The sequence below is a fragment of the Canis lupus genome, chromosome 9 (assembly GCF_011100685.1).
Source record: "Canis lupus familiaris isolate Mischka breed German Shepherd chromosome 9, alternate assembly UU_Cfam_GSD_1.0, whole genome shotgun sequence".
NCBI classification, from domain to species: Eukaryota; Metazoa; Chordata; class Mammalia; order Carnivora; family Canidae; genus Canis; species Canis lupus.
The window spans coordinates 8762456-8834544 of NC_049230.1; the positions used below are offsets into that span (position 1 = coordinate 8762456).

The 72089-nt window shown below is 43.2% G+C and overlaps 1 long non-coding RNA gene across 8 annotated transcripts; it reads left to right on the plus strand.

Annotated features, from left to right (window-relative positions):
- Positions 1–1770: 1770 nt before the first annotated feature.
- LOC119873235 lies at positions 1771–51281 on the plus strand. Of its 8 annotated transcripts, XR_005364237.1 has the most exons (8): positions 1771–1931; positions 2158–2406; positions 12185–12299; positions 14520–14827; positions 22092–22685; positions 41560–41965; positions 46557–46670; positions 47583–51281. It is a non-coding gene; the product is annotated as an uncharacterized LOC119873235 (long non-coding RNA). The 8 variants fall into 8 exon arrangements; XR_005364240.1 differs by lacking the exons at positions 46557–46670; positions 47583–51281 and adding an exon at positions 11629–11781 and having other exon boundaries at positions 12185–12586; positions 41560–43777; XR_005364238.1 differs by lacking the exons at positions 46557–46670; positions 47583–51281 and adding an exon at positions 11629–11781 and having other exon boundaries at positions 41560–43777.
- The last annotated feature ends 20808 nt before the right edge of the window (positions 51282–72089 follow it).

Here is a 72089-nt window from a genome sequence, read left to right on the forward strand (position 1 = left end):
CCAGGCATCTGCACTGCTCAGGTCCTAATAGCCAAATGTAAGGAATGGCATTTGGAAGAAATTAATTTACTTTTGTAGTTTAGCGAGGGGGTCACACAGGTCACTCTCAGGACCTTGCCAACACCAGAGCAGCCACTGATGGAGATCCTAACTGGGTGTGACAGGTCTGAAAGTCATGCTTCCAGGTTGCTTGAGGGACACACTTCCTGAAAATCACCTCTGATTTAAAACTTTCCCCTGACACAAAGGCGCGGTATCCATAACATCCACCAAAGGAGCTAAAGAAAACATCCACAGGTTATCACGAACATTTCTAGTTGAACTTCCATCAAGTAATTTCTTAAGGACAAAGGAGTGTATGGAAAATAGTGTCAACCAGGGGCCAAGTAGGTTGAGACTCTACTGATGTTTTGGAGTTGGGCATTTCTGTGATGTGAGAACATCACGGAGTTAGGAACCATCACAAACAACCCCTGTCAATTGACTAGGGACAAGAAATAAAAAGGTTTTGAAAGATACAAGTCTAGTAGGGAAGAGGTGCAAAGTCAAGGACCTCAAGCTTTCTACCACTTCCACTCCACCCGCTCTTAGTGACACTGCAGTGGTCACACTTACCCCATGGTGATGCTATTCCCTTTTCTTCATGGAAGTTGGGGAGGGTGAGGAGAGATTTTTTTTTTTAACATCCTTCTTTAGACTAAAACACCCTAAAGTTTTTCAAAAATATCACTGTTTTTTTAAAAATAGATTTTTATCCCAAGAAAGCAGAAAAGCATATGAACATGAAATGGATGTTTCCAAAAGTAATCTTTAGAAAACGAAAATATTCCCCTAGAATAGCTACTAGGAACAACAGGTTTTGTCCTCATTTCTCTGAGTCCTGTGTGTCCCATTTGGTCTGTAACATTTTTTTACTCCTTAGAAACTGGTTGGCTTAAGCTTCTTGCTCTGATTAAAGTTTCATGTTGACTGGCATTTTGTTGTTGTTGTTGTGGTTCAAATATATGTGGGCCTCAGTGTGTATCATCTGAAGACAAGATTATGATTTAGAGGGAGAATCTTGTTCCATGTGTATTCACACAGCATATAGGATTAATATATTTTGTGCCCAACAAAGGCGCAAACTCTTCCTATTTTTCCTCTCACTCTCCTGCTCTCTGGATTATTCTTCAAATAAACCTGTGTACTCCTTCTGGGAAATTTCTATCAAGAGTCTAAAGGAGGGCAACCCGGGTGGCTCAGCGGTTTAGAGCCTGACATTGGCCCAGAGCCTGATCCTGGAGACCTGGGATCCAGTCCCACGTCGGGCTCCCTGCATGGAGCCTGCTTCTCCCCCTGCCTGTGTCTCAGCCTCTCCCTCTCTCTCTCTGTGTGTCTCTCAGGAATAAATAAATAAAATATTTTTTTAAAAAAAAGAGTCTAAAGGAACCTGGTAACCGCTGCAGTGGAATAAAGTATTATTTCCCAAAATACGTTTCATGGAACACTGATCCCCTGTGAACTGGTATTTCATGTTCCACCTGATAACACCTTCTAGGACCCATGTTCTTAGGGAAGTAATTTGGGAAATATTGGAGTGATGCAATGTTCTGAAGAAACACACAGGTAGCATTGACAAATGTTGCCTTGGAATATTGGAGGTTTCCCAAAAGAGGCGACACTTGATCCTTTTTTGATCCTTTTTTTTTTAAGATTTATTTACTTATTTATTTATTTGTTTATTTATTTATTTATTTATTTATTTATTATAGACATAGAGAGAGAGAGAGAGGCAGAGACACAGGAGGAGGGAGAAGCAGGCTCCATGCCGGGAGCCCGACGTGGGACTCGATCCCAGGACTCCAGGATTGTGCCCTGGGCCAAAGGCAGGCGCTAAACCGCTGAGCCACCCAGGGATATCTGTGACACTTGATCCTGATCCTGAAGACTTGGTAAGAACTCAACTAGGAGCTCAACTAGGGGAAGAGGCTAATGGCATACTAGACTAGATTATGTTGAAGAATGGACAACTCAAAGAACTTGGTATGTTTGGGACTTTGGAATCTCCATAATGGAAGGTACCCATGAGTGAGGGCTGGAGAGAAGTGAGGAGGGGTTTGGACCAGAGCTTGAAATGTCTTCAATACCGTGCTGGATTTCTTCTGTTTGTCTCTCCAGGTAGCTCTTTACCCTTGTCCACCATGTTCTTGGAAGGTCATTAGTGGGTCTTTTTGCCCTTCATCTTCTTATTGGATTCCCCCAGCACAGAACTCTGGCAGGAAACTGAAAGAAGGGAGAAGAGTGAGGTCAAAGCATTTGCTTTGTTGGCTCCTTCCACAAGAAGTCATCTGGGATTGGCTGCTTCCCCCAGCTGAGGGTCATTGGGACTCTAAACCTGGCCAAGTCAACTTGTCCTTTAAGGATCAGGTAACTTTTGCCTTTTCTCATCCCAGACCTCGTTATTGGATATATTAATAAAGAAGCATATAGGGGATCCCTGGATGGCTCAGTGGTTTGGCACCTGCCTTTGGTCCAGGGCGCGATCCTGGAGTCCTGGGATCGAGTCCCACGTCAGGCTCCCGGCATGGAGCCCGCTTCTCCCTCCTCCTGTGTCTCTGCCTCTCTCTCAATCTCTGTGTCTATCATGAATAAATAAATAAATAAATCTTTAAAAAAATAAAGAAGCATATATGTCATATAAGACAATTTTGTTTTCTAAGGACTTGGATAGCCATATTTTGATATAATTTATTTTTTTAATAATCCTATGTGTTTCAAGTTATACATTTAAACATACAAGTCTAGGGGCATCTGGGTGGCTCGGTTGGTTGAGCATCTGACTCTTGATTTCGGCTCAGGTCATGATTTCAGGGTCGTGAGATCGAGCTCCATGTGGAGCACTGAGTCAGGCTCTCCTCTCGGTGGGGAGTCTGCTTGAGATTCTCTCTCTTCCCCTTCCTCTGCCCTTTTCCCACTCATGCTCTCTCTCCCTCTCTGTGTCTCTAAAATAAATAATAAATTTAAAAATAAACATACAAGTCTATAGGCTTTAACCAATTTCCAAAAGGTTTCATAGCACACAAATTATTAAGAATCTCTATTCATTCATTAACAGTCATTCAAGAAAATACAGCAATGGCTGGGTCTCAGAGATGTATCTCTCCAGAAAACAACAACAACAAAAATAACCCCACAGGTTACTTTACAGAAGTCCTGGATAATTTCTTTTTCATAATTTTTCTGGACTAAATTCTTGGCGTTTGGTGTGTTGACTCGACTTAAATGATCATAAATATTTGATCTGATTCTGTTTTTTTTTCTCGAATTCTTTGTGTTTCGTAAATGAATATCCAATTTAACATTTGACTTTCAGCGTGAAGAGCAAAACTTGTCATCATTGGCCTTATTTTAATTTTTATTATGTAAACCTCTCAGAAGTAACTCACAACTCACTGTCTCATAACTCACTTCTGAAACATCCAATGAGAAACTGCCAAGTTCTTCACGGTTGTTTGTTTTGGTCCCAATACGCTGTCCATGCCCTGGTTGAGTATCTCGCCAAATTTCCTCCAATTTATTGCAAAACCCATTGGCAAAACAATGAGGAAACATGTTTGGGGCCAGTTTTAGGCAACTGATGGTGCCGTCTTCCCTCACCCCCACTTCCCACTAATCCGTCAAGTTTCTTCCAGATCTAGCCATTCTTCATGGGATTGTAACATCTTGGCATGACTCCAAATATGAAAGAAACACCGTCTTTCTACCCTCACCCTGTTTGTCCCCTCCCCTCTTTTCCCTACCCTTTCCTCAATAGAGACACCCCTCAACGCTTAACATCTCCCAGCAGGGAGGATGGTCAACCTGGCATTGCAATATCCAGAAAAAATCTTAAGTTGAAAACAGGTGATTGTGCTCTTATCAATAAAGGAAATTGTAGATCTCAACCTCTTCCTGTCAAGGTGTGAGTTTTTCACAAAGCAGCAAATCTGGAATGTTTCCTGTGTGGTTGATGTAGGTGGGAGGAGCTGTCTTGTAGAGACTATTGAGACCAAAACCAGTGTCTTTACAGCCCGTTGATATTAAAAGTAGTTTTGAGCAGATGATGGTGTCTTTCTAACATAAACCTTGAAGCTCCTTCACATGGACTCTTTATAGCTCTGCTGTATTTGTAAAATTGAACTCCCACTTAGGGTCTGAAAACTAGAAGCTAAAAAAGGTTATGTGACTTGTTTAAGATTATTCAGGCAATTAGTATCCAATCCATAGTGAAAATATTTTCTCTATTAGACTCTGCTGCCATTTTGTGTTTAAGACTATGTTGGGTTGGGGCACCCGGCTGATTTAGTGGTTGAGCATCTGCCTTTGGCTTGGGTCGTGATCCCGGGGTTCTGGGATTTAGTCCTGCATCAGGCTCCCTAGTAGGACACTGCTTCCCCCTCTGCCTATGTCTCTGCTTCTCTCTCTCTGGGTCTCTCATGAATAAATAAAATCTTAAAAAAAAAATGTTGATTCTCAGATTTCTCCCCGGGCAACAGGCATAAAGAATCTTGGGATATTGTATTTGTTAAGAATAGGGTAGGAAAACAGAAGCCACATGCGGAATTTCAACAAATAGGAAAACACAAGATGACAATAGGGTTGTGGAGCCTAAGAAGAGCTCAGAGGGAGGGCCCAGAGGAACTGGGGCTTAAACTCCTGAGACGGAAGTTCTGTATGGCTGCTGATGGCATCTGAGGAGCTTGGAGGAAAGGCCTGTGGGGTAGTACTTCAGACTCCTGAGGAAAGAGTAGTGCTGCCCTGCTGAAGTTTGTCTCTCTGGAAGAGCTCCTTAGACTGACTCTGGGAGGTGGAGCCTGCATCAATGGCTGGTGTGAAGTGGCGTCGGCAGGAATAGCAGGTGGAAAGGGTGAGAGCAATGCATTGTCCATTCTCCTGCCCTCAATCTCTCTCCAGTGTCCCTACTGACAGAACCTATTAACAGGCAGCTAGCAAAGACGAAATATCCTTCGCAGAGTTCCTTTAGCATCAGAAGCAGAGTATAGTTTTAGAGCTAGGGGACAATGGCTTACTACCTCGCACAGGTATGTAGGACACTTTCAGAATACCAGAGGATGCATCTGTCACCAGTAGGGACATTTGGTATCAGGAAGAGGCTGACTTAATGGGAAGTCTCCCGGTCATGTAGGTATGGCCTAGAGCCGGCATGTGAGTCACTGGGACCTCACAACTCCTGGGCCCTCTCTCTTGTTTGCACAGTCCTGTTGCTTGGGGCGGAGAGAGTGGGGTTGGTGTGGGAAGAGCGAGACTGCGGCATGCCAAGCTGTGGGCGGTGGTGCCAGTGTCCCTTGTCCAGCCATCCAGGTACTAGAAACTCCACCACAGTCAGAACTGGGCTTCCTGGGCTGAGCTGCCTTCTGGGGTCTGGCAGAGAAGAAACTAACAGACTATCTGAAGGGCCACGCCAACATCATTTTCATGAGAAATCGGTGTATTGGTCTAGAGAGGCATCTGCACCTGCTTGTGGTTCAGGTTTCTGGAATTCTAAGGAGTAGAGAGAAACTTGGTAATATAAATCTACAGATTCTTGTGCTTATCAAATAATCCTGAAATGTCTAGTAGATGCTGCCCCAACATGCTAGATAAATTAGATAAAGATGAACCTGCTTTTAAGGGAGTTCCAAGATTAACTCTTTGTGTTAATCTAGTTATTTTATTTTATTATTATTTTTTTTTCTGGCAGAGTGGGAACAGAGTTGAGGCAAGGTAACTTAATGATGGCACATCGGAGAGCGCTTTAGGGAGAAGATAGGACCTGGGTCTTGACCCAAGAATGGACACTCGGTGGGAGGGCAAGGGAGAAAGAAGAAGCACCATGAACAGAGGCCCAGAAGTGTAGAACAGTCTGATGCACATGAGGAAGTGGGAGGGATGATAGCATGAGAAGCTCAGAGTCTCCACTAACGCAGCAACTTCAACCTCTTTCTCTGCTCAAACATGCCACCAGCTAGCAGCCTGACTGGTTTGGGCTTCACCTTCTGCTCACCTCTGATGAGAGCAATAATCATCACTATCCCAGAGAGCGACCAAAGAAAGAGAAAACACAGCCGATTTGGAAGATACATCATGGGGGTAATTAACTCTTGGATACTTGAGAGAGGGCAGCCACGGGGAGAACCTTGATTTACTTATGGAGACCGATCCCAATGCCTTTGGCATCTGCCTTTCTCTAGAACCAGTCCATTTTTCCATGTGGCTTTCCAAGATAAAAAGGACATTTCGGGACCTTTGTGTCCAGGGCATTTTGGGGGTTCTTCACATTTTAGAGAGGAAGGATCCACAACATCTGGGTGTGCACGTCCCTCTGAATGAGCTGGCCACTGGAATCTGTCACTTCCTGGAAGCAGTCCTGATTTAAACTAACAGTAGCCTCCTCTCAGCCTCCCTCCTCCACACAACCTTTGGCTTCCATCTGACCAGCCTTGACACCCAGTGTCTAAACACTGATAAAATTGATTCCACTAAGTGTGGGAAAGTCCTAGAGCATCGATTATTTCCGCCTCTTCACCCCCCATGCCCTGGTATTAGCACTCTCCCAGAAAGTACCTTGCTTGTTTGGTTGGAGGAGGTCAAAGCCCTCGTGAAGAATGAGTGGAATTCCACAGGACCAGGCCAGTCTTGATAAATGACAGCAGGGGATGGTATGGGGAGGGGAAAGGATCTGGAAGTGGGGAGATCTGATTGGCTGGATAGTAGTCAACTGCGGCTTTCACTTGTCCCACCAGTCTGTCTGGTACTCTTAGAGTGACCGAAGCCTTGCCATTATAAATACTTGAAGTTAAAAAAACAAGGATCTATGGAATATGTTTCCTCTTGTCAAGTTAAAATACTTTAAAAATATCTTCGAGAGTGTTATTGTTATACCTCAGAAAACTAGAACCACACAAACAGGATTGGTTGTCATTGCTTTGGGGCTTCTTTTTATTTTGACACTATTTTTTCCTTCTTGCAGTGAAGCTGATCAGTCCATTTTTGGCTGTGAGTATCCTATTGTCCTCTGTCCTGGGCTCTGCCATTAAGTAGCTCATGAGCTTCCCCCTCAACTTGCTGTCAAACGAGGGTTTGGTTGGTGGTCATTTGTGCTCTTTCCAGCTTTGACTTTTATGGCCTCTAAGGACCAGGTACCTTGCTGAGTCTGCAGAATAGACCTAGACAGGTTCTAACTTTAGATGAGCCTTCTGCAAAGTGGTACCAGGATGAGACCAGAGAGTCCTCACGCGGTCTTTTATATCTCCTCAAACACGGCCAGGGATCACAGTGGCAACATACCATGGAGAACCATGGAGAGGTTTTTGGTTACTCTGCCATGGGTAGGCTAAGATGTTCCCTGTGAAGAAGATAACTGCCCATACTATCAGGCAGTTAGACACAGAGATGATGCCTTGGTTACTAATGTTATTCAGATCTCCTAGTTAGGATCACAGGTGCAGAGAGCTCCTGAGGTTTTGGCCAGTGGTCTTCCTTAAAGACCTCTCCCAGTCATGAGAAATGACTTTTTATTATTTCAGCCGCTGCATAGACCAAGAACGGGCATACATTTCTGTTGGCTCTGGGTTTAAAATCAATGAGGGACTCTGGTATATAAGATTAAATAGGATAGGATTGTAGATATATATATATATATATATATATATATATATAAAACTTACAACCAACAAGCTGAGTGGCTGTGGAGTAAAAGGAAGCACCTCTTTTTATCAAAGCTGACTTCAAAAAGATGTCTGTTCCCCATTTTCTGGTCAATCCCATCTCTCTTCACAAATGTGGAAAGAGAGAAGGAGGCCACTGAGAGGCTCCCCAAAGATATGATAACTAGGTGAGGAGACCCTAGAACAGAAGGAGCCCTGATGACCACTTCATCCGTCCCTCTGCTTGGAAGCTCCAAAACTGGGGTCATCCAAGATGCAACTATGAATTATGCAATTTTCAATGTTACTGTCCATAATCTACTCCCCTCCACAATTCACATTCCTGTTGGTGCCTTCTTTTCTTCTGGACACTTCCCCCTCTTCCCTGAGCAAAATTCTGGCTACGTTGGATCCTCACGTCTATGGGAGAATGCAATCTAATTGCTTATTCATGACCAATGTCAACAACTCCTTGTGCTATCATTAGCAACTCTACTAACATTTTTATTTATTTATTTTTAAAGATTTTATTTATTCATGAGAGGCACAGAGAGAGGCAGAGACACAGGAAGAGGGAGAAGCAAGCTCCATGCAAAGAGCCCGATGTGGAACTCGATCCCAGGATTCCAGGATCACACCCTGGGCCAATGTCAGGCGCTAAACCACTGAGCCATGAGGGATCCCCACTACTAACATTTTTAAATGGAGTTCTTGAGGAAAAAAATAATGCTTAGTCCACTTTTCCAATGGTGGAGCACTAGGTGTGATATCACCTGTAGGAAGAAAATGTTTTTGACTATGGGCATCTCTCATCAGTCTTCAAGCTGTTGTGCATAGGCAATCATCTACTCAATAGCCAACTTCTTGCTGATAATATTCTGAACAACCTATTATACATATTATATAATATTATATATCTTTCTTGGAAACACTCCTGAATATTTAGCAAAATGGAATACTCTAGATAACATCATTATATGTGCTTCACTTCAAACTCTTGAGTATAATGAAAAAGTAACCCATCTGAATTATCTCAGAATATTCATGATTTATAGCTGCTAAACTGCAAACCAGTTAAGTCCCTGGCATTAAACATGATTTACTTTTAGGCGTGCCTTATTAGCACTTCTAGAGTCCCAGACCACAGATGAGGCATGGGTGAGCTGTTCCTCTGGCTCCTGAATTTAACAGAAGGAAAGAAGGTGGCACCTTCCTGATCAGGGAAAGAAGAGTCGAATGAAGCTAGAGAGCCTACCCACCTCCGCCTTTCCCTCTAATTTCTTAAGGATAAGGCTGGGCCTGGGCTTCTCAGTGATGAACCACAGTCTGTTTTCATCTCCTCAGGCTTCCACACACCTTTTATGACTCTGTTTTAGAGAAAGAAAGCCGCCCTTCAAAGGCTTGGCTCTACCAAATTTTCCTACCATATGTTCTTATTAAAATGTTTATGACACTCTTTATCTTAGGATTATGGATGTGAGGACTGCCATCAATTCACAAAACACACTGCAAACTATAACTTACCACCAAGGTTTTTTTTTTTTTTTTTTTTAATATGGGAGTAACACATATATAATTTTAATCATTTTTAAAGCCAGTCCCAAAGTATTCTCAATATCAAAGAATGTTAGCAGGTCCCTGCCCTTTTCAGGCTGGGAAAACACGGAGTATATATTGGTTGATGCTGGGGGTTACACTCCTAGTGATATTGTTTGTCATAAGAACATACTGAGTATATTCTAAGGCTGATAGCAGCAGAGTAGTTACTGACACCACTTAGATATTTTTCAATTGTCTGTCATCTGTCATTATTAGACAAATATGGCCTCTATGATTCCTTTGATATTGGTATTTTAGCCAAGCAGTAATGAGTGGTGTGCTCATATATTAGCATTGAAAACACACGGTAAATACGCTATTTCCATTAAATATTTGGACTGATTATTGAAGATATTCCACTCGTACCTTGGAATATTTCCAAATAATTTTGGAAAACATTAGAAATTCCGGTCATGATCCCACCACCCATTTATAACTGAGCTTTTTGATATACATGTGGATACATTAGCATTTAACTGTATCACATACATGCACACTTACAAAGGAGTAAATTATAGACGTATTTTGGTAATTCTGTTACATATATGATTTTCTATACTTTGATTCATTTTTATACCCTGAGTGTTATCTCCATCAGTGCAGAATTCTTTATATAAACGGTTTTTAAGGGTCTGGTGGTAAAACATTATGTGGGTACAGCATAATGGTACTCATAGCAGTTACACAAGAAAACTGGTTTCAATTTTTCACTCTTACAGACAATGCTACGATGAGCATCGTTGTCCCAATCCTCTAGACTTTGTGAGGATGAAATGAGATGATCTATGTAAAATTTCTAATAAAATAGTGGTAAACATTCAAAACATTATTCTTTCCACCAGTGTCTCCCTGACATCTACTTTTCTGTTTCTCCATCTTTAATGCATTTCTTCCCCCCGAAGAATAAGGCCCTAGAATTGTAGCTATTTGGTTCAAGTATTACACATTTTTTAAGATCTCAATATGGATCATTAAGTTACGTTGCAGAAAATTTATACCAATTTTTCATCCACATTCAGTGTTGTTATTTGAATCCAGTTTCTGATTGGTTTGTGCAACTTCATTATACTCCTCTCGAGGCTCAGGTCATGTTAAAATACAAGAGGGTGGGGAGCAGGACATGCTCTGGAGTCAATTATCACTGACCAGGAAGGCGTGTGAGCACATTGCCATGTCAAATCCTTGCCCACTTCTAGCTTTATCCAGTTAAAACCACCAGAGGATCAGCCCGGCTGGTTCCTGAACCAATCTTGATAAGCTAGAGGTAATTTAGAAGTTCCATCTACTCTAGGGGTCAAGAATTAGGTTCATTGTGTGTGGTGAGACCCAAACACCTTCCTGTCCACCAAACCCATTTTATTCCCCTTACTTATTCGGTCCCTAAAATTGAACCTTTGCTCCCCAAATTCCTGACTTATACTTCACTCCTTCCTTATAATGGAAACCCTGTCCTAAACCCTAGTCTACTTGGCTGGGGGCTTGAGCCACTGTCTGGTTCCTGCCAATCCCTTACCCCTGGGGAAATGCAGTCTGTTTCCAACTGCATGGGCCACGTGGAAACACCCTGCTGTCATTCTGTCACATTGACTTAAAAATGTTTGCTCCTCTCTTCCACCTACTAGGGCCAACCTCCTGGAGCAATTGCTGTCTTCCAGATCAAGATAAAATTTTCCATTCCTTTCTGGAGTTTTGATCACCTCTCATCCCAAAGCACTGGCTCCGGGGCTAAGGTGACCCCACCATTCCTAGCATCCTTTTTGCATCATTGGCCAATGCCGCCAAGTTCTGAGCCTGCTCATGGCCAAGCCAGCTCACAAAACAACACCTTCTGATATGCTTCTAGCGATTTCATGGCTATGAGGAGTAGCAGCAGCTGGCAGGAAACATGCTAAATAGACCTGGCTCCTATGGGAATCACAGAGTTAAGCATTCCCACCCGTTAGGCCATCTTTCACATTTGATTGATTTTTTTCGATTGGTTGTTTGCCTGACCTGATCAGAGAGTTTGGGCAGCAGTTTCTGTTGACACTTTATTTCACTTTGGGTAAAGTTTAAACATGACTTATCGCAACCCTGACACATCTAGAAGGCCATGTTTTGCCCCCCTACCTCTTTCAGTTATGAGAACATAGGGTATCAAGTCATTTTTTTTTATACATAGGAAGCAAGTTCATTGCTTTGGATCTTTTTGGAGAAAAGTCTTAGAAATTCCAGACTGTTAGACTATTAGACTATTCTTCTCTTTTGCTCTAGAGTTTAAAACTTTCATATAGAAGTCAAAACCCTCCATTTCTTGGAGAAATGGCGCTATGAGGTCGCAAGTCCCAGGACCAAGACTTCTATGTGTCTCTTTTTTTCTTTCCAGGGAACTGGCTAAACGTCTGGAGCTGAAGTTGTAAGGATCATAGTATCCCTGAGTCTCAAGTCTAGACTGATAAAAGTTTTTAAAGGTTCTCTGGTTCAACCTTTTGCTTAATGTGGAAATGCACTCTACAATATTCCTGCATGGGAATCACAGGTCTCTGTCCTTGTCTGGCATTCTCCATTTGGGGCTTATTCTCATAATAAAAACATCTTTCTTGTACTAACTGGGAAACTACCTCCAATTTTCATTCACTCCATATTTGCTCAGTACCTACAATGTGCCAGGTATGCTGCTCAGCCCATGGAATAGAAAGCTGAGTAAAGTCCGGGATTTGCCTTGAAGGGGTTCAGAATGGAGCAATGAAAATGATCACAGAGTATGATGCCCAAAGTTCATGGGAGCAAAGGTGGAAGAGCACTTAGTTCTGCTAGCGGGGTGGAAGGTGATGATGTGACCTCAGAACAGAGCCTTGAGGGTGCATTGAGTAGTAAGGAAAAGACAATCATCACTCTCCCAGCTAGAATCGTCCATCCATATCTCCTGCTTTCTGTTACAGGTGTGTTATGGGATGTATGATTCTGGAAAGCTGGCCTGGAGCGAGATTGATGTGGACCTTGGATTCTCTGCCAGGGGTTTTGAACTTTTTGCTGCTGAGAAGAGGAGCCATTAAAGTGAGGAATGTTTGGGCGTCAGCAGTATAACTTCTGACTGAACGGGAGAGCCAAGAGTTTGGGGCTGAGGCAGCGCTGAATTCAATAAATATTTGGAGGCTGGGTCACAGAACTTAGCGACCATTGTAGCTGGAGGGTGACAGAGAACGTTGTCCCGAATTCTGCAGCACCCTGAACACAGTTCTGCTTCCCTAGGAGTCTTCCCTTCTCCAGCACTCCATTGGTTTACCACATACCGCATGCTTTCTGGAAACTTTAACATCCTCGTCACCTCTTCAAACACAGAGGTTTGCTGGGGCCCCTCTTAAATGTGGTCCCCTGAGTCAAACACATACACCCAAAGATAGCCCACCAGGGGAGAATATAGTACCTTTTTAAGCAAACAGGATTCTTCCCTTGTTAATTCCACATTCTGTCCTCACCTCCCCTCATGCTTGGGAGAGCACCCCTCCCCTCACTAAGTCTCTGTCTGTTCATCAACATGATCTATTAAATAGGGCACATCACCACTTAAGGGAAAAGTGGATAAAAATAATTTTTCAACATTCACTTGTTCATTCTGTAAGATTTTCTATATTTATAAGCATTTCTGGTAAATATAAGCATTGCAATAAATACCTACTATGTGCTAGGCACCCCCATTGGGCCCATGGGATATCGTGATGGAAAAATATCAGAATTTGCCTTTAATGAGTTCGGTCTAAATATCAAAAAAAGATGTCTAAAGCAAGTTTTCTACTGACAAGTAGCTTACAGTCTCAAAGGCAAGAAACGACAGTCATCCATACTTTCATTCATGTTGTACTAATAGGTGGCGTGCAGTGGATGCTTCTTCTGGGCAGGTGTCCTTCCAGGGGTTGACATGAATTAGCTCACTTAGTTCTCATAAAACACTAGGAGGCAGGTAGATATGCTTACTCACCTTCCTATTTTATAGAGGAGGAAACTGAAGCATGGCCATTCGAAGTCACCCAACTAAGTGGACTCAGAAGGCAAACATAAGAATTTTGCTTTCCAACTCTGCATCCTTTACCAGTAGCTTGCATAATCTCTTGCAAATAAGGCTAAAAGAGAAAAATGCCATGAAAGAGAAAGAGTAGACTTTTCCTGTGCCTGGAAAGAGCAGTCCGTTTTGATCCCCTTGTAAATGATTCATCCCTGGTGTGGGCTTCTTGTGGGCTAGTTTCTGCGTGTGGGTGAGGAGGGCATCACTGCTTTCCCTTATGCATCTATCTGCTGCCACCTGTATTTACAGCGGGAGAGCTCACACCCCACTGAACGGTGGTGTTAAAGTGATAATGTTTTATGCTTTGGCTTTCAGCAGGTGACAATAAAAAAAATCAATGGTTTATAATTACAGGTCCTTGAAGTTTAGTGTTGCCGCAGACTGTAATGAAAATTCATTTGTAGTATGACAACCACAGATTAGCAATTTCTCTCTCCCCAAATAGCAGGGTGGTTTCTTATGTTGCTGGTTTGCTACCTCTTACAGAAGGGATTGGATCATGTGCCAGGTTGTCCCAATGAATAATTGCCTGGTTTTATTATATGGGATAAATCAATCACATAGACTTTGTGCGTTGGCTTAATGAGGTTAGATCAGCAAGCACCGAGCTTGGGAAACAGTTGTTGTCAAGAGCCTCTGAGCACTAACAGACGGCCCTGGAAGGGCTGAATTTGGGGTGAATACTCAACAGTTGGCCTGAAGGTGCATGGTACGAATCTGAGGTTTTGTTTGGGAGTTGCCTTTTAAGAGGGCAGGGGTTCTAAAATACATCGAACCTGCAGAAAGCATTTGTACATTAGTAGATCAGTAACTAAAAAAGCAAAACAAAATAAAAACAAAAATAAATTTAAAAAACAGCCTCTGCCCCCATGCACCCCTAACTGGTAGCTCTTGTCACTTCCTCACACAGTGATGGCTTTATTTGGGGAGGGGGGATAGAAGGAGAATGGATTATAAAACACCACAATGGCTTTCCAGGGGGAAGCATGTTGCTTCTCTCCGGCTAACACGGGTTGGGGAGGGGGTGGTGTAAGGAGGTGGTCAGTAACCCTTTGGATTTCCAAGCTCCCAGATGTTGCAAGAGCCCAGATGCTTGCATTGTTTGAGCTAGGGTCATGACGGTGGAAAGGCGTTGCAATTTCCTTCTGCCCTTTGTACACCGGCTGATCTCTAGGTGAGATTCCTCTGAACACCTCTTGGGTATTTGCCAACAGGGACAAATTGAAGATCATTAAGAACTTCTTCTCCCTCCGATGAGTCCTTCTGCCTCAATGTGCCATGAGGCTATCGTATTTGCCTCCCTCTGTGTGCACAGTTGATGAGCATATCACACAGTAGAGGCTAAAGTGGCCACAAGAGGCTGCGTTGAGGTTGCTGGAGAAGAGAGAAGCACACGGCCAGAGAGAAGGTTCATGGGATGTCCACTATTTAGATGCCTGAATTCAGAGTTAGCCATGTCTTGGCTCTTGGCAATTCCTAAGGAAATTCTGGATGACGACCCTTGGAAGACTTTCTGGCCCAGGTAATGCATTTCATGTTCTCCTTCATGTTTCTTCTTTGCCCTTCTCATGAGTAGACTTAGATTTATACACACACACAAAAAAGTTTCAGTTCTCAGCTCAGAAGATAGAAATTTCTTGACGTCTGAGCAGAAGGGGGATCACTGAGACTCAAGAAAGCACTTCATGACCGGGGTCATGATGGTGTATCGATCAGCGCTGGCTGTTTTCTATCAGTCAGGGTGGCATGGGTGGTAACAAACAGCCCCCAGATATTTTTTTAACCCTTTTGTGTAAAATAAAACACAGATAATGCAACCCCCGAGAAACAGTATTTATCGCCTTATTATAAGGCTAACACCCTTGTAACAGGTACTCAAGTTTGGAAACGGAGCTCAGATGCCCTGTCCCTTGGCTCCCTCCCAAACTAACCATCTTCTTCACCTTTCTGTAAAAAGCCCCAAATCGTAATGGGTGAAAACAATTAGAGTTTATTGTTTACTCATGCTACATATCTATTGCCAGAAGCTGAGAGCGTTGCTCCCTTGTCATTGTATCCATATTCTGGGACCCACATTGACAGAACTCTCCAGAACATTGCCAGTAAGCACAGCAGAGGGAACAGTGCCTTCTGGGGAGACACACGTTGGCCCAGCCCTGAGAGTGAGAAACATGACTTTTGTTCACAACTCTTTGGCCAGAGCTGGTCCTGAGGCTCCCAGGAAATGTAATCCCAACATGGAGCTGCTTGGAGAGGGCTGGGGTGGGGGATGGTGGTGGGAGGAGTGGTGGGGGTGGGAGCGGAGGGGGGGGTGGGAAGTAGGGGTGGGGGGGAGTTCTTGGCAAACAGCACAAAAAAGTCTACCACAGATGTGGATTCAGACTCTGGGTTCAAACGTTGGTTCTACTGGTGGCTAAGTTGAGTGTTCTGGACAAGTAACTTTTTAAAAACTGTTAACCTCATTTATAAAATTTATAGAGTTCTGAGAAGTAATGCTTTACAGCCTTAGGACAGTGCCTGGCAATTGTAATCTTTCCCGAGGGCTTACTATGAGGACTGTCTAAACATCCCCTATTCAGGTAGATGTTCAAGATTGGGAGTGACTTCTTCCAACCGCTGTCTGAGACAGGGTGGGGGAGTGGATCGGATGACTCGAGTGGTCTGAGTTGCTCTAACGCCGCGTGTAAACACAAAGCAACAGAGCTGGGCCCATTTTGGGAAGCACCTTGGAGGCTTTCTGTTTCCTACCCCAGACCTATCAGTTTGAGGAGGGGGCGGAGGGAGAGACAAGACTTCCTCATTGCTAGATCCCTTTGGGGTTTCCAGTGTGTTGTTATTGCTTCAGGATGTTGGTCTTTCTTTCTCCCCTCTTTTGGATGACAAGAAAGTGATTCACGTCCAGGGGAGGGATCCCATCCCCTCTCTCACTGACAGCGAAACTGTCAAAAAGCCCATCCCTATAAACACTAACCTGGCAAAGGAGACCAAGCCTCCATATGGAAAGTCGAAGTAAGGGATCTGGCAGGGAGTCGCAAAGATGGTTTGAATCAGAGGCAGAGACAGCCCATGGATACTGGGGTGGGGGCTTGGGGCCGTCTGCGCCCTCGTGCCAAGATGACTGGGAAGCTGGGCCAGTGAGTTTCCATCCGTTGGGGAAGGCAGGCCCTGTCTGCACTGGAAGCCAGATCATGGCAGGTCTCTGGTTTAAATTCGGCTCATCGGAGGGTCCTCCGAGCTAATTGGGAAGGAGTCAGGCTGTGTTTTCTTTCCCGCTTAATAACAAGGGGGAATTGCTTACAGCTCTGGACTTTATTAGGGGGGAATTTGACATTGTTTTGTTGGACAGAGGTTTCGTCCAGGGAGCTAATCTCTCACACCTGTTTGGCTTTGTTCAGGAGCCAAGGGGTCCTGGCCTGTTCGCTATTGGTTGCTGCATAGACGGATGTAAGGGGAAGAAGGGAAGGGACCAGAAAGAGAGGATGGGGTTTTCTTCCTCACTCCTCACTCCAAAAAAAAAAAAAAAGAAGAAGAAGAAAAGAAAGAAAGAAAGAAATCTAGTGCTGCAGATGATACAAATGCCAGCGACAGAGTTAAGAAATATGACATTTGCATGTGGAGTAGGCCCCTCCAACAGCACCAGTGCCCTGAGTATGTCGTAAGCATCGCTGTCTGCACAGCAGTCAGAATTCCTGCCCTTTTGGGAATTCACATACTGGTCATCCCAAGAAAACACAGAACTGCCTCTCCTGATTCCTGGAAGCCGGGTCCCGGGGGGGGACCTCCAGGAACTGCTCTTGGCTCCTTGCCCGCGCATTGTCTTTCACTGGACTACCTTCCACCATTGCAGGCTGCTTCACGAGCCCGGGGAGCCTTGCCCTTTATCCTCTGGGGGAAACTTTATGCTCATCAGCACTGCTAGAGCTGCTGTCAGTGGAACCTGAAGAGAACACGTGTGGGCATATGTGGGAGAAAGGGTGAGCGTAGGGCAAACGGGGCACTCGTGGTTCCTGGCTGCACGCACTCCCTCTTCTTGTTGCAAGAAATGCTGGCGGAGGCGAGTCTGTCCATGCTGGAGCAAGAGGCTGGCTGAATGGCCCGGGGAAAAATAAAAGTGTGCTGACCCTCATGGACAGAAGAGGGGCATTCTGCACAGGGGTCAACAGCTCCATCTCTTGATTGAGGTATCTGGGTTTGAACCTGAGCCAGGTCCAGTTACACGATGCATGGGGCTTTAATGAGACCACGACCTCCATTCTGGCACCTGCTGGGAATCTGGATTGGGCTGTGTGAGAGGCCCCCCTCTGCCCCCCAGATGGGAATGACTGGGCCTTCCTTGCTGGAGAAATACAGGGCATGCACTTGACCTAGTCTCTCTGTGCACGTGCCACGGTTGCAAAAGTTGATGACCGAACACAAGTTTTCCTTGTCTACCTGCTGCTCTAGGTGGTGGGCAGTGGTCAGGGAGAGGGGTGGCAAGGGGGAAGACAGGCAGACCCAGAGCATCAAGGATGGGAAGCAGGTGGACAAGAACCCATCCCAAGACAGGACCATATGTGAGCAAGCCCCTACACGCGCTCCATCTGACTTTACTTACGGAACACAAATTCAAAGATAGAATTATTAAGAACTTTAAAACAAGCGCCTGTAGGACATTACACTCCGAGCAAGGGCCCTTAGAATCCCCCCGGATGATTGCACTGGTTGCCCACCCGGGAAGCCAGCCCTGCTCTCCGCTTCACCCCTTTGTAAGCCGTAAAAGCTTGGGAATGTTACTTAACCTCTGTAAGCGTGACTTTCTCCATCTACAAAGTCGTGATGATGAAGGTACCCATGTCAAAGGGATGATGAAACATTTCTGGATTTGCCTGCTTGCTTTTCTACGGTACGATATAGGATTGAAACTTTATTTTTGTCCGTCCGGTTCACTGAGGGGCTCCGCTCTCTCCTTCTGCCTTTTTGTGGCCAATGGCAGAAAATTCCAGGGGTATTTAGCCAAGCTTAAGGAGGAGACCCACAATATAGAAGCTGGGGCCCTCTGCCCTCTAGTATACACACACACACACACACACACACACAGGCACACAGATAGACACACATACACAGACACACATGCACACACATGCACACACACTGCCTTCATCAACATTAGATGCTAATGTGGATTTTTCTTTAGATGCTTCAAGGAGACAAGGGTTCTTTGGTGGTGCTGTAAGGGTCCCCAGGAGCAGACAGGAGTTGTAACTATAGCTGGCCACCCACCTCTCACTATCTCCATTCAACCGCAGAAATTGCTTTTCAGTCTGAACTATATTTTGCTGTTTCATATAGGATTTTGCTTGAAGAAATTAAAAGGGTTTGACTTGTCTAAAAAAAAAAAAAAAAGGGAAAACCAGCATACAAATCAGTGGGGCCTGTGGGCCTGGACTGTGCTATAGCTATTAGTCCACTGAGTTTGATTCTCTGGCAGGGTGGATGCTGACCTGGAGAGGCTACGCATGAGCCAAGCCAGCTGACAGATCAAAACCAGGGCTCTGACATCATAGGTTCCATGCCCAAGGAGTCAGGAAGCGTGATTGAGCTTGGCTATAGGACCTTCCCAAGTGCCTTCTCTTCCCACTGCGTCGCCTCCTTGCCTACACTCAGGTCTAAAAAGGATGGGACTTTCCAGAAGCTCGGCTCCAAAGTGGGTTATTTTGATCCCCTCTTGAGAAACACTGGGCTAGGAGTCAGAAGATCTGTGTTCCACCTTTATGTTAGTCACCCTCAGTTGTGTGAGGACTTTGGTAAAGTAAAGAAGCTTTACAAGCCTCAATATGTTCTTCTGTAAAATGGGATTGCTCTGTCTTGCCTTTATCACAGAGCCCTCATGAAGCTCTTGTGATGGACTTTGTGCAAAAGTCCTTTTGGAAACTGTAAAATACTATCCAGATGTACAGAAATTTTAAGAGTGACTCTTGCCTCCGTTGCCTGTTCTTTGAAGAGCCTTATTCTCGGCAGCTCTGAATAAAGAGTAGGGAAGATAAGAATAGCTCATACTGGGACGACTGGGTGGCTCAGCGGTTGAGCGTCTGCCTTTGGCTCAGGGTGCGATCCTGGAGTGCTGGGATCGAGTCCCACATCGGGCTCCCTGCATGGAACCTGCTTCTCCCTCTGCCTGTGTCTCTGCCTCTCTTTCTCTGTGTCTCTCATGAATAAATAAATAAAATCTTAAAAAAAATAAAAAGAATAGTTCATACGGCATCATCTTTCTACCAATAGTCTTCTTTCAGTGTTTTGTGACCTACCTCTATTAAGCCAAAGCCATGCGATGAACCAAACACATATACGTGTTACATGTACCCTTGTGCACGTATGCCTATACATCTATGTAACATTGTCATCCTATAAATCATTCAAATTACCCCCTTTCCTTACAGGCAGTTACGCTATGGGACAGCGGTGTGTTGGTAAATGTTTAACAACCAGCTCTCTGAAGAAAATGTGCTTGTGTTTGTAGGTACACGAGGAGATGAGGAATCTTTCTGACATAAAGGATGTGTTGCACACGATTTGAAAATAATCATAAAATACGGAAAACCATGTACGGCAAATTCCATATAGTTCATTGATTCTTGAAAAACATACCACCGGCTTTTCTTCTCGCAGTTGACGAAACAGCCTATACTCTTTCCATCATGAATGCTGCTTGATTTTTCATTTTTGTTAAGGAATAAGATGAAGGAATGAAGACATTTTGGGGGGCCTCATTCTTAGTCGATGGTATAGGTGATTTTTTCCCCGAATCAGAGAATAGTTTTGAATACTGAAAGAATATTTCATAAGTGTGTGTGTGTGCGTCTCTCTCTCTCTCTCTATTCCTCACAATGTAACCTCTATGGATGCGATAGACTTTAATGTGTGAAATATTTTCTTCATCACTCTCCAGTCTAGACAATTACAAAACCGTAAATCAAATCCTGATTGGTAGCGCTTTTAGATTTCCATGGTGTTAATGTTGCCACCATGGCCAGTTTCAAGCTACAAATGTGACATCACCGAACACAGAGTAGGAAAGAAATGGGCAGTGGCCAGCATCCCACGGTATTTCCACCCTATAGACGCAACAGACGTAAATAACCTCAAGACCATAGATAATAGTGAGACTTTGTTAAATAGTGAGCAAGTGATAGCTTATTTAGCTTGGTTTTTAAATATAATTTATTTAATTGTAAGTTTATAGAATTTCACTTTTAATAGTGGCTGTGTTTAATAACTGGCTCACAAAACTCTTGTAAATGGAACAATCAGCCCCTGTGAGTGGGCATGAGTCGGCTCCAGCATACCACCGCATGTTTGTTTTCTTTTATCCCTTGTGAATCTGCGATTTTTCAACGTTCGAAAAGAGTTATTCAGTACCTATATGTGTTCGATGCTGGGATTTAGGCCTGGGGTACAGGCCCGGTTCTCATGGAGCTTACAGTCTCTTTGAGAACCAGAAAAGTAAAGCTGTGATTGAGAGTTTTCCAAGTGAGGGTTGGGGTTTTGATGACAAGACAGACAAATCCTGTTTGGTCCAAGTGCATAGTTGTCTCACCTTTCTTTCCTGGTTACCTTCTAGGCCTGGCCCTTTCTCTCATTTCTCTCATTTCTCTCAGTGCAGTTTTCTGGCTAAAAATTCTTCCTCTTAATGAAGGACCTTGACCCAGGATCATGGAGCTCGGGGCCACCGGGAGGCCATCCCTAAGTCTGAAGTCATATAACTGGCCTGCCACCCACCCCATTTAGAAGAGAGGTCCTCTAAACACCTGTGATTTGTTTAGAGCGCAGTGAAGTCCACACCCCCGCCACACACACACACACACACACACACACACACACTCCCTGTACCATCAGAACTTATTTGCAAGGCCTCCACCCTCTTCCATGGGCAAGTGCAAATTTTGAGATCCCGAGCAGAAATCAATACAGAAGTAAAAACTTGAAAATGCCCACTTACCCTTTGTTAAGAACAAAATAGGGTTCATGTCGAAAGGGTTTCCTCATTTTGTAGATTCCCTTCAAATCAGGGGCTTTCCAAGCAGTGGCTCTACCTCTGCTTGTGTGACAAGGTGGCAGGGCTCTGAGATTATTGATCGTGTGTTGTCTGGGACTGGATGCCTGTGTGTGTATGCACACATACACTCACACCCCCACACACCCACATCCACCCCCCCCACACACATACACGAAGAGAAAAAAATTCTCCATGTATGAGCAGAGCCCGTTCGTGGGTAAAGCCTAGCAGTGCATTCTCTGTCATTGTTTGCAATAGCTCCCAGAATGGGGTGGAAACTTTAATCATGTCACTGCTTTATTTCCAGCTTCTGTTATCTTTTGAACTCCTCTCAGGTGGGGGGGGGGGGGGGGAGGGGGATGGGTTCCCCAGCAGCCTGGGCTTTTTCTAAAGAGCCTTTGTCTCCCTGCCCAGGTATTAAGTTGGTGGCGCAACAATCATAGGTACATTTGGTTCACTCCCCGCCCCCTGCCCCCCCCACCCCACCAAGGGCCGTCCTGGGTCTGAATGTGGGCCTGTGTTCTCCTGGTCCACCGTCCCCAGCCCTGCATAGAACTGAAAAAGAATGGGCCGCAGGAATGCACCCAGAACAGAGCCAAATTGTTCAAGCTGCGTGAAGAAGAAAGAAAAAACGAGTTGGGGGGGGGGGGTGGCGGTGGTGCTGGTTGAGGGAAGAAGAAAAGATTTCCTTGTTGGTTCGATTTCTCTGGAGATATTTGGAGGATAACACAGCAATTTTTTTTTTTTCTTTTAGGAGGGGCACCCGAGAGCAAAAAACGAGAGAGCCGAGTTTTATCGGCCAGGCGGCCCGTGCTTAAAGGTGACATTCGAGAGAACAATCGCTAGGTTGTTTGGTCACCTTTGCTGGTATGAATGAAGCTTAAGAAAAGCTGTCTTTGGATTGCTACTAATAGTCATCTTCATCATGCCTGCTCTCCCTCTCTCTCTCCCTCTCCCTCGCCCTCTCTCTCTCTCTCTCTCTCTCTTTCTCGGTTCCCTTATGAAATAAAGGCACACAGGTAATAAACAAAGCACTATAAAAGATCAGATTGACGTGTTCTGTGGCTCATTCAATGTCAGGAGCAAGCCTCCTGCGCTCCGCTGCTAGTGCTTGCGGCACCAAAAGCTGGGCCAGGACCGAGGGATGGTGGTGGGATGAGGCTAGACCCCCTTCACCCATCCTGGAACCTTGCTGAATTCATCAGGGCCATGGCCTGGGTCCGCTAACCCACACCTGACGCCCGAGGGACAAAGGACAAGATGGCAGGGTAGAGACCCTTGGATTTGCTCCTTTTGGATTTTTGGATTCGGACCTGACTTTCTTTGTCAATCCTCATGCCCGATCCAGGTGAGTAGCTGCCTGGGTTGAAAAGCTGTTGTTCAGTTGAATCTGACTCCCCCGCCCTCAACTTCGAGGGTGATTCAGTTGTGACTCTTACTTTTTTTCCTCTTTTTTTGTCACGGGTTAGGTCCTAGTGGGGCAATCCCCCAGCAGACCCCTCTCTGGCCACCTGCTGTGTGAGAGGCAGGCCAGACTCCGCAGGGATTGTAGCCACGTGTAGCAATGAGCTGGGTGGGCTCATCTGGTTTGGGAGGACAGTCAACCATGGGTGGATGAAGAGAAGTGTGAGGGGTTCTTCTCCCGACAGGCAAGCTTTCTTGCCATTAGTCTTCTCACTCCTGGCCGGGCCTCTGCCTTCGGCTTTCAGCTTCTCGTAATTCCCCTGTGCTTTCCATTTGCAAGATTCACCATAAATGCACAAGGGACCTGTGGGCCCTGTCTGGTTTCAAAGACAAGAAGCTTAGGTGAGTGAACAGTGGGCACCAGCTGTGGATCTGGTTTCTTCCAGTGAGTTGGTACCCAGAGCTCCTTCTAGAAAGTTCATCCACACGCAGGTGCTGGTGAGCTGGGCTCCTATAGGCTGGGCCCCTGAGCAGACGAGTCACTGAAGGTGAAAGGGGGTACCCCAGGGTTTGGGGGCTCTGCTATTCTTTGCGCTGCTATCTGTTCTTCTTTTCCTGGATCACAAGCACCATTACTGAGAATATAACCTCGTAATCGACCCAAATGAAACTATTTCAATTTTGCAGAGACAGGAATATGAGATTGAAGTGGTGCGTGCGTGTGTTGGTGTGCGGACGAGCACAACTGACTGTGACGTGCATCCTTCAAAGACCTGCTTTACGAAGCCACGAAAATGCCTGTAGTGCATACAGACAGCGTGATTACATCAGGGACTTAGATCTATGCATCCTAAAGGGAAAATCATCCTAACATCTATGCACTCGCTTCGATCTTCTCATTAGTGAGTAATGCCAAAGAGTGGTTCAGTATATGCAGCTTATAAGATTAGTCAGGTTATACAATATGTTTAGGCTCAGGATTTTTTTAAAGGTTTTATTTATTTTAAAGAATTTTATTCATTATTTGCTATATAGAGAGAAAGAACACAGAGGGAGGAGCAGACTGAGAAGGAGAAGAGGCTCCCCACTGAGCAGGGAGACTGATGCCGGGCTCAATCCCAGGACCCTGGGATCATGACCTGAGCCGAAGGCAGATGCTTAACCAACTAAGCCACCCAGGTGCCCTTTGGCTCAGGATTTTGGATACTTCCCAAATGGCCCACTTATTGTTATTATTAATTTTATTTACTTTTTATTATATTTTATTATTATTATATATTACTATTTATTTTTAGTCCCCATTTTGGGACTCAGCTTTGAAAATGATTCAGCGGGGCTTATCTTCCAATTATTACAAAGGGAGGATTTCTGGAATTTAATGAAAACCTGAAACCTCCCAGATAAGAAAGACGCTGCTTCTGTGTGTGTGTGTGTGTGTGTGTGTGTGTGTTCATGTATGCGTGAAAACATACACTATGGAAGTTGTATACAAACACTGGTGTAGTGCTGGTTCCATTTAGGTGTGTGTACAGAACTATGAAATAGTCATTGGGGAAAATATTGAGTCGTTGTAACTTGGTTATTTAGACTCAGGCTCTAGATCTTTCAACAGAGTTTTTTTTCCCCGAGAGCGTTCTGGGGCAAAGACGTGGTGTTAATTCGTAGGAACGGGGTTATATGTAATACCTCTTTTATGTATTTCATAGACATGCCCAAAGTTTAACATGTCTTGGTCTGCTCTATAATGAATAATAGATGCTTGAAAGCTTTCCCAATTTGTCATCACATAGAAAATTTCCTCTTTGTTTGCTCAGCGTTGAGACTTTTTTGTCTGTACCTGTGTTTTCCAAATGGCACTGGTTTCTCGGGATGCAACAGGGCTTTGAATAAGGCTGCTCTAAGAGAACCCCACAAAATGCCTGGCCTTCACCGGTGCCTGGAACATAGCAGGGGTTCAGTAATCTCTTGAAGAATAAAGGAATGATTGGATAGTGTCTGGGCGGCCGGCGATGAGTGTTCACCTCTGTATTTATTTACACACATAAGTACTCTCTTGAGTAGAATATTCAGAGTCATTGGACCAGCTGTCTTTGAACTCAGCCAACATATTCTTTTCTTGGTGTCTCATTTACCGTATCTGTAACTTAAATGCAATCCCTCAATTGCTTTGGTGTTAGGTAAATATGTCACCAACCTTCCTGTCCTTAGAATTTTCTTCTTTGTATAGCTCTCATCATTATCCATATTTATTCAAGATATATTATGGATTTGGGGCACCCAGGTGGCTCAGTGGTTGAGCGTCTGCCTTCAGCTCAGGTCGTGGTCTTGGCGTCCTAGGATCGAGTCCTGAATCGGGCTCCCCACACGGATCCTGCTTCTCCCTCTGCTTATGTCTCTCCCTCTCTCTCTGTGTCTCTCATGAACAAATAAATAAAATATTTAAAAAAGGAAAAAAAAGACATATTATGGATTTTATTGCTATATATCATATAGATGTCAATATGGGCTAGCACAAGAGCTCCCTTTCTCTCAGATGAGAGTTTAAAATATGTATGCAGTGTAAGTACGTGTACACCAAGTCCTCAAACAGAATTTAATTTCCTTTCCCAATATATACTCATTACTCCAGGTGGGAGACTAGAGCGGCCAGCAGGATATGGTACAGGGGTCAAATATTGTTATTCACATAAGGTGAAAGAGGGAGAGAGCACATCATTCTGGAGAGTTCTACAAAGAACACTAACCGCAAGTCACAATCTACAGCTGTGTTCTAATAAGCACAATGTTGGGTGAAGCCGTTGCCAATGATGTCTGGCCCTGGACATCTGCCTTCACAGACTTATGGGGGCATGGGGACCCAGGGCTCAGACATGTGCATTATTCACTGTTTCTTTCTCTGCTTATTAGCCTTGTGGGTAAGGGCAGCATTAAGCAATGGCCCAGCAGCCTTCAAGAACAACGCGGCAAAATGCAGGAGAACACACAGTCTTGTGTTTGGGGCTTTAAGAGGCTCTGAGGTGACTTGGTGCTTGGGAGGATTTGAGAACAGATTGGCTTATAGCCATTACTGTTGGCTAATAATTGCACTAATCTTTTAGAGGGAGGTTTTGTGTGTGTGCATGTTCCCCCTTCCCTCCATCCCCAAGTCAGGGAACAATGGGGGACTTGTGTTTCTGGACTATTCCATGGAATAGGTCAGGGAACTTCCACTGCGTGCATAAGATCTGCCATGGATGACCCACAGCATTAGCCCCAAGCTGTCATGAAGGAGCCCGAGACCCAAGCACGACTGCTTGGGCCACATTGCAGGGAAACTTTAGCTGAGCCAATTGAGCAGTAGCTATTTGGGGATTATCAGATCCGGTGCCCTTTGGGGACCTCAGAAGCAAGGTGCAATTCTTGCTGGTAGGGAAAGAAGCGAGGAGGGGTGTGTGTGTGTGCATTTCCGTGCCTGTGTACGCTGCATCCTACTCATTTTTCACACAGCTGAAACTGTTCTGTTGTCTTTAGAACAGATGATATTTAACTCAAACTCAGAGTGGAGGTGTTAAGTGGAGACATCCCCCCAGAATGAACCGTGCGTGTGCGCACACATGTGCGTGTAAGGGGTGGGGGTGGCCAATGCGTCCATCTGCAATGTTAAAGTCAGGTTGTCAGCTCTCTGAGGAGTGAAACTCATCTCCTGCATTGGTCCAGGATGGGGACGTGTCCTCTGATGCAGAAAATGTTGTTTCAATGTTCAGTTGTGATGAGAATTCTCCCATAATTGAGAAAGCAAGGACTTGGTAGATACGTAGGCCCAGAAGGTCAGAGCAAGAATCTCAAGGGTGGTAGGATCCAGAGGGCAGGCTGACTTTGCAGCACATCCATCACCGTGGGTGCTAATTTCCTGCGCCCCCCCCCAGAAGGGAGCACAGGATCACCTCCAACACCCCAGCCTGCCATTTCTGTTTAGTGAATTTCCACGAGTTGGTTGCTCACATGCGAGGCGTTGGGAAAGCAGGGTCCTCGCCAGCATATCAACTGGGGTGAGGGCAGAGCATTTTAATTCCACTCTGCCTCTCAGCCCGGGGTTCCCCTCCTGCCCACTTTGGGGGTATCCTGCGTCTCTCTCCATCTGCTCCCTGTTAAGCGACTCCTGGGTTTTGTAACAAGGAGCCTGCGATGGCTGGTGGATGGAGCACACTGTTCGTGTAACTTGGCAGGAGCTTGCACGCTGGCACCAGAGGGCAGTGAAAAGAAGAGGAGGTTAGCATGTGTCCATGGGACGGGCGGTGGGGGCCGAGGGCTGGGACTGGCCACGGGAGGCCACCGAACCGCCACTGGTGGCTGATGCCCTTGGGAGCTGCTGGTCTGAACTGGATGGAGATCCAAGCAGAGACACAGATTTGTCCCTCTCAGACCCTGGGGAGTTCTCCAGCCTGCGTGTTCCAGCTCCCCATGAACATTTCCAAATTAAAATAAATTAATAAATAAAAATACGTGTGGAAAAGTACAGTAAAAGTGACAGCGCCTCCCCAGGTTCCGACAGTTCTGCTTGACTTCAAGATCAGCCAAATTTCAGCCCCAGATCTGCTGGTTTAATGTGTCACCTTGAGTTATTAACCGTTTCCCTGCCTCTCCGGCTGGGAGGTCTTCTGGCACCTTGCCCCCAGCTGGCTCAGTGACCTGTTCATCCTGACGGGTTTCAGGCTTGACCCGAAGAGCCTGGCTTTCTCTCATGGGGTCAAATCTGAATTCACTTCACTGTCTCCTCCCATTGGTTTTTGCCAGGTGGTGGCTGAAACCGAAGAGCAAAGGCATAGGACAGAATGAATGACTGCAGAGTCAGCTCTTGAATGGCCTAGAGTGTCCCTCAGAGGCCACCCCCTCCCCCTTTTAGAATATTTTTCTTGAGTAAGAATCAAAAGGCAGAGAAAGGCTTATTCCGGAACTGAGAGGATGTAGGATGCAGTCAATTGGGAAGCAGGGGGAGAGCTAATCTCATATATGTTCTTTTCTTTCTTTCTTTCTCTTTCTTTCTTTCTTTCTTTCTTTCTTTCTTTCTTTCTTTCTTTCTTTCTTTCTTCTTTCTTTCTTTCTTCTTTTCTCTCCTTTCTTTTTCTTTTCTTTCTTTCTTTTTTTTTAAATTTTATTTAAATTCAATTTGCCAATATATAGGATAACACTCATAGATGTTGTCTGTCAGCAAAATCCGTCTTTGTGGCACAAAGTGACATGGATGTCCCCATGGGCGTCTGATCTGTCCTTTGCTCACCATCTCTCTGGTGTCATGTGAGAGTGCCCAGGATCTTCCTTTTGTCAGTAGGGTGCCCAGGATCTTCTTAGGCAATAACCCTGTATTTAGACCATTACCCAAGGTTCTCGTTTTCCTCAAAACCCCTGTGTCCTCAGAATCATTCTCCTTGGAGCCTTGTACTTTGGGGCCATGCAACTTACCACCATGAGAAATAATCCATGTTCATAAATTGTTTGGGGGCTACTGGATTACTGCATTATCCAAAAAAGAGAATTTTAAAATGAAGGCATCTATCTTTTAGAAACAAACTTAACTTGGATGAAAAATTCTGTTTTATTTTTGTAAAGATATAAATTTTATAATCTTAAAAGAGGCAGCAGGTTGGCATGACTTCTAAGTCAAAGTATATGTGTGCATATAGTGAAATCTCTCAGTTCCTGAGTTACTGGAGATTCAATCCAATTGAAATTGTCAGTTTATGGCCTGTTTTTGTCCACACATGTTTTGTGCACATGGGAGCAAATATATTACCTCTACCTTTGTGAAGTGTTTAATGAATATTACATGTTAGAAAAGTTTTAAATTCAAAGAAAAGTTGCAGAGATACTACTGAGTTCCGATCTGTACCATCAGCCAGTCCCTCTCTTGTTAACATCTTATTTTACTATGTACATTTGTCACAGGTAAGAACATTATCATTAACTACATTTCGGAGTTTATCAGATTTTACTAGTTTCACTCCCATGTCGCTTGCCTGCTCCAGGATCTCATCCAGGACACTACCTTAAATTCCATTGTCACGTCTCCTTGGCCTCTTCTATTTGTGACAGTTTCTCAGACTTCCTTTGCTTTGATGATCTTGACATTTTTTTTGGCGGGGGGAGGGCTGCTCAAGTATTTTGGAGGATGCCCCTCAATTTGAGTCAGACTGATGTTTTCCTCATGTTTAGCCAGGGCTTGTGTGTTTGGCGGATGATGACCTAAGAGGCGACGTGCATTTTCATTATATCATGGGTACATGACGTTCAAGTAACTTATCGCTAGTGATGTGACCCTTGATCTACTGAGTAAGGTAGTGTTTGCCAGGCATCTCTGCTGTAAAGTTGCTTCTCCTCCTTCCATACTGTATTCTTTGAAAGAAAGTCAATGGGTTGTGTGTGGGGGGGTTATGCATCCCACACTCAATGGGGGAGGGAAATTATGTTCTACCTCCTTGAGGCCCCTTTAATTTTTATCAAATATGACAGCATACTTTACAGGCTTCACTGTGCCTTGCCTTTCCTTTTTTTTTAAACAATGCGTTTTAGATATGGCTCCATGTTTGATATTTAGAGAAATTCCATATAGGTTATTAATTTTGCATTTATTCTGTGGATGTATTGATACCATGACTGATTTAACTAGTCTCCTTGTGAAGGGCACTGAGGTTGCTTCAAATGTTTTGGTCTTGTAAACAATCCTGAAACAAAAACTTGGGTACATGTTCAAGTGTATCTTCAGGATACGTTCCCCAAAGTTGAGTTACTACTTGAAGAGGATGTGATTTGCAACTTCTCGAGCTTTGCCATGCTGCCTTCCATAGACAGTGGAGGAGTTTCTGTGCCCTCAGCAACGTCCCATCAAAATGATTCCATGGATGAAATTTCAAGTTGGTAGAGGAAACGTTCTTAAACTGGTGGACCATTCAATGCTTCGGCAGAGCTCCTTCATTCATAGTGCAATAGGGAAAAAACTATGGGTGATCCAATTATCTAGGTGCAACATGGCCTGTGAGCTAATTTAATGAGTCTAGAGCCCAGCCCACATGCCGAAGACTTCATTGTGTCTCCAGCTTTATTCCTTAACTAGGCTCCTACTCATGGCAATTTCCTGGCATGCTCTGGAAAGCCTCCTATCTTTGCATAGAACATTCTTTATTCTTTGAAGACTCTCATCTTCTTCCCCAACTAACCATATACCCGATGAAAGCTAACAACTTGGTTATGTCCATTTGGCTCATTCTTTTTCGTTTCAGCACAAACGCACTCCCTCAGCCTTATATATTTTGCACCTGTATGTTGCCATGCTCAGACTCTGAAGTCGTTGCTATATTGAACAAAGATTATGCCTCCCAGATGTATTGGAATATTCTAGGACAGGATATTATATTTTCTCTTTATCTCATTCTCCAAAGGCTCTTGAATCTAACATGCTGTGAGTCCATGTTGTTAGTAGTGCTGCCAATAAACTCTTTTCTCCTCCATCTTCTTCAGGAAAGAATCGGGTGGAAGGAAACCATTGGTGTGAAGATATCTTCCTATCATTGGTCTCTCTTCAGAATTAATAAGAGGGAGAAATATTTTCTTTTCTTTCTTTTTTTTTTTTTTTTTGAGAAATATTTTCTTTGAAACTAAGGGATGATTTCCCAGAGGTGGTGAGAAATAGCTATAAAGGTCGCTAATAAGATTTGAAATTATCTGGAAATGTTGCAAATCACTGAAAACTAACTCTGGGCCACAGAGGTATTGTGGATGGTAGGGGCCGTGGTTTCTCTGATGTGTTGGCACTGGGCTAACATGAATTTACTTAATATTACTGGGTTGGCTGCCGATTGGGAAGGCTCTCCCACTTGGCCTCATACTAGTATCCTTATGGTGTAAATCTGAATTGAGGCAGGAATACTCTGCTCTTGCACAAGTTGTCTTTTGCCTCAGTCTCTGAAACCCAGACTCCTATGGTTAGAGCCTTGGGAAGGTCAGTCTTGCATTTGGGGACAGACTTTTCATGTGGCCAGTGAAACATCCCCCATCATGCTTCTACTCTCTAACCCCCTTAAACATTTCTATTGACATGGCTCTTATTTCATCTGTTCTCACCCATTCAATCTATTTAAATTATGGGATTTTAGAATTTGAAAGAGTCTTGGAACCTTCAGGAAAAGGAATCCAGAAAGGTAAAGTCTCTCTGAAGCCTCACAAAGCTGGTTGAAGAAGCCCAATGCTCAGCTCAGGTGGGTCTCTAACACCCAGAAAATTTTTTTTCTATCACATTTCCTTATTTATTGAGTATCCAATAATAATGGCTAACATGTATGGAGTCCTTTCTAAGAGGCCAGCACACACAAAAGGTTTTACCTGTATTATTCCCTTGCAACAACCCTCTAAGGCAGGCAACTACCATTTTTCCCATTTCGCAAATGAGAACATAGGGGAAAGTGCTGAAGTTACTTGCCCAAGATCACATGGCTAATAATAGGTGAAGTCAGGTCAGTCTGATGGGCAGAAAGTACCAAGGCAGCGTGTGCTTTTCTGGACAACATTACATAGCAAAGCAGCCCGTGGAGCGGACCACGTTAGGTTTTGCAGAGAGGTTATGGCAGAAACGATCTCTGCCCTTGGCGGTTTTCATTCTAGTTGAGGGGGCGCTAGAGTTGCCAATAAAATACTGAACGCCCAGTTACACTTGAATTCCAAATAAACACCAAATATTTTTTAGTATAATTATGTCTCAAACATTACATGGAACATATTTATACTAAAAATTACTTGTTGTTTATCTAAAACTCAAACTTAACCGGACATTCTGCTCAAGCTGGCAACTGCACGGAGAGCATCTAGAAAACATTAGAAAGCTGATGCTTCTGCTGCGTCTGCTGTACACGCTCCCTTATCCTCCCCCCATGGTATCTTCTCCCTTTCTTACTCTATACCCCTTCTTGGTGGGCCCCTCCCCACCATAGGTGCTCCATCCAGAGTACACAGCCTTGTGACACGGTGGCAAGTTGTGGAGCTATGTCCCAGGCTGGCCAGCAGCCCCGGGGTGTGTCCTGCAGCTCCCAAGGCCTCCACTTTCCTCCAGGAGCACTCTTCCTCTTGGCTCTCCCTGGTTGCTCTGCCCAACCCTACACCACCCCAGACGTCTGTTCCACCCAGGTCTCCACCCTGCCCAGTGGGTGCACTGGTTTGCATCAGGTCACTGTGTGCTCATTAGTATTCACCCAAGTCACGGGGCCTGAAGGGAACGAGACAGCCAAGCAATCTGGCTACTTCTTCATCCTCTCTCTGAGATAGGCTTTCACGGGAATCGGGGTGGCTGGTGGGGTGGGGTGGGCGGGTGCTCTGAGCACACGAGCGAACAGTCACTGCCTGTGTACTCTCTGGGATGGGGGCGTTCCGCTGGCTATTTTAAGGCCAGACTGGTGAATGTTGGGTTCCCCTTCGTTTACCTAGGCTCTCAGTATTTTCCCTGGCACACTCTGAGGTGGTCACAGAATGTGGGAAACCAGGCAAGGGAAAAAATTAATGCTCTGTGATGACGCCCCTGGTAGCTACTGCTAAGTTCCATGGAAAAGACGGGAGTTGGGGGGGAATGGGGGGCTCACTATCTGTGCCTATGGGTGTCTCCAAAAGCTTTTAGCTGTATTGGCACCTACTCAACCCTAGAGATGGTGGAAAAAGAAAATTGGCTGCTAACTCAGTCCGAGGCCTGCCTGGTAGCCCCAACTCCACCCACTCCTGTGGAGTGGCTTTGCCCACAGTGAATGCCCCTTTATCGTCAGTGAGCGATACTGATTTTTCAAAAATACTGTGTAGGCCTTGTGTCCCAGATGCCTGTGGCATGCTGGCTCTGCTTCCCTTTCAAGGCTGTTGGCTTAAAAACCCACCCAGAAACCTGAGAAAAATATCTGCACTTGGCAGCTCAAGAGGCTGACACCAACCGCCTTCTGTTTCTTAGCCCACTGGCCACAAGCTACCAAGTGGACAGTTATTATAAGGGAAGGAAACAACTTGGGTAGTGGAAAAATGCAGGAGGCAAATCACAGTTGGTTAAAAGTCCTATGGGGAGCATGCCCCGCATTGCTTAGACTCGCGCGGTAAAGACTTAGTTCATCATCTTCCCTGAGCGGTAGGTTGGCTTTGCTGGAAAGTTCCATTGGCTTTCTGCAGGTTTGGCCTTCTTGGTTAGCAGTTTTTTATCAGAGCCAATAGTGGAAATTGAGTCCAAATGTGGGTCTTAAGTTGAGAGTGTGATCGGATGTTGGATTTTCCCATGGGTCAAGTATTTGTTATATGTTTACTGTATACCAGGCACTTGATGAGTCATTTTGCATACATTATGTCATTTGACCTTTACAACAACACCGTACGGTAGGTGCCATGGGACCCACTTTATGGATGCCAGGCTGAGTGTCTTGACTCAGCCACAGACAAGGTCAGCCTGGACTACCTCCTGTGCTGTAGCTCCTGTTAGACTAAGTCTCACTAATGGGAGGATTTTTTTCCTTGAGCTTTTTTTCCATCTAATTGCGGCTTCCCTCTTCCTGGAAAAAATTGGTCATGCCTGGATTGAGAGATTCATTTGAAGATTTTTTCAGTCATTTATCACATATTCGTAACTGAGTTTTATTAAGATGCAGGTGATACAGTCTCATGACTGTATCAAAGGGTGTATCAAATGCCTCACTGAAACACTATCGTCTTCATGTTGTACCTGGATGGGTTCTAGAGAGTAGGGGATCACGTGTATACTTAACTGGTCAAAAGAGGGAGACTATTAAGTGTTGTTTTTAGCCGACTCATAATGGACTTCAAGATATCACAAGATAATTACTTGAGGCTATTAAAATAGGTCCGGGGGGGTGGGGGTCTATGAAACAATGCTCCATGTGACCTGTTGTTCCTTATAAAGGTAATGCCCAGCATTTATATAAGCTCTACGTGTTGCTTTCTAATTTCCTAGTTGGAAGTGAGCAGTGGCAAAGTACTCAAAGCTCTCAGTATCTAAGTCTAGACAAAGTCACAAATTCAGGTTCTAACAATTACTAGGTCCCCACTGGGATCTCAGTTCCACTATTTCTTCTATCAACCAGCATACTGTGCCCTCAGTTGTTGTTATCACTTCCAATTTGGATGACTGTCCACTGGTCTTCATTTTGAAAATTCTGATAGCATCTATAAGTGAAAAGTCCAGAGGCATTGGCCTGTGGCCACCCTCGTTATTAACACAGTTATGATTTTTCATTCAGTGCTTGACAACCCAGCAAGCACAGTCTCCTCATAATAGGCTGACCTGCCCTCTGCCTGGAGCCAGGAGTCAATGAAGCACAAGTACCTGGAAAAGACATCACGCTCTAGTTCTTACTCCAGAAGACATCAACCCAGCACCCTGGGAAGTGCAACCAGGCAGCGGTATTTGCACAGCCAAACTCACCCACCGCTCCTGATCAGATGGTTTCCCCTCCTTCTATGAACATTTAATCTAACCTTATGCATGTTTTGGGGGCAAGATGGCTCTTATATATTTTTACTGATTACTTTTTCCCCAAACTCTTTTGCTTCTGTTCTTTGTATGATGCAACATATGACATTCATTCCATAACATCTCTAAATTACCTACTATGGGCAAAGCCCTCTGCTTGGTGCACTGAAGAATGTGGTTGAGGTCAAGTGTGAACAAAGGGGACTCAGTGTGCCTAGGATGAACCAATAACTACGAGTTGACACACAGGTTGTACAAGCACAATACTGACAAAGCATCATAAATAAGTGCTTTTGCCAAAACATTTAGGTCAACTAAATCTCATAGAAATGAACTAGAAACGTATAATGCATTTATTATTAGCTACATTCAACATAAATTTTTTGAAGGTCTTAAATGTCCAAACCTCTGAGTTCAACCATAAGTGGAAAATGGATAAGTTTCTTGTCCTCAAGTTGCTTATAATTAGGGTTCTAAGAGAGACTGTAAATAGCTCTTGTTTATATTTTTGTTGTAAAACATGAATATGGAGTCTACTATTTGCCAAGGAATTTGTTATTTGGAAAATGCAAGCATACTCATTAGATGCAGACAGATGTCACCCTTTTCCTAATCACTCTTAGATTTAAAAATATCATAAAAATTGGGGCATCTGGGTGGCTCAGTCAGTTAGGCATCAGCCTTTGGCTCAGGCCATGGGCCAGGGGTCCTGGGATTGAGCCCCATGTTGGGCTCCCTGCTCAGCAGGAAATCTGCTTCTCCCTCTCCCTCTGCCCCTCCCTCTGCTCCTGTTCTCTCTCTCGCAAATAAATTAAATAATAAATAATAAAAATTCAAAATAAGAGGAAAGTAAAGTTGATGTTGAAATAAATATTTTCAAGAAGGATTTCTCTGTGTTGAGGTCTTCAACTGTCGAGGCATGCTACACGTGCAAGATGAGTGGCTGTTGTGAATGTAATTCAACCTGGAAACCCTCATGGGTGGTGTAGATTCAAGACAGTTTTTGAAGAAGTTGAAAGATGGATAGACAGAGCTCTGGGAAGGGGAACTGTCTGGTCAGAATGTTGAGGGAGGTGAGGAAGTCAGCATGGAGGTGGGTGGTGGGAACGGGGTGGGGGGAAGATTCACTTAAGACAGAAAGCGAAGCTCTGTGGTAAGGAAGGGGAAGAATAATGAGGAAGAAATGGATGTAGGATCTACTCAGATCTTACATCCAACTTGCGAGGTTGAGGATTTTTTTTTAATTACAATTATTAAAACAAATTTGAGGGTAAGCTCATCTGATTCCAAGACCATGTTCTTACATTTGCACTTCACTGTGCGTGCTTTATAAAAGGGAATAGGAAAAGCTGCCGGAAAATAAAGGCCCAAGACTGAGAGTCCGTCTACAAATTTTACCTGGAAACAAATGAAAAAAATTAGCATAGAAAGTAAAGGGTGCATGAATTTTAAACATAAATATAAGAGGTGGAACATATTTCCATTTTTTCAGCTGGCCACTCCCAGACCCCCAGAAATCTTTTTGCAACTTTCCTGTGCTATTAACATCTATTTGGTTAAAACTTTGAGGAATACTACTCTCCATCCAGTCACCAACACTCACCTCTCAGTTTGTACACTTAACACAAGACATGCCATGATAAACATTTGTACCTTCAAAACAGCGTGGTATCAAAACAGCTAAAGCAAACTGTTAGAATTTGCAAGAACAATTTGGGCAAACACACACACACACACACACACACACACACACACACACACACTTGTGAATCCAAACAAGCACAAAACCACAAGAAACAGCAAAGGGAGTAACTTCTGTTGGACAGTTCTCTTTGAACATCTCTTTCCTCTCTTTCTTATGGTACTTTTGGAAACTTCCAAGAGCTGTTTCAAGAGTCAACTGTACCAGTAGTGCCTACAGTTGGCGTATTTATGCCAGTGAAAGAATCTGCAGTGACTCACAAACTGTCAGGCTAAAGAATCTGCCTAGTTGGAGCACAAGATGGTGGCCCTTTTTCCTTCCAGGAAAAAAGACTTCATAGGAGATTGATGGTAGGTTTCCTACTGGATTGTTACCAACTTAATGGCTCTACCTCTTCTCAGCTCTTTCTTTCGAAGGGGGAAGAAAAACAGCAACTATTTCAAGGATACAATGAGAGAGAGGAGCTGTTGTTACCCTTGCCAGCTGATGCTGTGGTTGGTAATAATTTTAATGATAATAAAAATAGCATCTAATATTTCTGGAACAATCACTATATGCCAAGCACTAGCATAGCAGTTCTCAACCAGGGGTGATTTGACTGTTGTGATAGAGGGGGGGTGGCATGTGGTGGGGACTACTGTCATGTAGCCAGTAGAGGCTTGGATGCTGCTAGACATTCTACAATGCAGAGGAGAGGGCCCCACAACAAAGAATTTTCTCACCCAAAATGCCAAGAGCTCAGTAACCTTGCAGCAGACTGAGGTTTTTACATATTTTGATTTTCAGAGTAACCCTGTGAACCCTCTTATTGTCCCTGCTTTATAGACAAGAACATTTGGGCTTAAAGTAGCTCAACTTGTTTCGGCCTTTGAACGTTTTCAGGTTTCTTTTTTGAGATCTATTGGTCCTGTGATAACTGCAGAAAATTTAGGTTTGTTCAGTGGCTGGGAATTGGCTCCCTCACATGCCAGCATGAAAGTTTTACCGCTCTAGTTGACCCAACCCCATCCCATTCTGGGATGAGACTGGCTAACAGCTGGAGATAGGAGCAAGGGGAAGAACATATTATATAATGTCTACGAAAGTCATGAAAAGTTGACTTTACTGCTATGATAAGCAACCAGTAAGATAGAGAATAAGAATCTGCAGTGATTTTAAAAATGCATTTCCAGCCATGGTATCCAGACTGTCCCCCCACATCCCTAGTGCTCTACTCCTAAGTCTGATAGTGGCATGGCATGTGCTGTTGAGGAAACAGAGGCCCCGGTGCCACAACACTTAGACAAGAGAGGCTGTCTTGCTGCTACAACCACACAGGATTAGGTCATGGAATTCTGAGAGTGTTGGGTCCTTTGGAAGACAACTTCTGCTTTTCTTTTTTTTTTTTCCTTTTTGATAAATGCCAAGCTCCTTGTCAAAATATTTATTATGACTAGAGACAAGAAAATTTGACTTTTTCTTTTGAATAGGTTCTCTGCCTCTGGCTTGGGTGTTCTGACCATTTCTCTTCTCTCTGCTCATTTTTCTTTCCTCTTTTCCACTTTTCCACCTTTTTCTCAGTTCTCTCTAGTTCCATCTTTTCCTCTCACTTCATAGTATTTCTCACTGGCCATGAAAATGTGGAACAAGGGAATTGTCCAATGGACAGGTTGTATGGCCAGGTCAATGAGGGCAAAGATCTCTTTTGTGTAGTTAGGAGGCACCCACTTTGAACGCTTTTTTGAAAATGAATTAAAACCCCCTGATAGTCTTTAAGCCATAACCTGGTAACAAAAGGGTACAAATCCAAATATTTTTCCCCTCGTGATTTTCAAAAAGTTTCTGCCATAACCAGCACTCTGCTTTGTCCTATTGCTGTTATATATTTCAAAATTACTATGGTTGTTTAAATCGACTGAATTCCATGAAACCCAAAATATAAGGCAATTTAGCAAACATTTGGTAAGTTTGTATTATGGGCCAAGATGAGTATGATGTAACTGACCCCCGCCCTGGGGAGCTTAGCATTTTGGTGGGGAAAAGGAATAAATAATGCATCCCATTATCATAGAGGTAGATGTATGAGTTATCTCTCTTACTGCCTAATAAATTACCCCAAAACTTAGTGGCTTGAGATAACACAAACTTATCATTGCACAATTCCTGTAAATCATGGATATGGATATGGCTTAGCTGGATCCTTGGCTTCAAGTTTTCTTGTAAGAATGAAAAGTATTGGTTTAGGGTCTGTGGTCCTATCTGAGGCCTCAACTATGGAAAGATTCATTTCTTTTTTTTTAAGATTTTATTTATTTATTCATGAGAGACACAGAGAGAGAGAGGCAGAGACATAGGCAGAGGGAGAAGTAGGCTCCATGCAGGGACCTCAGGATCACGCCGTGGGCAGAAGGCAGGTGCTGAACTGCTAAGCCACTCAGGTGTCCCAGGAAGATTCATTTCTTAGCTCACCCATGGAGTTGTTGGAAGGTATTCAGCTCCTTGATGTGTCCTTATGGGTCTGAATTTCTCACCAGCTGTGGGCTGAAGGCCACCCTTAGTTCCATGCCACATAGGCCTCTCCAACACAGCAGCTTGCCACCAAAGTATGCAAGCAGAGAAGGCAATAGACAAAAAAACAAAAACAAAAACAAAAAACAAAAAACAAAGTTAGCATCTTATGGAAAATAATTTTAGAAACGACAGCCCATCCTTTTTGTGTATTCAGTTGATTAGAAGTGAGTCGTTAGCTTTAGCCCACACTCAAAAAGAGAGGATTACACTGAGGTCTGAATACCAGCAGGGTGATCACTGGAAGCTATGCCAGAAGCTGCCTACTACAGAAAGGTTAAGAGATTGCTCAAGAGAGGCTCAAAGAAGCTGTGATCCTGTTAACGCAGGGAGTGGTGGAAGGAATCTTATCTCTAAAAGGCAGTATTTTCTGGGGCACGTGGGTGGCTCAGTCGGTTAAGCGTCCAGCTTTTGATTTTGGCTCAGGTCATGATCTCAGGGTTGTAAGATCAAGCCCCATGTGGGGCTCTGTGCTCAGCAGGGAGTCTGCTTGAGATTCTCTCTCCCTTTTCCGCCCCCCACCCCCACTCATGCATGTGTGCTCTCTCTCTCTTTCTAAAATAGATACATTAATTTGAAAAATAAAATAAAAGGAGGTGTTTTCTGACTACACTGGACTGCACTAGGTTTTGGCATCTCCCCAGTGATTTGTGGAATAATCCTAGACTTTCAGAATTTGTGACTGGAGCCTTGGTAGCTAAGCACTTACGGTGTTATGTCCCTAATCATGAAGAAACATGGAACCTCACCAGGGTACTAAAAGAAACATTTATGGTTACTCAATTCAATATTTGTCTCAAGGAAATTTTCCTAATCATTTGCTCATTTAGTAGTTTACTTATTCACTTATTTTTGTATCAATTAGTGGTAGATAGTGAAACTCAAAGATAAATTACCTTGGAGAGACTAGATAGCGGGATCTATAGTTATAAGTGAATAAGGTTTACTTTTGAAGGCATCTCTGTAGCCTAGACAGGGGTTCAGCAAAATATGTCTCATGGGTCAAATTTGCCTCCCCCCTCATCTGTTTTTATGTGGCTCATGAGATAAAAATGGTTTATACATTTTTTTAATGTTTGAAAGAGTAAACAACAGAAGAATAATATTCCGTGGTACATGAAAATGGTATGAAATTCAAATTGCAGTGCCTATAAAGCTTTATTGGGACAAACCACTCCTGTTTATAGATATATTGTGTAAGACTGCTTTTGCAGAGTTGAGACCACATGATTCACAAAGCCTAAAATATTTACTGTCTGGCCCTTGAAGAGGAAGTTTGCCCACTCCTAGTCCAGAGAAAGATGGACACGTAAACAAATAATTACTGTGTTGTGATATATGATATTCTAGACGTACATACCAGGGTCACCGTGAGCACACAGGTTCTGTTCATAACTGCTTCCGGGTTGGTGATGAAAGGCTTCATGGAGGTCTCCTTGAGGATAAGTGAAGGTTTTCCTGATATAGGAGGTTTTAGAAAGGAAATTACTCATGGCTCTTGTTAGAGATGGTTGAGGAAGACTTTAAGCAAGAGAGACTGCTGCAATGCAGATATTGTAGCGAGAGAGAGAGAGTGGACCCAACTCTGGATACAACAAGGGCCAACAGAGGTTTACAGCCAAGGAGCAAGGTGGGGGTCCCTTGGTGGAAAATTAGTAGGAGGACATACCAAGACTGGGAGGATTCTGGCCAAAGCAACACTACAGGATTTTTGCTAAAAGCTAGCCATGGTGATAAGATATCTAGGGTACAGGATGAGGAATTTGATCAGATATCAAGGGTGGGAGATTTTTGCAAAACTGATCCAGCAGGATTCCTGCTGAAACTAGCCTGAATGATCCAAGGACAGAGCTCAAGGTTGGGGCCTGGTCAGAAAGAAGAGTCAGAAGAGTCTAACTCAAGTTTGATCAAAGGAGAGAATCTTTGAGTGTCTGTCAGGGGTGAAAAGAGAGAAAGGACAGTCTCTCTCAAGGATCCTTAAATTGGTGACCATGGACTCCTCAGGGGGCTAAGGTGCCCCTGAAATTGTTCTCCAAACATGTGTTTATATGCATATGTGCATTCCTTCCCCTCTAGGGAGAGGATCTGGTTCTTACAACAGGTTTTCGACTATTGAGGAATCACTGTTTGGGGCAGACATGATGGGGGGCAGCCCATGCAGAGCCACAGATGTGTAAGAGAGAATCATCCACTTTTAGGAGCCAACGGTGAGAATACAAAATAGGTTTCTATGGAGTGTAGATGGAAATAAGGCTAACCAGGTGTCACCTATTGGAGGGATAATGCAGAGGTCTGAGGCTGACTCAGTGCAGTTAAAAGGACTCACTAACACAAAGATACCAACCAAAAAACCAAGTTAAACAGCCTTGGTCTTTGCTCTCAAGTGGCCACTCCATCAAAAGCAGCTGATGGATAGGCAGGAAGAACTCAGCCACCTACGGAGAGGCTGTGGGTTGGCAGTTGGCTATAGTAACGCTGGAGAAGTTGGCCAGATGTCCCACTCTTTAATCAATCCTTGATCAAACCCATCTCCTATTCCCCTCCAAACCAAAACAACATTGACTAAACCTGCCTGTGGCCCTGGGAAAGTCTGGCCAAGCAGCAAGAGGCAGGCACAAGACCCAGCTTCCTCTTCAGGAGGGGGTTCTTTATATTTGACGGTGCCGGGGGCACACAGAGCAAAAGAGAAGTCTCCAGTCCTGGCAGGGAAAGTCCCTCAGACGGAGGGATGGAGGTTCTGGACGTGAGGTGTGTGGGGAGGAGGTAATGGTTTTCACTGAATTCCTTTTTATATTTTATTTAGATTAAGTTCTGCTCAGCAGGGTGATTTCTTAATTAGAGCCGCCCAGCCAGGCAGACCTCCAGCTCAGACCCCTGTGCTGCCTTCTAAGGTTTCATGAGGGACCTTGTCCTGCCTTATTTCCTAAGTTCTAATATTTGAATAGTGTGCAGTGGATTTCAATGGGAGGAAAGACATGTAATTTAATCATCTTTATTAGATTTTGCCTGTGGATGGGGAGAGGGGAAGGAAGGAGGAGGGACGTGTGTCCTCTCTTTGTTAATTTTTTTTCTTTTTCTCTACCTTTCTACCAGTGGTCAAAGAAGGAGGAGACTCAACAGCTGTTTCTTTCTCCCTTCATTTTTCCAACAAAGAAGCTTCATGAGAACATTAACACCGAAAGAAAATTGTGTTCACTGCAGGACTTTTCAAGGATCGGTGGAAAGATTTATGTAAACAAATTATTCAGTTCTTCCTTTGGTGACCTTGGTCCTAAGAGTGAATGAGATGATCCTATGGCTTTTTGCCCTTTCCTCAATACAGAAGCTGCAGACTGCGCTCAGCAAGACCTCACCAAATGGAGGAAAATTAAAGAGAGAAATGGTCCATGGTGTATTCTTAACCGCCATAAATTGGCGTCATTTTGGCCACCATCCAGGAGAGAGACACCAGCCTACAGAAACAGAGAAAGAAGATCAGAAGCCGATGGAAGGAAGGGAGGTTGGTCGTGTTGCTGTCCTCAGGAAGGTAGAGGGAAACCGAGCAGGAATTAACAGGAGTGAATAGTCAGCAAGGGTCTTTTACAGGAAATAAATCTATCTACTGGGGTTTTCCAACAAATGCAGAATTCAGCGTAGCAGATCAAAAGAAAGAAAGGAAGGAAGGAAGAAAGAAAAAGAAAAAGAAAGAAGAGAATAATTATGTCCAGAATTGTCCCAATTGTCCTGCTCAGTGCAAACACACACACACACACACACACACACACACACACTCACACACACACCCTGCAGCCTATAATCCTCCCTCATGCCCCTATCCTGTTGATCTTTCTTCACTTAAAAATTATCGGCAAAGAATTTATTCATTTGGGAGAATTCCAGGCACTACATTTATGTTCAGTTCAAATGAAATGGGATCCAGACTTTTCAAACTGTGCTGTTCTGCAGATAAAACACAAAGGCAGGACCTCATTATCTGGAGACATGGTCCTTTCTTTTTCCTGTTGCCTTTTGTTTCTAAGCAATTTTAGGCTTGTTTGGAAAGTCTCATAACAGGGGCAGAACATTTTTCACCACATCTATTTCAGGAGGGTTTTTAGTTAGGAATAATGAATTTACCTCTAAACAGATGGAAGAGTTTTACTAAAGCTAGAAACGACACTTTTCCTAATATCCCCGATAGGCTGATCTTAATCCTCTCATTGTTAAAAATGCTTGGTCTATGAGAGTCTTATTTATGTGCCAAGTGTCTTTATTAAATCATGAAATTAACACAGAAAAAAATCCTATTACAATGGGTTTCTGTATATGATCAAAAGTTGTTCATGGTCCTGCTGATAGACTACTTATTCCAAAATTTAAAAAGGTGAAATTCCAATAGAGCCCAATGCTTGGCTGAGGTTTTAAAAATTCATTGTAAAATGGCCGGAGGGGTTACGAGGCCCCCAGCCAAGAAAAGGCCCACGTTTTATCAAGGCAGTAGTCCCTAACAAAAAGAAAACTGTGAAAGATAGGCCTCCCATTCACCCATACAAATGAATTCCTGGCAACATTGTAATATGATTTGACCTGTAGAAACACAACAAGTCTCTGATATCCACTTTGATTTTTAAGAACCTAAGAGGCAAATTCAAAGACAAATTGCACTAGTGAATCCAGGGTTGTGGGATGCTAAAAGAGTTTAAAAAGTCAAGAGAAGCAGTTTGGTATGTTTGTATATTGGATTTTGAAATTGAACTAAAAATATATTTTTTTGAATGCAGAAGTAGTACATGTTCGTCACAGGAGAAAAAATTCCCTCAATACCCTTCTCATTGAGAAAGTACACTTGTTTGGGGTTTCCAAACTCGATTCTTGCCTTTATATGAAAATGAGTGTTAATGGCTCTGTGTTAGGGCTTAGTCTAGAAGCGCAGGTCCTGATGGACATTAGGAGGACCTAAAAAGAGAAAAAGAGATCCAACTTGGAGGGGTCAAGGTCTGTGGCCTGTTAGGGGGACTTGGAGGGCTCTGTTAACCACCTAAGGGAAGGCAACAGGAGGTCCAGATGAAGCAGAAGACACGGGAGGACCATGCATGATGGAAGATCTTAGGTAGAACCAACAGGTAGCAGACAAGTTGGGACAGACATGGCTGATGTCAGACAGAGAAACGGAGCCTGCAAAGGGCCTTGACCCCGGAGATGCGTTTAAAATCCTTTAGCCTTTCAAAGATGGTTAACCCAAATTACTTTTCTTGCTTGTTCCAGATGCCTTAATATCTCATACCATTACCAAGGACCTGCCATGTTAAAAAATAAACATTTGGGAAGCGAGGGCGATTTTTCTCTTTTCTTTTTAATTGCAATTGTGATGTGCTCATGGCCTGACATTACATGAGGTCTGGCTTAGATTAGCCCCTGGCTGAGAGATCCCTGCTAATTTAGTGACTGCAATTATGCCTGCCTCTAACCACGGTCTGCTTTGTGTGGGACATGCCCTTGGAGTTGTTTTTCTCCACCAGAAGCAGTGGTTATGTTGGCCCTCTATACGTTTTTGCCCCATTGGTGAGACAACTGGCTAGGATTAGGGGTACGATCTGTGACCCTGAAACAGAGTGAAACTAATTGGCAGTGAGGGAGCTGATTCCATGTAGAGCGCGAGCACTGTCTCTCATAAAAGACCCCAAGTGCCACAAGTGTGCACCTGCCTTCCAGCCCTAATGATTCTTCCAATAAAAGAAGCAAAAAGGAACAAAATACAAATGTTTTTTGAACACCACTGCCTTTGCTTGGGGTCTCACGCAGCCACAGGATGCAGGTAGGGGTATGTGTGTCCCTGAGAATCCAGGATGGCCAGCAGCCTTTGCTTGCAACCTGCAGAGGGTGGCAAAGAGGAAACATAGCATAATTTAGAGCAGAAAGGGTGGGTGAGTGGATGAGGGGAGAGAGGCAGCAGGGGGCGGGGGTGTGTGGATCTCCTCTCCTGCTCTATTAATCAACCGCAGAAGCTGCAACTTTAGGATTTGCACAATTGGACTCCAGGGGAAGGTGAAGAGACTGCACATTTAAAAAAATTTTTTAAAACCAGTTTTAAAATATAACTCAAAGGACACTACCCCCCCCAGCACACCCAAATATTATTTATTAGCAGAAAGAAGCATATGTCACGTGCTCTCTTTGAAACCACCTTCAGGCTTCTAGATTCACAATTGATACCAAGGAAAGCAACTGCTTGAGTTTGTGCATTTGCGGGCGAGAGGGGATGTAGACCGAAGCGTTGAAAGCTCACTAAAAGGCAGCTCCATCTTGTTCTTCCTGAGATGAGGAATTTGGCTGTGAAGCCCCAGGAGGCTGGGGGGTAGAGGCTGGGGGCAGGAAGAGGAGGAAGCGAGCACAGGGGTGGTGCCTGGGAGGGCTCTGGGCCAGTAACCAGCTCCCTGGCTGGGGGCAGGTGGAAGTCTCCAGGGTCAGCACCGGGCAACTTGGGAAGGCAGGGGAGGAAAGAGATTTCTGGAAGTCTCCCGCTGTCCCTCCTGCCTGCTTCCCTCCTTGTCCCGGTGGTTGACTGCCAGGGAGCGGCGGAAGGAAGGATGGATCAAACCTGAAGAAGAAAGAACCCCTGCCATGTGGCCCCAGGACACCAGCTCTGACCCGCAGCGAGGCCCTGGCAGTGGTGTCCTGCCCATCAGCCCATCGGCGGCAGCAAGACCAAGGCCGGGAGGCACATCGGCTCCAACTGTTTGCTTTAGCACCAAGAGCAGCGTGGAGCCATAGGCCCCATGGTGAAGGGAAAGGGCATCTGGTCTGTGCACCAGGTCCCGGCCTGGGGGTGGCAAGGGGAGTGGGGGGGGGGGGGGGGGGGGGGTCTCCATCCCAAAAGATGTCAGTAAAACACCAGCTGAGTTTCTAGACCTCATCTTGGTGGCCTTTACCCCCCCACACCACTTTTTTTTTTTTAAAAGATTTTATTTATTTATTGGAGAGAGTGAGAGAGAGAGCAAGTGCACAAGCCGGGGGAAGAGGCAGAGGCAGAGGGAGAAGCAGGCTCCCCACTGAGCAAGAAGCTGATGCAAGATTCGATCCCAGGACCTGAGCTGAAGGCAGACACGTAACCGACTGAGCCCCCCAAGGGCCCCTTCTGTGACCTTTTGAATGTGCAAGGACAAATACAGCCACAATCCATCTGGTAGACCGCAGGGCTGGCTGAGAGCTAGGAGGCCAGCAGGTTATCTTCAGGTCCTCAAGTGGAGCTTTTGTTTTATTCTTTTTCTCCTTCTTTTTGACTTATTTGAGAGAGACAGAGCAGGGGGAGGGCAGAGGGAGAAGGAGCAGCAGAGTGGCTACTGAGCCAGGGCCCAATGCGGGGCTCGATCCCAGGACCCAGAGATCATGACCTGAGCACCTGAGCGGAAGGCAGATGTTAAACAGACTGAGCCACCCAGGCATCCCTCTTTTGTTTTATTCTGCTTGTTTTCCACCCGCATGGAATGCCCCCTAGGGGAGGGGGTAGTCTTGGCTCATGTTAAAATGGGGTTCCCCTGAACACAGGATGAAGGCATGTGGGAAAATGCCCAGAGGCAGCATTAGAACTTTTAGGGTATGGGGGTGGGGGGTATCACTACTGGCCTCCACACTTGTACATAATCAAGTAACCAATCACCTGGTAACATTGGTGACTGCGTCCTTTTTTTTTGTTTTTTTTTTTCCAGCCCCTTCGTCTACCCTAGCACACCCAAATATTAGCAATAATAGCAAATAATAGCACACTCAGCAAACCTGAGACAGCGGAGCACATCTTGATCTTGAACTGTCAGGTGGAGCAGGAGAAGCCCAGCCTGGGGGGAATTACTTGCTCTCAATCATTTAGGGTGACAAGGAATCACTTTGTGGTGGGACAGCTGGGAAAGGTGGGTGAGAGAATGTGCTGGAATGGGCCATTTCTCACGTCTGTCCTGTTCCCTGCTGCAAACACTTCCTCCATGCCCCAGATCTACGGGAGAGGAAATAAGACTGTGATTGGGTGTCCTTGAGCCTCCGTATATTTCTGAGCCTTCTTGTGTCTGCTACGTCCCCGAAGCTGTTACTCCTGTAACTCTTGGAGCTTTCCATTGTAGATGCGACTTCGCTGGGGAAGAGAGGACTATCCTCTGCTCCCATCGCTCACTCACTGAACAACATTACCCAGCACCTACGTTGAGTGGAATAAGGCGGGCCACTGTCTTCCAAAGGTATATTTCTCTAAGTACTGTCTCCCCAACCTCCAAGACCCTGCCAAGGTTTTGAGAGAACTTCTTTGAGGAAGGATGAGCAAGGCTCATACCTACCAGAAGACAGCCCCTCCTGTATTTCCATTCTTCCCGAAGTAGAGGTCATTACAGGCTTCTGTAGAACTACTTGGGATGGCCAAGGCTCCTCAAGGGGTAAAGGATGTCAATTTGAAAATAAGAGTAAAGGCAGCTATGTGCAGAGAGCTCTTCGAGGTTCACAGGGTCCTTTCACGTGTTTTTACGGAGTGAGAGTTACCATGAGATACGGCCAGGCATGAGCTTAAAGCCATGATCCCCCCTTGCTGGGCTGTATGATTAGTTCCAGGGCTAAAGTGGCCCAACACAGACTTCCTGGTGGCTTTGTGACACCGCCCCCCCCCCCCACCAAAGCGATCAGATTGCTTCCATGACCATGAGGACAGCATGTGTCCTCTTCACCTGGCTCAGCCTTCCTGTTAGCTGCCACCTAGTGTGGCCGTTCACTCACAAAACAAAACCAACGGAATGAAAAAATTATTTTGAATAGTCTGACGAAAGATGACTTTAGGTATTGAGGCTGGTTTCAGGACTTTTGGTTATTTCTGCTCTTGTGGATGTTTCCTTGGATGTACAATCAGTATCGAAACCAGCAAATGAACAAAAGAACCCAAACGGCAAAACTCTAAGTGTTCTCCGGTTTTGACCCATGTGCCTTTTGCCATCAGAAGTCATGAGGTCTGCAGTTACAGGACCCAGGACTGAGTTAATGTCTGCAGGACAAATTGCAGCACGTTATGTTTTCTGGGGCTGGTTCAAATCTAAATATCTTCATCAGTGATATATGATCTCCTGTGATTGTTTATTTAGTTCTATTTGTCTCTTTTTTGAAACCAGCTTTTAGCGTCAGCCTCCATGAACAGTGGCTCGACATCTCTGCAGCATCAGCCCAGATGTTGGCTTCTGCCCCAACCAAAGCATGATGACCAGGAAGGTGACATGTCCCCAGCCAGCCAGTCACCACCAGGACCTGCTGCTCCCTCCTTTATTACTAGGGCTCTGGGGGTGTGGGGGCGGGGTGTGGAAAATCAGCAAACCTGACTGGTTCAAATGGATTTCCACTCTTTACATTCAAGCATTTTGGGTTTGAGGAAACCCCAAACATTTTGAGCCCTGGGCACTTTTTCCATTAATTTTTTAAACTGATGTGTATGTCAAGGGAAATTTAATACGTCGGTTTCTGATTCATTTACACTTAACTCTTCAAAATATTGTTCTGTAAGAGGCATTCGGTGTCCAAGAAATCTTAAGAGCCTTTTTATAAGCTTTTAAACTTCTTTTAAATGTTTAAGAAACAGAAGTTGCAGTCTCCCCAATGTAAACAGGAGGGAATCCCTGGTGGCAGGGAGGGAAGAAAGGAGGGAGGAGGGAGGTGGAAGGAAGGCGCCCAGACATACTGACCTCAGTCCCTGAGGGACACCAGCCCAGGCCCGGTGCTCGCAACCCCCTCCTGGTGCTCCATGCCTCACCCACAGTCGGGGGAACAATTGCTTCCACCTTCTTGAATCCTGAAGGCAAAGGCAAACTCTTGTAGGGGTCCCGCTGTTGGCAGAGAAAGCTCCCAAGTGTTCTCTGCAGAAGAAGGCTACAGACTCCAAGATTTTACTTCCAGGCAAGACCCTTTTTTTCCCTTCAAAGAAAGTGCTCATAATGTGTCCTTTCATTTATAATTTTATGAACGTCTCAATTGAACATGTAAAGAAAGTGGAAAAATTCGAAGTTGCCATGGATGTTTGGCATTCTTCCTCACTCTGCTAAAATCTACTTTCTCCCCCAAGCGAAATGGTTTCAGAGATTCCCATAAAAGGGGGAGGAGAGCAGTGAGGGCGGCCGTCTGGAATCAGGGTCTTCATGAAAATACATTTGTATTTTAATTATATGAGTATGATCTGCTTAGGTTTTCACCCTATTTCACTTGGCTTTCTATGTTAAAAGCAAGCGTTACATTTCATAATGCCCGTAACTTCCGTAAACAGGCACTCGTGTATTTTATCTTGTTTTGCCAACTGGCTCTACCAAGCGGTAGATGTTGTAGAATCCAGCATCTTTTGTACAGTTTCATTTGTTTGTTGCGTATTGTTTTTATTTTTCCACTTTTCTAAAAAAGAGAGAGAGAGAGAGAGAAAACTCAGAATAGAAGAATTCTCAGTGATAAAAATTTTGTTCTGTTTTTGGATTTTTTTAAAATTCTCATAGTTTCTAGGAAATAACAGAAAGCATTCATATTCAGAAAAGGAAAAATGTTAGCACTTCTCTTGAGATTCACCAAATATATTAAGTGAGCTTTGTTGTTGTTGGTATCAGCAATATCTGTTTTTCTTCTGCCTTGTTTTAAACAGATTCAGGCCCTCTGAAAACTGATGTTTTACTCACATTGAGATATATTTTCTTTTATTCTCTTAGGTGATTTCAGGGGCAGAGACCAAGATCATGCAGATGCTGTAGGAGTTGGTGGTATTGTAGCGAGTCAACAAATAAAGGAGGAGAGAGATTAAGCCAGGCAAAACCCTTATCACGAGAGTGCAGGATGAATGTGTTTTGGGAATGCCATGCCTTACCTCGGGCTCCAGTGCCAATATAGATCCTGTGTGCTCATCCTTTGCAAGGACCTTTCTAACAGAACCTCTTAGGGGAAACCTGGGTGGCTCACCGTTTGGGCATCTGCCTTTGGCGCTCGGGGCATGATCCCAGAGTCCCAGGATCGAGTCCTGCATTGGGGTCCCTGCATGGAGCCTGCTTTTCCCTCTGCCTGTGTCTCTGCCTCTCTCTGTGTGTCTCTCATGAATAAATAAATAAAATCTTTTTTTAAAAAAATAAATAATAGAGCCTCTTAGGATACCTATTTCTCAACCTGATCAAATGCATGTTGCTGTATGTATGTCCAGCCTCATGGGTAAGGAATTTCTGACACTTCTGTGCTGTCTGATGGATATATGGATATTTTTGAGGATATTGGATTGAGAAATTCTTCCAGGAGTTCCAAAAGGAACATGAAAAACATCCTTCCAAAAAGCAGAGTGGATTTCTGGGCACGTTAGGATAGTTATCTCTCACTTATTACTTAAATGTCTTTCTTTTAAGTAAAATTTCAAATAGCATCATTATTTTTATAGTCCCTCCAAGTATGCTGTAGTTTATTGTACTGTTAAATTTTTGGCGTTCTTCTCACTTTTCTTCTGTTGAGGAAAAGCTAGTATAAATTTTGTATCTTTATAATTACTTCTGAATTTTTAAACTCTTTTGAATATGTACAAAGCCTAGGGTGTGCCTCTTACTACGACAAAGTATCAGTAATACAATCACCAATGTCACATACTTGCGGCTTGATTTATCAGTTGACAAAGGAAATTCTTGTCAATGGAGAAACACATATGTTCAGCAAGGTTCTCTATTTACTTAATTTTGAATCAAAGTTTCTGTAAAAAGAAAATTCAACTGATGTTAAAAGAGCTGACACTTATTGAATAATTACTTTCTGTTAGATTTGTGATCATTCCATTTAACTGACAAGTGCTCCATTTCATACCTGAAAAAACTGTGGTTCTTAAAGAAGTCACTTGAGGGGCACCTGGTGGCTCAGCTGGTTGAGCATCTGGCTCTTGGTTTTGACTCAAGTCATGATCTCAGGGTTGCGGGATCGAGCCTTGGGTTGTGCTCCATGCTCAGAGGGGTTTGCTTCTCTCTCCTTCTACCCCTGCACCTTCCCTGTCTAAGAGAAATTTTAAAAGATAAAGAAGTCCCTTGATGCAAATTATCAATTAGACCAATACAGCTGCTTGCAGTGCCAGGTTAATTGATGTTGTCTGGATAATCTCTTTATGATGTGTTAATGACCCAGTATCTGAACAGGGACCTCTGGATCAAAAACATGTAACAGAGATGTTCACAATTTCTTTGTCATAGAATTTTGTTTAAGTTTATATGAATAGCTTTTATACCCAGAGGCATGTTTGTTCAGTTTTGTTGTATATGTATATTTTTAGTTGTTACTTGTTTGCTGATTCACTTACTCAAGGAATGCTGACTATTGGCTTGATAAGGCAGGAAATAGAAAGGTAAAAAAGGCCAAAAAAAAAGACTCGATAAGGGTTTTGCCTGGTTTAATCTCTCTCCTACTTTATTTTTTGACTCACTACAATATCACCAACTCCTACAGCATCTGCATGATCTTGGTCTTTGCCCCTGAAATCACCTAAGAGAATAAAAGATAATATATCTCAATGTGAGTAATACATCAGTCTTCAGAGGGCCTGAATCTTTTTAAAACAAGGCAGGAGAAAAACAGATATTGCTGATACCAACAACAACAAAATTGGCTTTGAGTGTATAATCTAGTAGGGGAGATACAGAGAGAAATAATTAGAAAACTATGTAAGAAGTTCTGATGTGGGTATTTTGCAAAAACACTTAGCTTGATCTGATGTCTCCTTTCTTCCTTCCTTTCTCTTTCTTTCTTTCTTTCTTCCTTCCTTCCTTTCTCTTTCTTTCTTTCTTTCTTTCTTTCTTTCTTTCTTTCTTTCTTTCTTTCTTCTTTCTTTCTTTGGATTTTATTTATTTGAAAAAAGAGCGAGAGAGCGTGCACATGAGCAGAGGGAGGGGCAGAGGGAGAAGGAGACTCCCTGGCTGGGCTGGGAGCCTGACATGGGGCCTGATCCTGGGATCATAACCTGACTAGAAAGCAGGCATCCCCATCTGATGACTTGGACATGATCTCCTATTTAGGAAACTAGAATCCTATTTTACTTAAAGGGCAAAAGAATCTTCATAACATACAAACACCCCACAGTGAACCTCTTTTCTGCTCTATAAACTTCACCTGAAGGTAGGTCTTTGATTTTGCCATAAAATATCAGATTAGCCCAAATCAAACTGTGACTCTGAATTCTGGAAATATGCAAATGAACCAAATGATATGCTTCATTTTCAGTTCCTTCCTGGCTGTTACCAAGAGAGAGGATGGAGTCAATTTTCAATTCACTTCTAATTTTAAAGGCTTTATTTAAACATTGAATATTGTTTTTTCATTCTAGTTAGAGCTACAATCCTAAACTTCTCTTATAGCAATGTTAGAAGCTCCTTCCCCAAATTACCCTCTTCTTTATGGACCATTAAGCCAGCAGAAAACACTAATTAAATGATCATTAGCTTGAGGATGAATAATTACACTTAGATTTACATGTTGCCTTTTATGTTCAAAGAACTGCTTAGGCACCGACTAATTAATCTACAAATGAAGAATACTCAGCATTACTGTATAATTAGACAATCTCAGGAGGAAACAAAGGAATTGCCAGGGGGTAGACAGTTTTGCTGGCTCCAGGGCATTTATGTTTTCATTGCTCAGGTAAAATGGCCAGACCTGAATTCAATTCCCAACTCATTACTCCTATTCACAAATAACTTATTTTCTTTTGCTTTTTTTTTTTTTTTTTTGAGAGTGAGAGAGAGAGAGAGACACTTGAGTGGGGAGGGTGAGGAGAGAGGTTGGGTAGAGGGAGAGGGAGAGAGGGAATCTTAAGCAGGCTCCACATCCAGCATGGAGCCCAATGCAGAGCTCCATCTCACCATCCTGAGATCATGACTTGAGCCGAAACCAAGAGTTGGACACTTAACCAACTGAGCCACGCAGGCGCCTCACAAATAAATTGGTCTTTTTAAAAAAGACCAATGTTAACTAAGTGATGAGGAATTGGAAATAAAAACAAATGAATAACCAAAAATATTATCTTTGGGGTTATTTTTTTTAAGACTTTGCTCCCCATGAACAGTGAACTTAAGTGAGCTATTTCATGCAGTAGACTGTACTTTCTCTCTTTTCTTCAGTGTACTAATTTGCAGAAGTTATTGCTGTATGCATGTGTATGCATGTGTGGTGAGGGTAGAGAATTACTAATTTCTCTAAGTCTTGATTTTCTGAGGGTTAAGGATTTGTAGTAGGACAGATTCTAAATATATATCATGAAACTAAGAAAAAGAATTTTGCAAATGTTTTTGGGAAACAAATGTTTGTGGCCATAAAAATCATGTATTTGTTTGTATATTTATATATTAGATGTTGGACATCTCTTTGGTGCAATGATGGATACAAATGAAGTGGATGATATCGCTATAAATTCTAGACCAAATTATTAAAAACTAAGGACTATTAGTAGTAACAAAAAATCATCTTCAATGTTCTCATCTGTATATTGACTTGGTGAGTATGTGACATTAAAATGTTTGGCCTCTGTGGTCAAACTGTTGTCTATCAAAGTTTCCCTGAAGCACAATGAATTTTGTTAGTTTCAAGAAATGGATGTAATAAATATGGTTCAATTGTCTGATTTGGGTTGATTTCAAGTGAGCTTGTGTTGAATGCTAATCTTTCTTCAGTTCAGCAACTAGCTTATATATGAAAATTATATGTTTTGGGAGAATTTCTTCTATTCATTTTTAAACTTGTAGCTCAGCACTTATTTGTATTAACTTTTCTTTCCCCTCTTCACTCACTTGCAGTAAATTAAGTGTTGATCTTTTCTTTTTGAAATTAGAGTTTGGTAAGTGGGTGTCTTTGGGAGTAGTGCCTTAATTTTCTCCCTGTGGATATGCAGCTCCCAATCTGTCAAGATAACCATGGATTTACCGTGCCTCACATGCATTCTTTTTTTTTTTCTAAAGATTTTATTTATTTATTCATGAGACACACAGAGAGAGGGGGGGGGGCAGAGACACAGGCAGAGGGAGAAGCAGGCTCCATGCAGGAAGCCCGACGTGGGACTCGATCCCGAGTCTCCAGGATCACACCCGGGGCAGCAGGCAGCACTAAACCACTGTGCCACCAGGGCTACCCCCTCACATGCATTCTGATATGAAATTTGGAAAATTGAGATTGTTGGAAGAGCTAGGAAGCACAGATTGCACTCAGTCTGGACAAAGATAAACAGGAAACATGCTTTTTTATGAATCAGAGATTAAATGAATTGATGGAAGCAAGCCTAGACATCCACATACGCCAGAGTGGAAAACTATACACTAAAATGCATCTGATAACAGAGAAAATGACTCTCTCCAAAAGCCCTCACTTTTTATTTGAATCAAAGACTTTTTATAAGTTCAGCAACTTGTGTGATTTTAAAAAGAAACTTAAAATCCTCAAAACAGTATCACTTTCATCCAACCTTTTGTGATTTTCAAATGACCAGATTTGAAACTTTAATCATCTCACATCTAGGGATTTTATTTTTTTAGGTAAGTTTTAATTTATAAGGCATGTCCACAGATAAAATGATTCATGAAAAACAGACTCAGCCAAAGCTCCCAACTGGACCTATTCCTCTATCAAATTAAGAAAGTCAATTTTGCCTTGGGATTTTAGAGTGTCCCCAAGTACCCCTTAAATTTATGTATCGCTCATCTTGTAGCCATGATCACTGGTTTCTTTTGAAATGTACTTAAGCTTTTGCTTAAGTAAATCCATTTATGGACAGTTGTTTTGGAAGCTGGAAAATCCTTTTCCATAAGGAAACTTTCTTCCTGGGCCTTCTTATAATTTGAGGTCATGACACCTTTGGTTCACACAACCCAGGGATCCCACTCTGAGTCTGTTTTATAGAGACAGTATCATAGGTAATGTGTTTTTAAAATACATTTGGGAAGTATATAGGAGCTAAGATAATGTCTTTTGAGAGTCTCTGGTGCCCTTTGAAATTAAAATTCACAGAAAGTCCCTGCTAGCCAAGATCTCTTTTGAGTGGAAAATAGAAAAACAATATAATAGAGCTCATTTCTTAATGAATCAGATGTCAACTCTTGGAGTAGTTGTTAATGTTAACATTATTGTCTTTTCTTCCTCAAAGATAGAATGACAACTGGTTAAAAACTAAGTCTATTAATTAACATTTCAGATTTTGCCCCAAGTCACTTGGAAGTATAACAACAACGGAATAGAAAAATAAGAATAATATCAACAACAGAGAAACACAGCTTAGCACAATATTAAACCCTTTTCAAAAAAAATTGCTTTATTTATTTTTAGAGAGAGAAAGAGAAGTATGAGAGTTGGGGGAGGGGCAGAGGGAGAGAGAGAATCTCAAGCAAAATCCTGCTGAGCACAGAGCTCAAGGCAGGGCTTGATACCAAGACCATGAAATCATGACCTGAGCTGAAATTAAGAGTTGGACACTTAAACAACTGAGCCATCAGATGGCCCTTAAGCCCTATTTAATAAGGAGAACAATAGCTAACTTCACTCCTTTGTGGATGTACTACAAATTCCTCCCATAGGAAGAAGCTCTTTCTTAGCTAGTATCTTCTAATGGTTTAAAAACATAGATTTAAAAATCTCAACAAGCCCAGGGGTACCTGGGTGGATCAGTCAGTTAAGTACCTGACTCTTAATCTCAGGGTCATGAGACAGAGTCCTGCATTGGGGCTCTATCTCCATTCTGAGCATGGAAACTGCTTGAGATTCTTTCTCTCCCTTGCCCCTCTACCACAGCCCAAAAGTGCATGCACATGCACACACATATGTGCTCTCTCTCTCTAAAAAATAAAAAATAAAAAATAAATTCTCCACTAGCCTGGCTAGCTGTATGACCTCAGGACTCCTCAAGTTTCAGTTCATTCATCTGCAAAATGGGATGGAGAAAGTATTTACCTTCTGTAGGGTGACCAGTTGTCCCGGCTTGCCTAAGATGGGTGAAGAGTAACTGCTCATCTAGCCCACAGGGCTGTTGAAAGAATCCAGTGATTTGATACGTGTGAAAACACAAGCTTGGTTTGAAGTGTTAGGCAAATGTACCTTCACTGTTCCTTCCTTACACTTTTATTTGCTCACCTTTGCTGCACAGCCTGAAGCTGCAAATATTTTGAGAGGTAACATGTCTGTCCTGGCTAAGTGTAATCAAGATCCTCTCCATAATAGAGAATACAAAGACTTATTTTCTTGGAATCATCCCCTCGGTATGCAATTTAGAGCAGAGAATTGCCCCAAATTTCTCAGATCAACGATGCCACCAACTTCCCCCCATTTTAAATAGAACTTGTTGCTGTGAGACACCAAACAAGAAACAAGGTCGCGAGTATCACTATTGTGCAGTACAAAAATGGACCATGCAGCTTTAAAGACGGGAAACAGATGATAACGGCTAAGCAAAGGATAGAGTTACCATTATGCAGGCTCCAACTGCAAACTAATTAGAATTCAGGACTGTTCCTAAGTCCAAACAACAGTGAACTTAGAACACAAACTAAAAGGAGCATAACACTGGAGCTTGGGTTTGCTTTGGATGAGAAAGCTCAGGAGAGACAGTGTGTGCACACTGCAAATTATTCACTATTCTGCAGCGCCTGGTGAGCACGCACCACACAACACTCACTCTGATTAATGGAGGCCCTGTATGCACACTGACATCAACATTGGAGCTCCAGAGCGTTAGGAATCTCACCAGGTGTGGCTAGTTTATTTTCAGGTGTGGACAGGATGGTCATTAAAAACAGAGCCAGATTTGGTCTCCTACCTAAACTCAACACCTCCACTGCCCCACCCCTGGCAGCATTTTCACACCGGCAGAGGCTGCCTTTTCCTTGTTGGGCATGCAAACCTTTCACTCATCAGAGGCCCAGAGGACTTTGGAAGCCTCCGATGTGTCAGTATCAGTCAACTAATGGAAGCCATGTGTTTGCAGAATGGAAAAAACCTGGCATCCTAAGGATCCAGACATGTCTCGTCATAAATGGGTCTAAAGCAGAGACTCTTTTTTTTTTTTTAATTCTTTTCTCTTTTTAGGTTGTTGGCCACCCTCCTGATTAGCTATGGATAATGCTATTCTGAATGACCCCACTCCTAAACATGAAGGGCAAGGGAAGCAGCTAAGATTTATTGAATACATATTAGGTCCCATGTGATTTATTAATATAATGGCGATCACAGTGATTATATCAATAGCTATGAATTTACTGTAAGGGCTCCAGGTTGGCCAATTTCCTTACTGGGTGGGAGGGAGGGAGGTATTGTCATCCCCATTCTATGGAAGGTAAATGCTTCTGAGGAAGCATGGGGGTGTAGAATAGGGGTATCACTACAAGTTGTATACCTTTTCCCAGTGGCACAATAAATCGGAGAGATAGGAATTACAATCTTAATTTTATAGCTAAGGAAGCTGAGATTTAGAGAGTTTGAGTAAACTCTCCAAGGACATGTGACTGGCAGATGACAGTAGAAGGATCTCAGTGTAGTACTTAAAAGTCGGTGAGGGGCCCCTGGGTGCTCAGTCAGTTAAACAACCAACTCTTGATTTTGACTGAGGTCATGATTTCAGGGTCCTGAGATCGAGCCCCACGTTGGGCCCCATGCTCAGTTGGGGTGTGCTGAAAATTCTCCCTCTCTCCCTCTGCCTTCCTCCCTTCTCTCTCAAATTAATTAATTAATTAATTAATCTTAAAAAAATAAAAAGCCCGTGAGGTCTGCTGTGCTTACCGCAGGATAGAGTTTCTATGTGAGAAGGATTGGATCGCCCGACAGAGATGAGGTGCATACTTAACACACCACTGCAATAGCATAAGCATAAAAAGGAGAGAAATTCTTGAAAGGATTTGATTACTTCATAGAAGTGCCAAGTTATCAAAGTAGTCACTCGGGAAAGAAATCTTGCAAACTTCTTTCTTATTATTGTATATTTTTTTTGTATCCTCAACAAAAAAACAATGTCAAAATCTCCGTGGCTGAAAATAACAAAGACATATTTTTTATTTGTATAGCACATTCGCTGTGGGTCAGCCAGCAGGGGCTGTGAGTACTGAGGTGGGGTGGTTCTGCACCACTCTGTCTTTGCTCTGGGAAGCAGGATGGTAACCAGAGCAGCCCTGGCCTCCTGGCAGAGGGGAGACAACATGGGCAATTGGGCATTGGCTATTAAAGTCAGTACTCTGCCTGAAAACATCTTTAACGTCTCCTACACTCACTTTCCATTGGCCAGAGCAAATCCCATGGCATATTTGACTTCAGGGAGGTAGGGATTGGCAATACCACCATGTGCATGGAAAGAAAAAACCCAGCATACTGGGGAATAGCCTGACAATCACAATTTTGTAGATAGATAGATGATAGATAGATAGATAGATAGATAGATAGATAGATAGATAGATAATGACAGACAGAGGACAGATAGAAAGATGGCAAGACAGACAGTGGGATAGAGAGGACTATAATCTTTTCAGTGTTTGGGGACCTCGACTGTCTTAATCCCTCCCACAAGGAAGGGAGAAAAAGCTGGTAGCCCCTCCTTGGATTTGGACAAATGCAAACAGTAACATTCCACAATCCCCTCTTCTCCTCCAGACCCTGTGATTCCTAGTTCTTGCTTTGGGTCTCCCACCTCAGTCCCAACTGATGAGGACCTATTTTCTCACTGGAGTGGGAGTTGGGCTGATGACCTCTTTCACCGATAGCTTCTAAGCTGCTTTTATTGGGCAGGTTTGCAAGCAACTTTGATGTCTGGCTTGTCTTCATTTAAGAACAGAGCCAAGGGGTCTTGCTGTTCTTGGTGTGAACATGGCTCCAAGCAAGGGCTGATCCTCTGCAGGGATCACCCTGGCTCCAAGCTTCCCTTCTTACCTTCTTCCCAGACCTTCCTGATGAACATCTCTTCTCACATAAGCATCTGAATCCTGGAGCATGGGAGGAGGGTGCCCACTTGGGAGGCCAAGGGTTCTAAAGGCTCCTTACAATTAAGAGGGTAAGTGAACCCTGAAGACATCTGTGAGTCCCATCCTCCCTCACTAGCCCCCTTCTTCTTTCAAATGCATAATTATAAAAACAGACTGCTTTCCCAAGGAGCAGCCTGCTGTCCCCCCAACACAGTTACTCTCACAACGCATTTGAGCACCCAGGTTCCAAGGCTCCATCCCTTTGCCCTGTATTACTGGCTCTTACCAGATTCATCCTTTTTGGAGATAAAAGGCTGTGTCTGTAAGGTCAGTGCTGATGGTCCTGGGCCCTTTAATTAAAGTCATCTGAATTGCTCACTTTATTGCACTCCTACAGCCTGGTTTAGCCCTGACATAGCTCCCGAAGGAATCACTTTGACATTTCTTCAAAAATTGGTTGCAAACTGAGCTGTTTTCAAAAGTAAGGTCTTATTTAAAAAAAAAAAAAAAAAAGTACTTCCTTCTTTTTCTTCTGTGGTTCATTAGCATCTTCTTTTTTTTCTTTTTCTTTTTTCTTTTTCTTTTTCTCTCTTTCTACTGGAAACCAGAAGTATTTCACCCTGGCTTGCCAAATGATTTTTATCTCAGTAGAAAAAGAACTTGCTATTTCCTGAAAATCTACCACCATCACTACCACCACCCCCCTTTTTAAAATACATTTTGTGCTGGGAATCAAAGTCAGGTAACTTGATAAGGAGTTAATGAAAACAAATTAATTCTGTCTGCATTTAAAAGGGAGACAGCTTGGCCTCACAGAGTTATCTTATTTGCTTCCCTGGACTTGGCACTTTCTTGATGTAACACTGTTGGAAACTCTAGGTATTTGGGGGAAATAAACAAGGGCATACTATTTTCCCACTGGAGTAAGGTGATTATGTGTGTGTAAATTATTCAGATAATTTTGGGGGGTTGTGGGAGAAATTTCACTCCAACACATCTGGCTAATTGCATCTAAATTATCATTTTGACCCTCCGTTATGTGGACAATTTGCATTAAATCCTGGGATACAGAATACGAATTCTAAATAGCATTTGCGTGACAGCTGCAAAAACAGTATTTTAATCATCCTAGGACTCTACTTCTGGAATGGGACTGTATAGTAGTAGGAGAGGTGTCATGACCTTCACTCCCTCCCCTTTCTAAGCCCTGTGCTCCCAAGGATAGAACATGCTCACTCTATAATCATTCTGGACTTGGAGGAAGACTTCCCAATTTGAGGAAATCCATTATCTTTTGAGGCTGGCAGTTTTCCATACTCTTGTAGAGCTACTGAAAAAAATGTTGCTCTAAAAATGATATCACAAGGAGGTAGTCTAGGGGACAAGAGGTTACACTTTTATATCCTATCGTGCCAACTCATGTAGCTATGTGTCTTTGAGACCGGAAGAATGGTAGCAATCCATTGGAGATCACTGTTATGTCCAGTGTTGTGGAGAGTGAGGGCTAGAAGTTGGGTTAGCCAATGTCATTGTTTAGGGGGGTTTGTCCTTACTTTTGGCTTCCAAAGACTATCAAATCAAAGTCGAGAGGATCAGAGGCTTATAAATGTTGGCATCCCAGGAGCCGCGCATGGCTTTCTCTGGCCATAAATACATAAATATCAAGAAACCCTTCCTTTTCTTTCTCCTCCATTAGCAGGTCCTTCTAACTGATGGAGACTAGATGACGTTAGAAGCAGACAGTGTAGGGGGATAAGTTGGAGTGTGTCTGATGTCACTCCAACTCTTTTTTTTTTTAAGATGTTATTTATTTATTTATGAGAGACACAGAGAGAGGCAGAGACATAGGCAGAGGGAGAAGCAGGCTCCATGCAGGGAGCCTGACATGGGACTCGATCCTGGGACTCCAGGATCATGCCCTGGGCCAAAGGCAGACGCTTAACTGCTAAGCCACCCAGGCATCCCGACTCCAACTCTTTGTCCAGTGCATTCTCTCTTTTTCCTGTAGGGACCTTGTATGAAATTGTTTCTTTTCTCCTTATCAGTTCAAAGGGTTTTCTCAAGCTCAGTGAGAGACTTAAGTGTTCTCATAGACTGAGATGCAAATCCTTGGCTAAAGCTTATTTGCCTCAAGATTTGGGGGTTGGAGATGTTTGGCTGTTGGTTGAGGATGACAGAAAGGGAGAAACCCAGTAGACGGAAGAGAAGATGCTAGCAATGCCAATGGAATTCAGATGGGTGGGAAGGGGGCAAGGATTCTAACATCCTCCAAATAAGGCTCCCTTCACGTAATTGGGCATTTGTGCCTTGAGTTTCTGGATTCCATTCTCAATATGCATGCTGAGTCACTCCATTTTCTTCCTAGGGCTTTTCACTTTGCCTTCCAGGATTACAAATTGATATTATCTGCTTAGGCAGACCCAGGCTTGTCAGTACCAGGGCTATTTGATGTTGAGAAGTGGCCAGGAGATCTTGGGGGAAATTGCAATACAGAATTATGGAAGCATCAATTAAAGTAATCTAAACCAAAGTCCTCCTTGTTCCAAGTATCTGGATATCTATTTCTCTCTCTCTCTTTCCCTTTGTCTCTCTCCTTCTTTTAGTTTTTTGTTTTTTGGTCTGATTTATCACTGAGTCAGACAACCAGCACTGCCTTTTGATGACATGCCTTGGGCTACAAAAAACTCAGGTAAATTACTATATTCCCTTTACATGTACTATCACAACATACTTTCTTGTGGCCTCATTATTAAGGATTTTCTCTTACTTTCAGTTATTGTTGCTTTGTCACCTGTGCACAGGTCTTTTGGTCAACATTTTATTATAAAAAAGTTAACCATGCTGTAACCAGCTCCTCCATAGATGAGGAGCTATGATCTCTTAAAGGCAATTGTAAACACAGGTAATCTAACAATGAGACTTAGGGATGCCCTATCCATAGCAATCTTTTTCTTTTCAGGCCTTTCTGGGGTGCTCTTGAGATTGGGCTCAGGGGTCTTTGGGGGTTGCCTGTATTGGTTTTCTATTGCTGCTATAAGAAGTTACCATAAACTTGTGGTTTTAAACAACACAAATGAATACTTCATAGTCTTTGGAGGTTATGGTCCAACATGGGTCTCACTAGGCTTGAATCAAGGTGTTGGCAGGGCTGCATTCCTCGCCAGAGGCTCTGGGGAAGAGTCCCTTTCAAGTTCATGCACTTGTTGCTGAATTCAGCTCCTCAGGGTTGTGGGACTGCAGCCTCAGTTTCCTTGTTGGCTGTCAGTAGGGGGTCACCAGCAGCACTCAACTCCCAGCTTCCTTCCTTCTTCTACAAAGCCAACAACAGCAAGTCAAGTCCAAATTCACATTTTGCCCCTCCCCCCCTTTGACCTGCTTTCTTGTGCTTACTTCTGCTGCATCTCTTCCTTTTGATGGTCTTCCTCTTCTTTTAAGAGCTCACATGACTCCAGGGGCCCTTCTGGATAATCCAGGCTATTCCCCCTATCTTCAGGTCAGCTGATTAGCACTTTGAACTTTCTCTGCAAATTAACAATGGTACCTAGATTGATCATTTGAATAACTAAGGGTTGGAAATCATGGGAGTGGGCAAGAAGTATCTTTAGAATTCTAAAGAATCCTCCTACAGGAAACCTATTAAGCTATTATTGGTCATCAGCACCTTTGTGAAATTAGCCTAATGGATGGGTTTCTAGTGTCATTGCCAGTGAAAAGGAGTAAAATGATTTCATTTTTTAAATGCTAAATGGGACGTTACATATGAGATTACTTCAGGGTTCTGGATCAAGGGTTATTGGCAGGCAGCATATGAGGGCAGTGAAGGTCTAAACTAGGTGGTATAGATGGAGAAAGGCTCACCTACAGGGAAAAACAATATAAAATAATAAAACACAGTAAAATGAAATGAAATGAAATGAAATGAAATGAAATAAAATAAAATAAAATAAAATAAAATAAAATAGATCACCAAGGGGAAAAATCATTTACTTAATACTATGCTAAAATGTTTGAGATTGAGAGGTACCTACTGATTTACAAATAAATGAAAAAATATTTCAATATGTTCAAAAATATTTGAGAAATATTTGAAGGGATTTGCCTGAGCTGGCTATGGAAGAAATCTACCCCCTCCCCTTTCACCCTCCTTAGTTTTTAACATTGTGCCCGATTTCTACTTAAGCCTAGCTACGTGATATGTATTCTTCGTAGTACTACACATGTAGTTTTACTGATATAGATATGTAATGTTTAAATAAAATATATGTTATTTCAAAATATCTTCAGGAAATAAGAATCCATTGCCTTCTTTAGTGACATTATGTAAACATACTACATGTACATTTCTATTTGTCCATAAGATTGCTATGGCGATAGATATGCATAAATATAGATATTGATATAAATACGCTTTGTTATCATTACATAGGTTTATATACAAGACCTCACTTTCTCAAATAAAAGCAATTACAATACCACATTAAAAACACACACACACACACACAAGACCATTGCAAGTTTGTTTTCACCCAGATTCCATGATTACATACATGACTCCCTCTCTTTTTTAATCCCCCTTGGCTTAGAAGAAGATCTCATCCAAACATCCAGAGTCATCCTGCAATTGCAAGTCCATTCCAGGACAATGGGAAATGTATTTCATTTACATGTTCATTTTGTGGTCATCAGAGCTTCCTGTCCATGGTCCTTCTGTGAATTTCCTTTGGGCTTAGTTTGGCCAGTGTTCGTAGGAGTGACTGAAAGACACACATGCATAGAGTCTGACCTACCCACAGTACGTGGGGTTTTTCAAATCATACATCAGTCTGGGTCAAGCAGGCTATTGTCCGGTGTTCAGGTCCTTGCCTGGAAGTAACAGGGCTAAGGGAGAAAAGAAATCATATCCTGTCAATAAGCGCTGAAAATATTTAGTGTGGCAAGCTCTGTGTTTTCTTTCTTATGAAAAGCTGATTAATATTCAGTGGTTGAAGGTTAATACCCCATTCATTTTATTCACTTTACATCCTGCACACAGCAGTGACTGTTCCAATTTCAACTCCTAATTCATACAAATCTGGTTCCAATCAGGAGATTAGTAACTTACTGCCTAAGCAGAAACAAATCACACAATTGCTAAGCTTATCTTTCTACCCATGCACAGACATGTACATGTGCTTGAAATGGACTCATTCATGGACAGATGCAAATGCACACAGACCAGCAAAGTCCAATCAAGGTGGATATATCTAGGAAATTTTATTTGCTTATGCAGGCATGTGATAGGAGCAGAGAGATGAAACTGACCCCAGAAAGCATTGTCTAAATAAATTCATATGTGCAATGGTCTTTAACCTTACTCAATATACGTGGTTCTGCAAAGTTTTCCATATCATAGATATTCTTATGCTGAATCATATTTTAAAAGTATTAGGACGAGACATTATTAAAAGACTCTTTATACTATGGCCTTCTGCAGACAATGGTATTATTTGGTACGTTATCCACCATCACTCAACCTATTTATAGTTCGTAAACTCATTTTTATACTCGAGGAGAGGTTTTCGTAAAGTTGGGCAGATCACTCTTTTTTAAGAGGATGAAATTGCAGCAGGATGAACTTGAGAGTATTGATAATGAAAGTTTTTCTGATCATGTGAGTAAAGCTTCAAAACGGGTCACCAAAATAGGAAGGGGATTTGCATTTCCTTGAAGATCTTTTGAAATCCTATCTCGTTTGTCTGGAAAGGATTAAGGAGAGGCTTGCAGGGGTCTGTTTTAGGGCTCCTTCCAGGTTCCTGAGCCTGCGATTTGGGGATATCTGTCTGTAAGTCACTGTAGGAAAGATAAGTGTAGGTGGGCATCTGCCTTCAGGATAGAAAGGAGAGGAGGGGTGGTATGTCAAGAAGTTTGCATTTTCGGATGATGGAGCACAAAAGTCGACCTAAAGAATTGGTCATCTCAGTGATTGGCAATCTAATGGTAAGAATAACTGGTACTAAGTGTGTTTTCCCCCTTTTCTTTTCTTTTTTTTTCTTACTAAGTTTTTTATTGTTGTTGTTGTTTGTATTTCTTTCTGCTTTCACAACATAAATGTGTGCTGCTTTAAAAAAAATGATTCAATGGAATAAAGAAGAAAGTCTTAGTATTTAATACCATTATTCCAGGGTCTTGATTCTGGTTACCATTTTTTTACCAAGGATATTTTCTTGAGCCTTCCAGAGCTAGGAAATCCAGGAGATGTTCTTCTAGCTTATCTGAAGGACAGAATCTCATCTATCCCCTAGAGATTCACAGGATTCTATCCTTCTTTCTTCTTTGACTCTTATATTAGGGAAAAGGCAAAAATAGTAATTGGGGAGAAAAAAAGGCCACTACCACAAACAAACAAATAAAAAAATCCTGCCTTAGAATCATGTCTCTTCCACTTACCAACCCAGGTGATCTTGGCCTATCTCTCTCTCTGCCTCGTTTTAAAAGATTTTATTTATTCATTTGAAAGAGAGAGAGAGAGAGAGAGAGAGAAAGTGAGAGGGGAGGGTTGGACAGAGAGAGAGGCACAGATCCCCCACTGATCAGGGATCCCGAGATCGTGACCCTAGCTAAAGTTAGACACCTAACCGACTGAGCCACCAGAGTGCCCCTTGGCCTCCCTAAACACCTGAATCTGAGCTGAGGATGAAATTATACAAAATATAAAGATGGCAACTGGCATGTGGCAGGCCCTCCATGGTGACAACTCACCACGGCTTTGCTGTGAGTACTATGTGGTCTATATTTGTGAAAACATTTGGAAATCTATACATTTATTTATAGACATACATATTACATGCATATACTTTTATTTATATATATACATATACACATATTATTTATCATCTGTTGATTGCTAAACAAATTATGCATCATTATTATTTCTTGGTGTGATTATATTTCATATGGCCTGAGCGGTCTTCATCTGTCTAACTTCTGAACCAAATTCCAGCTCCAGTCAATGACTGGCTGTGCTCTCTTTGAATTGTAGGAAACACAACCACCGTAACTCTTCTGCTGGGTCAAACATCTTCTAGTCTGCGGCTGAGGGCCTAGGTCGGCAACAACCTGAGGAACTGGGGAAGTTTCTAAAAAAATGTATGGCATCTCTGTCAAAAACATTGAAAAATATGGAAGCCCAGGCCCCAGATCAATGGCCCAGAAAACAAGATTTCATTTATGGCTTCTAACTCACCCTTACCTGGGGAAGAACTTGGAGTCTCAACTGGGGCTCTTGTAACCACCTTTTGGCCCAGGCCATCCTCTTAAATTGTGGTAAAATACACATAACATAACATTTGCCATCTTAACCACCTTTAAGTGTATGGTGGCATTAAGTACATTTGCATTGTTGTCCAGCCACCACCATCCTCCTCCTCCAGAACTCATTCGTCTTACAAAATGGAAACTCCATCCCCATGAAACACTAGCTCCCCATTTCATTCCTCTCCTTGTCCCTCGCTACCACCATTCTACCTCCTGTCTCTATGATTTAACTACTCTAGCTACCTCCTGTGAGTGGAACCATAACCTATTTGTCCTTTTATGACTGGCTTATTTCACTTGGCCTCACGTCCTCAAGGTACCATCATCCCTTTTTGTGTGAGCAGATAGTGGTAGCAATGGCCCTCAGGGACATTCGGGGGAGGATGTCAAGGGGCCAGCGTGTTTAGGGTCTCCATGAGGTCACTGGGTACCGATAGGAATCCAGCGTGTGATAGCAACATTAGCCTCACTTGTAATTGGTGATGGTAAACCATGGTGGGCAGCTCCAGACTTCCAGGGGTTCTGAAGAGAATTCTAGAAGACACAGACTCCTGACAGAAAAGCCCACACCCTCAGGGATCTGGAGGGGGCAATCACTTTGTGGAGACTTGGAGGCTGTATCATAATGGGGCTTCTCACTGCTGACCACTTAGCACCCTCTTTTTATTTTACAGATGCCATCAGGAGAGACTCTGGCTTGTGGAAATACTATGTTCTCTTCCTGCCTTCTGGTGACTGTACAAACTCAAGAAAAAAAAAGAAAAAGAAAAAAAAAAAAAGCCCAAGCTGCAGCTCCACACAGGGTGTCTAGCCAAAATGCAAAGTTTTACCACAGCGCACAAGTAGACAGTGTTTTTCAAGTGCGGGAACAGAGTGAGGTGCCTTTCAGCACCTTTTCTGCCACTTCTTTAAAAATGATTTAAATTGGAGGCAATAGCATCGAATGCTGAACATCTGACACTCAGACAAGACTTAATGAATCATACACTTTAACAACATCACTCTTCTCCAGCCACTTCACTTGGCATCCGTGGTGGTTGTTTTTTTTTTTTTTTTTCCCACAAAAACATTTGTTCTGCAGACCATTTGCTTGTTCGAGTGTCCTGGGCAACTCTTCATTCATGGCAGGGAGAACTGGCCCACGGGAGGCGGCAAGGCCGAGTCCCTCTCATGTCCAGGCCTGGGGCTGCATTTCTGAGTCAAAGGCAGCAGTGGTTGTTAGGAACCCGACTGAGAACCACCTTTGGTCTCCCCCCTGTTCAATGGGTTGCTGAGGATTTCTCCCAACCCCACCAACAGCCAGCACTGCCATTCAACTGACTTGAATCAAACTAGCAAAAAAAGTCATGCTTTTGTGGGGAGCAAAATACCAGTGTTAGGGAAAGGACAGAGATTCTGATACTCAAGCTGGAGCATTATCCTCGGTGTCATTAATTAATCCTCTCTGTGTGGGGCACTGCAGGATATAGCTTGCCTGGCGATTGCCTGTGCTAAGGTGACAGGCAGAGAGGACACAGTCTGCCCAGCTTCACCAAGGACCAGATGCCATTGTCTCCCACACTTTTCGGATGGGTCACTAATTTGGTGCCATTGGCAGAGAAAGCAGGAAAGGGGGGGGCGTTCCCTCTAGGCGGCAGCGTATGCAAACAATTTAATCTTCCAATCCAATCCTTAATGTAAATGTTTAATATAAACCTGATGTTAACACGATGTACATGAATTTACTGGCAGGCAAAGCTGGGATTTACATCATTCTGAAAATCAGATGTTCTTTGCAGCCGGGGTTGGGGAAACCTTTAAATATGGTAAGGTTTTCCCTCTGAATGGCAGGTGCATCCCTAAAGCACACACGCCCAGTGCTCCACCGGGGGACCGAGTACTCACAGATGCCGGATTCCGATGTACAAGTTGAAAAGATCTTCAGTTGTTTCTTTGTATATTGCCCCACCAACGGCAGGTTAGGTCCTAGACGGGTCACTGGCAAACTAAGGTCTGTGGGACAAATCAGGCCCACAGACTGCCCTTTTAACAGCCCTAAAGTGATGTAATTGATATACCAAAAAAAAAAAAAAAAAAAAAAAGAGCACATACGTAATGTATACAGTTTGATGAGTTTGAACATATGCAGATGCCTCTCAAACTGTCACCACAATCAAATAGAAGAATCCTTCACCCAAATTTCCCTTGTGTCCCATTGGGGTTTTTTTTATTGTTACTTCTGTTGTGTTCGTTTTGGCTTTGTATTTTTGGGGTAAGAACTCCTAACGTGAGATCTAGCCTCTCGACAAATTTTTAAGGGAAAGTGTTCGATTGAAATAAATTCTATTCATTTCAATAAATATGCAAAGTTATGCAAGATAAGTGTGTTTTAGACATTTTCTGCACCACACGGTGTCATTAACACTACTGAATTGTCCAGGGCCTGTTTCTGCGTGGCATGCAAGCTAAGAAAGGGCTAAAGGGTTGAAAAGAGTAGAAAAGCAAAGGGAACTAAGATTTTATGGCTTGTGAAAATTATGTGAAATTCAGATTCCGGTTTCCATCGAGTTTTATCGGAACATAGCTGTGTTTGTTCACTTATGTAAGGTCTGTGGCTGTCTTTGTAACATAGTAAAGAGTTTGGTTGTGGTGGTGACTTTACGGCACACAAGACCTAAAATACTTACTCTTTGGCTCTTGAGAGAAAAAAATTTGCCATCCCCAGCTCTACGTGGTCCACACACAAGCAATAATGTCATGGTGATTAGCAATTACTGGTGGCTTCGTTACACTGTGCCTGGAGTGTGCACATTGCCTGCCCCGTCAGCGCGTGACGTGTGGTGTGTTCATTTCTGCTCGAAAAAATGACATTTGCTAAATGTTTGTGGGATTGTCATCCTCATGGACCCTACCTTTGTCTACTTCTACTTTGGCCAGATTTGGGCTTTTCTACATGTTGATGATCATCTGGAAGACACAGTAGTAATAATAGTTTCTTTTTAAATCCTTGAAATTTTACCATGTTCCCCATATTTGATGCTGTGTAAGTAAAATTAGGTATTGCACAAAACTGGCTAATCATCAGTGTCACCAGGGGAACTTAAAAAGATGCCCGGACTTACTGAAGCAGGGCGTGAGGACGGGACCCAGAATTTTTTTTTTTTTAAGTCTTATCAGTGATGCTAAGAATTAGCCTGATTTGGGAGCAACCAGCCAAGATCATTGTTTTACTGTACACTTTTCAGAAGGATAAGGCCTGTATTGTGAATACCAGCGGATTGGAAACTCTTGGAGAGTGAAACTCCTGTCCCTATTTTTTTAACCTCTGACCTTCCAAGCCCCCAGTTTGGCCCACCCCCAGCCTGCCACAGCCACCAGGGTCATGAGACAGGACTTTGCAGATGGGGAGTGCCCAAACCTGGTCACTTGATGGACTAGATAGTAACGGTTCCTGATAATAAATGTTGACTCCCTTCCCCTGCTCAGGAAAAGAATTTTCCTATGAAAATAAAAGTGTGCCCACAGAACATTGAATTCTTACATGAAAATATTTAGAACAGTCTGGGACTGGCTCAGGCTATAGCTTTTGGTCCTGGCCAAATTGTCACAAAGGAGTCAGACTGATCCTAATTGAGACGGAAAAGTCTTACCTGGCCTTAATGTAACCTCCTAGAAAGGTGAGGAGTAATTATCAGCAGATTTAATATCTGTAGTTTTTTTATGATGGGACCCTAATTTTTTCCTCCAAGCTTTTTAGGATTAATTTTCCCAGTTTATAGGCTGCATGGAAACGTCCTTTGGCCCCTCTGAATGAAATAATTAGCTACACATGCTATCCAACACTCTTCTATACTTTGGCCCCTCATTAGTTTCAAATCTCAATTTAATTTCCAGGAGAAATAGTTCAGGGTTTCCTGAGACTTAGCAATTGAATCTGACCAACGGCAGGGGGTCCCATACCCAGACTGCTTTTTTTCCTGATCCCGCCTCCACCTCTCGCCACCGCTCACCCCGCCCCCCCATCACATCTCTGTAAGATTCAATTTTGCTCCCTCTGCGTTGCAAATGGGACAGACCAGAAATTGTTTCCTGAAAACCAAATGCTTCCATTTGTTCTCTTCCTAATTGCTCCTGGAGTTTGATTTGAAGCCAGTAGCTTTCTGGAATAGCTTTCCTTAGGATGATTTGAGGTAAATTGATGTGGCTCTAGACTCAAACATCTGAACTGCTAACTCAAGAAAAATGATGCTAATTTGCAATTCATTTGATGGTAACTGTATGGAAATACCAGTTTCGTCCCCATTGCCATGGCTGTGGTGCTATTCCTCAAACCCTGAAGCAGATGGTTAGTTCTTTTTTGGTTTCGACTTTCATATGTACACTATGGGTTTGACCATCCTGGAGAGGGCTACTGTTGGGACCTTTCAATGAGCTCTGAGTTCCATTTTCAGCACTGGGTAAGTAGTAGATTTTAAGGAAGATAAAAATCTTTGAAGGTAACGCTCTGTTACTGTGATAAAGTATCGAATTTTTAAGACTACTTTGGTAAATACAGATATTAGTCTTAGATAACTTCTTTTTTCCTTTCATCCTAGAAAGGAAAAAAAAATAAGTGGAAATTTTAAAGTGATGAGAAGCCATGAGAAAGAAATAGTGTAGAAGGAGGACAGGCAGGAAATAAAGAACAGTCTCATGCTACCTTGCAAAATGATGAAATGACCTTGGCCATCTGTCATGTCGGGGAAAATATAAGCATGACTAAAGTGCGATGCTTTGTGTGTACAATTTACATCGAAATGAGGAGGCATGCTGTGTGAGCACTCTCTACTAAGTACCACTTCTGGAAATTTCTCTGGCATCTTTGATCCAATGGAGCTTTTTTGTGTTCTCTTGTTTTGTTTTTCCTCCTTGCCAGGAGGAAATTTGAGGCCTCTGATAACTATACTCTTTGCCTAGCAGAGATACAATGAGAAAAGTTTGGATTTTAATGTCAGAGAGAAGTAGTTGGATTCTAGATTTTATCACTTATCAGCTGTGCCCAAAGGGGCAAGGCCCTCAGCTTTATAAAGCCTCTATTCCCGCATGGCTATATTATTCCTATCTGTTTGTATTGAGAATTAATGGGAAAAATATGTATATGATATATTAGTAAATACTACTTCCATATCAAGCCTTCCATACTCATATTTCAGCATTTCAAAATGTAACCATTTTTTGTCTTAAACACTTAAGTCTTCCTTATCCATCCCTGGACATACTGAATTCTTTTTCTGCTGTGTAGTTTTGTTCATTTCTTTTTAAACGACCTACATTATTTAAGTTGTGAAAAAAATCATGGAGTGCTTGCCTGGTCAAACATAGCCTGAAATTGGAATAATATGGATATGATTATCTGAGCTCTGAAAAGAATAGTCCATAAATGTATGAATCTTTTCAAAAACAAAACTACAGTATAACTTTATGAAAACTCCATAGGATTTTCCATGAAGCTGGGGGTTGGCAAAAGAGAAGAGAATGAATATTGTTGGTTTTGTTTTGTTTTTGTTTGTGTAAAGATTTTATTTATTTATTCATGAGAGACCCAGAGAGAGAGGCAGAGGCACAGCAGAGGGAGAAGCAGGCTCCCTATGGGAAGTCCGATGGAGGACTCGACCCCAGGACCCTGGGATCAAGACCTGAGCCAAAGGCAGACGCTTAACCATTGAGCCACCCAGGCACCTTATTTTGTTTTGTTTTGAATCAGGGAGAGAGTGAGGGGGGAAGGGAACAGTGGACTCAGATAAACAAGTTATAAAGAGGTTAAAGACAGAGGGCGTATAGCACCCTCTTCCTAAGGACCAATGTTTACTCTCAAGCAGGGCTGTATTTGAAAGACCAGAAGTGGTTCAGTTGCAAAATAGAGAATAGGAATAAAGAGGAGTTTGCAGTGCTTATTCTGAAGATTAGCACCCTGACAGACCCAGGCAAGACCTTCCACTGGCTTATTCCATGCCCAGTGCCCTTCCCTCATGCTGGCACCTATCTGAGCAGACTTTCCTAATCAGGTGTGTGTCTTTAATCCATACTCATTACTTCATTGGTAGGCTCAACACTTAATCCTCCAAAAACTTTCCCTGACCAAATACATTCATGACCTATCACTTATTCATTGTTCTAATTCATTCTTAGGTATGTGGTAAAAGTATAGTACATAACACTGTTTTCTTTCCAGTTATAATTATTTAGCACATATCTGTTTTCTTTTTCCTTCTCAACAATCATAATTCTGAAAGCAAGAGGTTGTGTTCAAATGTCATATTAGTGAAAAAAATAATAGGACCCAGAATCATACAGATCACATATTAGGCAACTTTGTAATACCTGGTTAGAGTGAATTTATTTGATTGTATTTAAAAAAGAAATTACATGGGACGCCTGGATGGCTCAGTGGTTGAGCATCTGCCTTTG